The sequence below is a fragment of the Dipodomys merriami genome, unplaced genomic scaffold (assembly GCF_024711535.1).
Source record: "Dipodomys merriami isolate MVZ:Mamm:240054 unplaced genomic scaffold, mDipMer1.0.p SCAF_120, whole genome shotgun sequence".
NCBI lineage: Eukaryota > Metazoa > Chordata > Mammalia > Rodentia > Heteromyidae > Dipodomys > Dipodomys merriami.
In genome coordinates, this window is record NW_027202494.1 from 2,778,926 (window position 1) to 2,851,014 (window position 72,089).

Here is a 72,089-nt window from a genome sequence, read left to right on the forward strand (position 1 = left end):
ATATTGATGGGGTGTCATCCATCAAATCCAGCAGGCTTTTACGTGCTCTCATTTTTAACCAAGTCTTACCATGCATTACAATGGAATATTTAAAACCATGTACACATTTTATCAAGCCTTCATGACCACTAAATGCTCTCTGGTTTGCAGCTCCAAATATTATTCATTGCATCTAGAAAAATGGTGTGCAAGAGTAAAGAAACCACACAGGAACTGAGTGTGATTAAGGATAGGAAGGCAGAAAGACCAGCAAAATCGACTGCCTGATCCAGGCTTCAGACCAGACCACGTATGTCAAGTATAAGTTCACACCTTTGCTTTCCTGCTTCTCTCTCAGTCAGTGGTCTTGGAGGCAAGATGCCTGGCTCAAATCCCAGTGGTCATGTGAGCATATTCCACTACTCCCAGCCTCACTGTCCTTATCTGCAAAGGGGAGATCATGCTACCCACCTTGGGAGTTCCTGAGGACTTCAATCAAGTCTTGCAAATTTCTAGATTTTTGCTCAAGGATCCCCTCTGCAGTGAAGCCTTTTCAGCCATCTCATTGTAGGTTTTAGTTGCTACCACCCTATGCAAGGCCTACCCTTCTTGGAAAACACCACTTCCCACAGCATTTATCACTTACTCTACACTCTAGAGGACATGTTTGACAAAGGCAGAATGTGTCCATTTTGTTCACTGATTTATACCTAAGACCCAGGACAGTGCTTGGCACTGGTAACTACATTCAGTAACTGATTACAGAGTAAATGGATGATGTGTGTAACGGGCCCTTAGGAATGTTTTGTGTTGGCTGAGTAGAGACAGACAGCCTCATCAACAAACACAATAGAAATAGTGTGTATTTGACACTTACTCCCTAAGACACTCTACAGTGAGCTTGGTGTACCTTTTCCTCCACAGTCCTGAGAGGCAGCTGACCCCTGGGGTTCTTACACAGACAGTGTCTATCCATGAGCACATATCTGTATTAGCTGTACCTTCACTGGGGCCTGCTCAGAATCATGTGCGGAGTGATGTACATCCAAGCCTGTTTTCTCCTCTATACTCCTTTCTACCAATCCCCAGAAGACTAGGTTTGCCACAGGGACTGCACTCCATCATAAATTCTGTCTCCTGAACCACTTGATCTCCATGCAAGTAGAGACAGTGACTTGCACAGTCACATCTCTGTGACTCCATCACCTAGCAGTGGTCCCATGAATAAAGGTACAATCCTGAACTTAGACTAGAATCAGGGACAGCACATGGTGGCATGTATGTTGTCACGCCCCCTCCCTCAACTCAAGCACACAAAATGGATGAACTCTCATGCCCATTCTTTCCAAATATGGCCTCAGAATCCTTGTATACATTCCAGACAGTCATCCCTAGTCCACTAAAGTTAGCAGAGCAACCACATTATTCACTCTTGACTTGGAAAGAGTTGTTAGACCACCAAACCTATTTCCTCCCCTCTGTAGAGATATAGCATATATTTCCTGCCTTTCTTGTCCATTTCTATGCCCCTGTAACAGAGTTCCAGAAGATAGGGTGTGTGTGGGAGTGATGAGTGGTTGGTTCAGACTAGCATGTCCACCCTTCCCATGAGAGGGCTCCCATGGTCCTCTCTCCCTTCCACAAATGGATGCAGAGAAACACCTCAATCTTGGAAACCTCATGTTGAAAATACAGAATACAGAATCTCTCTATCACTGCTTACAGGGGAACTATTTGCCAGCCAGGAAGGCTTACTGACAAGGCAAGAACCAAATAGTAACTGTATTTTGGGCACATACACTTTAAGGTAGTGTGTCACAGAAGCCAGCTCTACTTTCACTAGTACACTTGAACTTTTTTTTAAATTTCATCAAAATTTCTCTTCTAGCTCCAGATTTCTACAGTTCATAACTTCCCACATGCTACATCCAGCAGGCACTTTCTAATAGCTTACTGAGGCACATGCACCTCTGGCTCAATTGATACCATGTGAGAGAGCATTGCACACTCAGCAAACACAACCTTTAGCTCTGAGAAACACTTACAGAGTTGCAAGGTATCAATTCTACCTTCAACCTACAGATCATCTTCTTGGGAAAAGAAGACAGATGCATGAGATGGGTTCCTATCTCAAAGCACTCAAAAGCAATAGAGGAACAATGACATGATCAATAAGAAGTAATACAACTACATCATTGCTCATGTGCCACAGGCAAGTAACTCACCACTTGCCTAACTACCAACACCCCAGAGTTCAGTTTCCTCATCCAACAACATATGTGCAACCTTGTTGGCCTTAGGGTGCATAAGTTAAAAACAGGTGATATGCATATAGCAGTGATACACAAAATAAATGTTCAGTGCATGTTAGCTACCAGTTATGACAGAAAGACAGGTGTTGGCGGCCACCAACTCACAGGTGCCTTTTGCTCTGCCAGGCCATCTAGGAAGGTCTATACTATGGTTTTTGTGGCCTAGAATAGCAAAAGAATGTGACTAAGGAAGGATCTGCTGGGGAGAAGTTGCAGAAGCAGTAAAACATGCATTGTGCCCACAGAAATGGTGAGAACCTTAGTCTAGACATATGACGAAGGACTCAAAGCAAAGGATAATTCTGCAGATCTCTAAATTCTAGAATGATAAATCAATACTTTAAACTCTTTTAGCAAGGCATGTGATAAAGGAGGGACAAATGAGTGGACTGTCAAATGGGGAGGAGCAAAGGAAAAGAAGACAAGAAGAAAAAAATGATTGGTCATTTGGGATTTGAAACTGTGAAATAAAGAAGTTGTACTTTCTAAAGAGAAGGCCCTGGATAGAAATTTCAACTCTACTTCTTAGTATTACAAGTTTGTATTCATGGTTTTCTCTCAGTAAGCTTCAGCTGGTGACTATCAAATAGAGGTCACAGTGTCCATATCACAAGACTGCTTATGGAGAACCGAATGAGCCTCTATGGAGCATGGCACACATCTGATGGTCGGGCAAGTCCAGTCAGTCATCTCTCCACTCAATATCCACAGGGCTCTCCTGAGGCCTTGGAGTTGGGAAGAAGTTGCCTTCATCAAATACGCTCCCTCCTCTCATGTTATTTAGTTAGTAAAAAGCCATGTTTGCCACTACAACATTTGAAGCTTGGTTCTCAGCCTGGGCATGGCTAGGACCCAAACTGGCAGTCAAAAAGTGAGCAAGAAGAAAAGCCCAGAAACTGCCACTGTATCAGAGTCCTGAGCAGTGTTTCAAACCTCGTGTCTCTATTAGGTTGACAGCCTGGATGGCAGACACACATGGCAAGAGTTTCCCTCTTGTTGCCCAACAGAAATGACTGGCCTCAGAAAGCTGTCCTCCAGACACATATCTATCCACGCCTTTCTACCTGTCATCTTCTGCCAAACAAGAGCAACTCACTCCTCATACTTTCTCAGTCATGTTGAAATTTCTGCCCTTTGTTCTCTGTATTTGTAGGGTTAGAGCCTGTCCAGCAGAGTGAGGAATGATAGCTACAGAAATATATCATCAAGAACTCTGGTAGGGCATTCATCAAACAATTGGCTTAGCTGGAAGAAGCAGTCCTCTTTTCAGAAAGCAAGATTGAGTTTGCCAGCCATGGGGCACCCACTGCTGCTCTACAAAGGAAGAGGTTCCGGAGAAAAGAGCTCTTCGGGCCACTTCCCCTCAAACATAGCAGAAAATGTTTCCTGCTGAGCCCTAGCAGCCCAGCCTCTGGTGCCACAGTGGTAACACTCACAGCAGGTGACCTGGAGCCAGTACTGGGACTTTCTTGATAGATTTGTTTGTATCCTTGAAATGCCAGAAGTGTTGGGGAAACAATGAGGGAGCAGAGAGGACAGGAGGAAGAGAGAGCAGAATGTTCTTTAATAGCTTCAGAAAAACAATAACCCGAGCAGGAAATAAAACACAAAGAAGTTCTGCTTGCCATAGAAGTGAGGCTGACAAGACAATTGTCCCAGCTGTATGGTAGGTATAAAGGCTTGGGAGGTGACAGACTGGGGAACTCACAGGGTTCTTTCCAATAGCCATCTTTGCAAGGACCCCCACATTATGTACAAGACTCAGTATACAAATGAAATAAAGGAGTCCAAATGAAGGAAAACATGCAGGTAAAGGTACTAAAATGTACAGCTTTGTCCTTCACAGTCTTCTTTCAATTTGTCTTGATGCTTTATACTTACTGTTTAACATCATTCTAAGAAAAATGAACATTTTTAAATACTAGGAGCATTTTACTAATCATGTTTACATTCTGTAATGTCAGATTTAAAGGCAAATATAGAAGCATAAATTAATACACAGGATCACAGAAATCATGCAATTCCTATTTTATAGCTGACATCAACAGGTATACTTTCATCCTACCTGAGTGGAGAAGACTGCACCAAGCTAACTTTAGGGCTCTGTCTCACTTCTTGCTGCACATCATTCTGCCACGTCTCTCTACCTTCACCTCACTGGTGGAGGAAAGGATTGAAAGAAAAAGAACTGGTGATTGTCTTGTCTTTCCCTTTCCTCCCATTTCCAGCATCACTGGCTGCCTAATTCAGTAAAACAATGTGGGTAAGAGAGGACCCGATAGTGCTCTTTGGTCACTCGTGTTGCTTAGAATGTTATCATCTTCCTTCTGTCCACAGAGCACATTCAGAATTGCAGCATGGATTGAAGACCTGTCTGCATCTTTGCTTACAGTTGTAGACTCATATACTTACTTTGTGTTTGTCTGGAGTCTTGCTAAATTCCCTGTCATGGGCCCACTGAATAAAGAGGGAGGACATTGAAAATAGGGTGGTAAGTATCAGTGGCACTCACATACTGTGCCTGTTCTCTGCTTGTACTCATGCTCTGCTGTCTCATCAGACTTTGCTTACAGAACACAGATTCGGAGACAAAATTATCAAGACTTTTGAGGCAGAGACAGCACAGCATTAACCCAATGTAGGTCCTGCACACAGTCTTGGAGCTGATTTCCTTAGGTTTATAAACTTCCTCAGGAAACTTCAGTCTACCCAGAAAAACCCACGGTCTTCCCAGATGACTGAACTCAGTATCCTATAGGATCAGGACAATCTCATGATATTCTTCCTCAACCTACTGTGGTGGATGGAATAATATTTCAAAAAAAATCACTTCCCGGAAATAACATTGAAAGGCACCTGTCCCTATTCAGGTAGTAGGAGGATCTGGAGGCCAGAAGTGAGGTAGGTGCATGTTCAACTGGGTCTGGGCAGAGAGAGGGAGTGGCCAGCTGCATGGTGGGAACTCTAGGTATGGGTGGAGCTGAGGACCAAAAGTGGACATAATGTTAACAACCATCACTATAGATTAGTTAAGAATTTCTAAGTAAGATCATCTTGGATGTAGAAAAAGCCCTGAATCTAGTGTCTACACAGGGAAAGATGAGACACACAGAGTAATGCTATGGGAAAGTGGCCATGTGAAGAACAAGATTGAAGTAACATACCTACAAACCAAGGAACATCAAGATCCACCAGAAGCAGGAATGGTTAAGGAAGACTTCTCCTGGGGAATCAGGAGGTATGGCTCTATTGACAGCTTGATTTCAGACTTCTGGCCTTCAGTACTGTGAGAGAATACATTTCTGTTAAGTCACTGTATTTGTGGTAGTTTATTATAGCAGCACTAGAAAATAATGCTCGTGGCTTTCCTTCTTTCTGCTCTACCTTCTCCACCTCACCCAACACAACCCCAACACATCTATCCTGCTATTATTCTTTAAAACCACTCAGCAGAGAGCATGGCACACAACTTTTATTCAATCAACAGTAGCTAAGCAAGCTTCCTTTTGTCTAGTGTGAAGAGGTAGCTCAATATATAGCTTTCATATAAGCAACTATAAGAGTGGCTCATGTTTCCCTAAAGATTCAACATAGGCTTGACTTTCATCCAACAAGTTCTCCCATCACTCTCTGAATAAATCTTTATATATCCCAATAGTTTTGTTGGAGTTTACTTACTTATCCCTGCTTAACAATCTAAAGGCTTCCATAACCATGGCCTTACTCAAGGTGGTACAGCTATAGTGGCAAATAAGACAAAAGAAGCCCCTGCTCTCAGGAAGCCCATGGTCCAGTGAGGAAACAGATGATACACAAGGAAACAAAAGGTAATGTAATAAGATTTCAGACAGTGATGACAACTATGGAGAATAAAAAGATTGACAAGGGGAACCATGGTAAGAATGCAAGATCTCTTTTAAATAGAATTGACAGGAAAGAGTCTCTAAAGAGATAACACTGTAGCTGAGACCTGAATACAGTCCGGGGACATACCATAAAGTCAGAGAGAAAGCACCTAAGACAGAATGTGAGTGCAAAAACAAGTTATAAGATGAATGAGAATGTCATGAGATTATAGTACAGGAGAAAAGGGGAATCTGAGAAAACGGAGTTAAAGCAAAGGTGGAACCCAGCTCATATAGAATCTCATAAGCAAGAAAAAAGGGTTATATTTTATTCTAAGGTAAGATGTTGCAGGGTTTGAGCAGACAGTGACTCTTATCAGGGAGGGCATGTCAATGGCTTAGAAGTTCCCTCACAGGACCTGGACAAGGACCAAATGCTTCTTTGGGCAAGTTCAATCCTTCATAGCACATAACTGTATTAGACTGTAAGTTCTGCTAGGGAGGGCTACAATATTCATCTTTACATCTACTTCATACAGGTAGGTACTCTGCAACCAATCCCTACTGTACATCAGCTGACAAATTCATGGGCTCATTTTAGGATCTCTGCCACTCAGTTTGAGAAAACTCTCCATCTCTAATCCATCATATCTAGAAAGTGTCCACCTTCCTAGCACTTAGCACTATCTCCAGGAAACCTTCCAGGTCCTCAGAGACATTCATACTAAGGGAGCAGAGTAAGACTTATTTGAATTTGAAAACCAGGACCATATGAAACAGGTGGTGATGACTGCAAAATGCTACCCCCACAGCTGTTGTCTCGCCATTTTCAGAAAATGGGCCAATAGGCTTCTCTTTTTATGAGATGGCATTTCTGCACCAACTGTTTTAACTTGTCCTCAGCCTGGAAATGAATTGGCAAAGGATGACAAAACCAGCCAGACTGTGGCCATTGGGAATATTCTGGTCGAAGGCTCAGGGGTACAGCAGGATACCCAGGCTCATCATGGGCCTGGAGTAGGAAGTGTGCCAGAAGGGAACATGCTTTTGCATATACTTCCTGGAGACTTACGATGTTCTTTAAGGCCAAAAATTTAAAGCTGTCCGTCATCATGATCAAGGGGCCTTGTACCCTGCTTCCAGTCCTGGCAGTATTCGGTGGAGTCAGAGGCCCATTTCCATTTCTATTTCTATCACTCTAGCTCTAGAGTGTAAGCTCCTTGACAGTTAGCCATCTTCTGTGTTCACATCCCCAGGGTCAAGCACTGGTCAGCACTCAACTATTGGTTGATTGTTAACTATACAATGCCAAATGAGTTGAATTGCTGCTAGATGTAAAACAAATCAGTAAAACAAATCAGCTACTCCAACCACTCCAAAACCTGGTATTTAAATCTGTATGCTTTATCATTGTTTACAAGGTTCTGGGGCATCTTGGTGGCTCTGATGCCTGAATCTGGCCTGATGGAACTTGGCATGTCCATGATAGTTACCCTCATTTGCCTGTGAGCAGGTAGAAGAGTAACCAGGTCTAGAATTGCCTCTGGACCATCCTAACTAGCTGTCACTGAGATTTCAGGTGGAGCAGGGTCACGTCTTTTATCATCCAGCTGACTACTCATAACCATGAAAAATCTCCAAGAATACAAGGCCTAACTCAGGAATAACACCTCATCATTTCCACCACATCAAAATGGCCAAAGCAAGTCACAGACCACCCCCAGATTTACCAGACATAGGAAATGAGATAGCATATCTTAATGGGAGAAATTGCCACATTATGTTATAAAGAATTGCAAAGTACATCATGGCAATTTGTGCAGACTACTATATATGTATAGATAGATAGGTAGGTAGGTAGATAGATAGATAGATAATTTTAATTTTATGGCTAAAAATACATGTAATATGGAAAATAGTCACTATTCCATTGCAAATACTTTAAGAAGCACTTCAAGAAGATGGGCTGTTAATTCTTAGAACTCATGCAAAATTTCATTTCTCATCATGTTGGCTCTTAGGCTCTAGAAGTATTGGAAGCAGAGATTCAGTTATTTGATTCCTCCTTGTGGTAGGGAAAGAGTAGAAATAATAAGAATCATGGTGTTTATTATTTTTAAATAACAGCAAATGGGGCAAGAGCAATACCCATCTCACAACTACCAACTACAGACCAAACGACTGCTACCTTAAGTATTCATTGTTTCCAATCCTTACAAATCTCAGAAGTCTTTTTCAAACATTCCCCCAATGTGGAAAGGAGCTCAGAAAAGGAACCTACATTGTCTGAGCAGTGATGGTGGAATACATGATCAGGTCTGCCTAGTTCTAAGTGAGAGCTTTGTCCATTATGCCAAGCTCATATCTAACCATTCCAGGAAGAGAATCCAAATTGGGGAAGTAATTCACTTTATATAGCTTGACCCTCGGATACTTTAGAACACTCAAGCTCCATGGTACCATCTTGCTTCTGCTAGAAAAAAATGTCTTCTGGTCAATACAAGGTCAAAGTTTTAGTAGCCATGAGGGCAGCTATGTTATTAAGGATTCTATTGTCTGGTTACTTAGGAAAAGAGTATAGCTTAATTTTATTAATTCATATTGATTTATCTAGCTTGGCTCTTCCCACAAAGGATTTGAGAAAACTTAAACAAAAACAATACAGCTGAAAATAGAATCCCGGAAATCAGACGCTGGTAGGATGTATTCCCAGAACTACTTTTTCCCTGATATCTTTTACTGTTCTATGTGGACAAAATGAGAAATCATCACCACTGTATCTCAGCTTTGGAAGAGGCACAGTGTGCCTCCAACCAGAGAACATAAAAACCACTAGGGAATATGTTTAGAATGCATATTACTTAGCCCTACTCCCAGGCCCTGATTCAGACCTTCTGTGTAGAACCTTAAAAGGTGTTTCAAATAAGTTTTTAATTCCCCCAGGCAATTATATTGCTAGGGACACATAGAAAAATCTGATAAAGAAGACCTGATAAAAATCCAGAGTACTTAACAATGAAGGAATTGTCTTAATAGCATTCACTGCAAATTTACATACTTCTTTAGAGTCTTCCATATACTGAGCCCAGTGCTTTGCATCAGAAGTTGAAAGATTAGCAGACAAAGATCCTTGCTCCTAAGACTTCAAGTCTAACTACAAAACAGTGAATTACATAACCAATGGTGGTTCATCCTTCTTAGTGCCACAACTTACAAGCATAAATCTTTTGAGGATAGCTCATGAGTTTCATCACAAGGAAGTGAGGATGGTAGATAGCCTGGACTCCACAGGTAAACCTCTGTTGAACTTCTGCTGTTGAAAGCATCTGGCTTGGAACTGGCTGATGGTATTGTCTAACAGAAAAGACTATTCTCCACTAGGAAGGAAAGAGGGCAGGGTCTGACAAAGCTGGGCACTGCATTGAATGTTAGGTTGAGAATTTTGGTTTTTATTTTCATATCAATGGGAATCCAGTGCTTTTTTTAGAGTTTTAGCTTAAGTTTCATTTATTTTACCAACAGCAGCATATCTAAAATATCACTCAGACTCACTGATGGAGATCAGATGGGAGGGATAAAGAGGGACTAGTTGGCCTATGTGTGTATAGAGAGAGAAGGTGACAGATAACCTGCAGGCTAAGAACTAGAGGAACAGTAATGGGAAGGGACTAGTGAGGTCTGTTAGTTGAATGGACTCTACCAGAGGACCCAGCCTTGCCAAGCAGGCAGGTGATTTTGGCAGCATCCGCTAGCACTAATCAACAAGTTTGGCTGGAACCTTTCTCCTCACAAGAACCCAGCATGATGGCTTCAACAGCTTGCCTTGGTATGGGACTGGCAAGTCCACTGCAACATAGGCAGCCTGCCGGAAGCCATGTGCCCTGCTTAATTCTTCCACAAACCTACTGCTTGCAGTTATGCAGACATATTCAACCTTTATATGGTTAAGGCTTCTTAAATTCCCAAGGAAAGGTGGCAGAGAGCTGTTCCCGCCCAAGCACAGTGATGGAGAGGAAAATTGTCAGAAGTGATTCTTGGCTGAGATTGGCAACATACTCTGTCACTGGAACCTATCAATAGACCAGGCTGATGATGTTTTTCACTTAACACCTAGCGACAGGGCTGTCAGAAACTGGCAGGAGATTCCTGCATGCCCTGCCAAGAAAGAGGAACATGAAAATCTGTCGAAATCCATGCTTGTTAATAAATATACCCCTGGAATTCTTTTTTAAGGAACTCAAGGCTTCAGATGTCTAGGCAGTATTTGCCAGGGATTCAGACAGTACAGCCGTGCCAAGAGGTTTCTCTCCAGCACCAGTGTCCACATGACTTTGATTACAGGAAGAAGGGGAAGTCAGAGGGATAGTGAAGGGCAGACCTAAAGATACTAATCTCTATAAAGTCAGTGCAGGGTGAAAAGCATATGACACAACCATCCAGACTCTTTTGACATACTGTAGGCCACTGGGGCCACTGAGGTAACTGGGCATGGGGAATTTGACACTAGAAGACTTCAGAATCTCCTGTGCTGGCAAAGGACTCTGGGAGGCCTGGGCCTGGTCCCTCCAGACATTGCCCTAAATGTCTTTTTGCTATGCAAATTTTGTTTTTCATTATAAGAAATCTTACCTTGGGTCTGAATTATAAACTAAATATTGTGAGACATCTGCATGCATCACCAAACCTGGGGGTGGTCTTCTGGACTTAGGAATATGGTTAACTCAAAGCCAAGCCAATAGTCATAAATGTATGTTAATAATTAGCATAAGAATGATTTGTTACCAAAAATAAAACTAAGGGAGATACACAGGATAAAGTGAAAATATCTAAACCAGAGGTAACCACCAAATAAAACCACAACCAGACTGACCTATACCCCCTGAAGTTATTTATTCAACTACTAGCTACTCCAAATGGTAACTTTTCCAATCTAAGAGTCTGTAAAGTATCCTCTTTATGGGGTCAAGATAGCCAAAAATAGATGAATTTGCCTCTGATTAAAATTGTAGATAAGTTACCATTCCTAAGGCCATATGGCAGAAACAGCAACCCTAGGAGCATTATCTTGTTAATCCTTAATCTACCTCTCTGGAAGAGGCACAGTACTCTAAGCAGGTAAGTAAACAAGTACTGTTAATACTGTATTAGTGTCCTGTGCCTGCCACAACAAACTGCCACAAACTAGGAAGCTTAAAACATATAACCCTTTAAGATTTCAATAAAGTAGCAGGATACAAAAACAACATATAAAAAGTGCTGTCTTGTCTATAAATAATAAACTCACTGAAAAAGAAGTCAGGAAAGCAATTTCACTCACAATAACCTTTAAAAAATAACAAAATAGCCAGGCGCTGGTGGCTCATACCTATAATCCTAGCTACTCAGGAAGCTGAGATCTGAGGATCACAGTTCAAAGCCAGCACAGGCAGAAAAGTCTGTGAGACTCATATCTCCAATAAACCACTAGAAAACCAGAAGTGGCACTATGGCTCAAGAGGCAGAGCGCTCGCCTTGAGCTGAAGAGTATAGGGACAGCACCCAGGCCCAGGATTCAAGCCTCATGACCAACAAAAACAAAAAGAAAAAGAAAAAAATACCTAGGCATAAATTTAACCAAAGAGGTCTAAAAATCTTTGCAATGAAACATAAAGCCCTGAAGAAACAAACTGAAGATAATTCAAGAAGATGGAAATACTTGGCCTGGATCAGCATAATTAATAAAACACCATATTATCAGAAGAGATCCACAAATTCAATACAATATCCATCAAAATCCCAATGTTATATTAATAGGAATAGAAAAGTCAATTCAAAAATTCATGTGGAAACACAAAAGACCCTAAATACCCAAAGTAAACATGCATACAACTACAATGCCAAAAGTATCACAATATCTGATTTCAAACTATACTACAGAGCCATGGTAATAAAAGTAGCATGGTACTGGCACAGAAGAGACACAGCTTAATAGAATAGGAAAAAAAATAAATTCATGAAGCTAATCTATCTGACTCTTGGCCAACTTAGTGAGGGGAATATATATCCACAAAAGCATGTATGTACTTAGAAACCAAGCTGTAGAGATTAAGGAGTGTTGATCTCTCAAGATTGTTAAATTGTCAAGATCTATATGGCATTGTGATAGAACTAGTTAACTAGCTTTTGATATATAATAACTATTTTCTACGGACTGATTAAATGTTTCAGAGGATTGTGTTCTTTGAATATGTACACATGCCCACATTAGAGGAAAGATAACCTCTTAAAACAAATGGTGCTAATCAAAAAAAAAAAAAAAAGAACCTCGGGGAAGGTAGGGAGGGAGGGGATGGTAGGGGGAAAACAATGGAGGGGGTAACAATGTTCAAGAGGAAGTGTACTCATTACCTCACTCATGTAACTGTAACCCTCTGTATAGTATCTTTACAATAAAAAAAAAAAACAAGTGGTGCTGAGAAAAGTAGACATTCACATCCAGAAGATTAAAACTAGATGCCTTTCTCTCATCCTGTTTAAAAATCAATTCAGAATATATCAGACCTTAATATAAGACCTGTGACTTTGAAGCCACTAGGGGAAACACATCTGTAAAATCTCTTGTTCCAAACAAGGTCACATTCACAGGTTCTGCTAATGAAGCCATAGACACAGCTTTTGAGAGTCACCATCCAGCCCACAACATACACCAAAGCTTAGTTCCCTGCTATCTCAGACTAGCAACCTAATCTTTCAGTATGTCACAGGATTACTCTGATAAGATCATACATGAAAAACAATTTACAAGTGGTCTGACCCATCCTCAGAGTCCAGTAAATATTAGCTATTATCAGTGTTTATCACCATACAATTGTTCATAAGAAGAACTAGGATGTGAACTGGCATGTGTAACTACTATTTACTCATACCTGAATTAGAGAAATCTTTATAGACTCAGGGATCACGCTCCCATCAACCTTGTAATTCCTCATTGGCCCACAGCCTGCAAAGGGGCAGAGTTCCCCCAGGACTTCCTCCTGAAGCCCTCAAAGAATAATTCTGGAGCATCTTGGCTTTTCTGTTTCACCATCTCAAAAACCCGACAGTAATTACAGCTGCCACTCTAGAGTGCTTTGAGGGTTATTGAGTTAATGACTATAAAGTCTGTGGAACTCTTCAGAAGAAAAAAGCCATAAAACCCAGATAAATAAACCAATCAGCACGTGTTTACTATGTCCACAGGGTGTACAGTCCTGTGCTTGAAAATAAAGAATAAAGGAGAAAAAAGCAAAAGAAAAGAAGAAAGAATGTTAGTTCAACCAAAATCTTTCCAGGCCAGAGTACAAAGGACAGCCATAAACTAAAGAATTATCACCCTCCAAGGCTACAAAATGAAGGAGGTACCTATAAACCCATAAGAAAAAGATATAGATTGAAAAAGAAAAAACAAAAAACAAAAACAAAAACCAGGTCAGAGGATTTGGGGGTAGGCAGCTTATAAGAAAACATAGCTAGCCTATATGAAATGAAGAGAAACATGACTATCCTCACAATTAATAAAAACAAAAATAAAATATCATTATCAGTTCTGATGCAGGAATTTTTAACTTTTAGTTTTCTGACAAACAGTATATAAACTGTGTATGTAAGGGAATTAGCTCCCTCAATCCACTTAGGAGGAAAATATAAATTGGAGTAACTTCTGGGAAAGTAATTAAGTGCAAGAGTAATTAATATGTATATATATATATATATTAATATATATCCCATCTCCTGAAACCCATTATAATCATCCTGTTAATATGGTCCCAATACCTAAGGAGAGAAGAAGAAAGGAAAGGAAAGAAAAGGAAAGGAAAAGAAAGGTGGCTTTTACTGATTCAATGGGCCACTCTACAGGATGAAGTCATCTTGAAAAGGATAATTAGACCTCCAATTGGTTTTTATTTTATTTTATTTTCTTGCCTGCAGTTGGCAAGCAGGGAGATTGTGTTACCTCCATAGCCGCCAACAGCAAAGCACGGTTCCCCCTATTTCCATAGCAAACCCGTGAAAGAGAGAAGCCTGCTGGTGCAAACTGCTTTGATGGGAGGAAGCATCTAAAATGCATTTTAATTTCAATTTGTGTGAATCTTTTGTATCAAATTACAGATCTGGGGCAGGATGCAGCTCAGTGAAGAATCCATTTTCCATCACTTTGGATGTATTCGTTGTGCTATCAAGGGGTGAAATAATTATGGCTGAAATCCTATCTGTGTTGTGACTGCTTCTGTCCCATTTACCATGTTGATCAGGTCAGGCAGCAGACAAAGGGTTGGTATTCACACTACTGCTTCCCATACCCCACACCGAGGCACAAGAATGACCAATAATCCCCAGGCAAGTTGACAAGTCTAAGGGGCTTCTCACTCAAAAGCAACCATGCCCATGTCTGATGCTAACTACATGATCACCAGTCAACTAGGACCAGCCAAGGTGGCTTGAACAAACTAAAATAGAAGCTGGAACAATTCATTAAGCAGTGGAATTGTACAAAACCACTAAGTAACTGATTATCAGTTGCTGATTTACCTAGTTGCTTTATGCATGTGAGAATGAACCTTCATTTAGAGGCCTAAATATAAAGGGCTAGCAAAGCCACTAATGCTTAAATATTTCTTCTTTCTCTGGTCTGACACATCAGGATGGTCACTTTAGGGGTGCACAAATTCTTATTCAAGGTAAATGAGGTTACTGGATTAGATCTCCTAGATCTCCTTGACTGGACTGTCTCATCCAGCTACTGTGTGTGTTGGCTGCTACCAGCTCACAGATGCCTATGATCTCTGCAAGGTCATCTAGGAATGACTCTTTACACCAGAAGTTACAGGGGAAGCCAGTCTTAAAACTGGTGTAAAAGGCCATCCCCCTGGCCTTTGATATCTGTAACATGACATATCCAGGACACCACTCTCCATGGATCAGGTTAAGGTTGATAACCTTATCTTTAAGAGGAACACACTATCCTCTCCTCTTCACACTCTCACATTATTTTCCTGAGAGCAGACCTTCCAGAAGTCCTGTGTGCCCAAACTGCTATCACAGGCTGTACTTCTAGAGAACCCAACTGCACTGGAGTTGCCTATCACTGCTAGAGTAAATTACTAAATAATGTAAATGGATTATCTTACAATTCTGAAGGCTGCATTTGTCAGGGCTGCATTCATTCCATAAGCTCCAGGGAACAATCCATCCCTTGCTTTTCACAATGCTAGAAGCTGCCTGCATTCCTTGCCTCATAGCCCCACATCACTCTGACCTGTGTTCAGTTCTGGCCCTGGGACTCTTATCCTGTCATCCATAAATATCTGCCATCTGACAGGAGGTATTGGGTAGCTGTGCCAGTCATGGTTATGGCAGGAAACAGATGGTATGCCAAAGGATTAGGTAAGATAAGGAGAACCAAAAAGAGATGAGACAACCCAGAAATTGCAAAAAGGGGAAGCTGCTACCACCCTCAAAGTTGAAGGGGATACATTAAGTGAGGGTAAGCAGACTTCAGTAAGATCTCCAAGCACTGAGAAAGGGTCACCTTACAGGAGATACACAGAAAAACACAACCACTAAAACTCATGCCCCATCAGAAAGTGAGCCAGGAATTCAAACGTGCTCAACTCCATTTCTTCCTTCCCTCCAGTTTCCTGCCTAGTGCCTCCTGTTGGCCAAACCCAATGAGAAGTCAAAGGGCAGGAGAACTAACAGATGAGTCCACAGAGGTACACATAGAAGATGTCAGCTTAATGGCTAAGTATAAATCAAGCCACACAAACAGAAATAAAAATCAACTTACCTCTCAGAAGCTTTTATTTCTATGAAATAGACAACAGATACCAGAGAAACTTAAAAAAACTTATTTGGAAATCTAATTTTGCACTTCAATAACACATACCTTGGTAGACAGCCAGATAACAACTCAGGTGTCTGGAGCACCCCTTCCCCTAGCAGCCTGATAAAAGATGCTTCTTCAGAACAGGATGGGAGCATTCGAGGATAGTGCTTGGCTCTTTACTATCCTCTGTGGCAGCAGATATTGCTAAGATTATGATGCCTGTCTCCACCCACAGTGATTTTGGCACTTTCTAGTAATCATGTCTCAGAGAATCAATGTCACTTTTCTTCAGTTACCAGGTCTCAATTGTGATGAGCCAGCAGATACTTTACTCACTACCCTGCTCCTCAGTCACCTCAGGAACTTGTTTCAAAAAGGGATATCTGTGATCAATTTCCAGTGAGAAACATATAAAAATTTCTACTCAACTTTGCAGGTTTTAAGTAGGATTGTTCTCAAAAATCTATCGCCTGAATCTCCATCTCTATGCTGCCGCTAGCTCTCCTGCACTCAGGACATCCTCACTCAGCAAAGCTGCCAGCAGTAAGACTCAGCCCATTGTGACTACCTCAGCCTCTCATGCCATTTCCTTCCTCAGAATTCTTCTGCAGTTGATGACATCAACCACTTGTTTTACCGTCTCACATTGCTTTGCTTTGGAGGCCATATTTTCTTTCTTTAAATACATTTACTTTTATCTCCAACTATATTATCAACCAGAGGATACAAACACAAACTCAAGTGTCTGTAGGAACCAAGTAATTAGAGGTTATGATCGCTGGATCAGAACACCATTAATCAGGACTGGAAAGAACACTTGCCTCTCCTAAAATATATGTCCATATTGATTATGTCTATACATTAAGTCTACTATTTGTCAAGGAAGTCAGAAATCGGGACACGTATTTATTTGAAATCATTTGTCTCTCAAACGTTAGTAACTTCCTACCAAAAGAAGCTTGTGTTTTTAGGTCCCATGGTTTCCCTTATTTGCAATATCTAGTATAGGTATGAATCAAGCGGAAAAGGTCAGATAATGTGATGTTAGGAAAACGAACCCTTAAATATGTATTTTAATGTTTTCGTTTCTTTCATGCATGTGTTTCTAACGCATTTATAAGATTATTTCTTTGTTGCTTTGTATGTCCCTCCCCCACAGTGTAACCCCCGCTTTCACTATATTTGATGTCAGTATAACATGTGGAGGAGATGGGGACAAACAAGTTGTTTAAGGATTCAGGTGGACCTGTTGCAACAATAAGTACAAAATGTCATGTCAAAACCAGCTTTACCATGTCGGTGTGGGGGGAGGGAGGGGGGTATGATTGGGTGGGGGGGAAGGGGGAGGCTGGGAAGGGAGGTGAAGGGTAAACAAAGGAGGAGGCTGCAATGCTTGGTAAGAAATGTATGCATTATCCTGCCCATGTAATTGTAACCCCTCTGTACAGTATGTTCTCAAATAAAATAAAATTAAATTAAATTAAAAAAAAAGAAGCCTGTGTTTTGCTGAATAATATCTGTTTTACATCAGACAAAAGGCAGGGTCAAAATAGTCCTCCTTCAGGACCAACTGAACCCAACATGACAGCTTGGGAGAATGCTAAGGCCCCAGCAGGTCTTGAAATTCACATTTTGTTAGCAGAATTGACTGGGGTCTGATTTTTCTAGAAACAGCCTGAAAGTTTGCATCAAAACTCAATCTCAGGAAGGAGATTTTAGGCTGTCTTGATTAAAGATTAAAGCCAGAGCAATGTTATGCTGAGGTGAGAGGTGATAATGACTTGGTTTTTCACAAACATTTGTGCAATATTTGACATCTAGAATGCTGGACACAAGAGACACTTCCCAGGAACAAGATAACCTCCCTCTTCTCAGAAGTCTAAATGTGAAATACATGGGGAAGCTGACAAGGGAGGATAGGAATAAGGCATACAAAAAAGAGGAATGCAGATGGCCAACTAAAGCACACAAAAAAGGACTTCATCATCACCAGTGTTCAAAGACATTTAAAGGAAAAGCACTTCACCTAGGCAAAAATTAAGATGCAATAATACTGACATAGGGAAATGGTTATTCTCAAAACTGCAGGTGGGAATATAATTTGGTAAAGGTACTTCTGAGGCAATGAACCACTACCATTCGCATGTAGATGGGCATCTCCTGTGCCAGCAATTCCACTTCTTTGCAGCTACCCGGAGAAACACTCTCAGTACACAGACATATTCAAGATGCTCAGAGAAACATCCAGATGTGTGTCAGTAGAAAGACTGTCAGAGCAAGCTGTCATCTGTGGTCATACAACAAAGCACTGTACAGTACACGATAGTAAGATAGATCGATATGTCCCAACATGGAAAGTTTCTGCGATTCAGTGCTTATTTAAATAACACTAATGTTAAATAATACCACACATTTTCTATGATATATACCCATAGTAAAAAAAATAGATTTTTCAGTTTAAAGAACTTACACCAAACTCATAACAGTAACAGTTTCTTATATGAACTTAGAGACTGCTGGTGAGGGTCAAGATAACTTGAGACTTATTAGTTAATCTTTGAAAAATCATTTGTCCACATTACCTGTGTGGTTGAAAAAGTGTAAAGTAGATATATGATTGCTTTGTGGATCTATTATCTTTAAGACATCCTGTTCCCCTTTCTTAAAAGCCCCAGACTCATATTTCTTACAAAAACATTACAGAGCCATTTTTGGTTGATTATTATGGTGACAGTCCTATCAGTTCGCTACATGATTATCTTCACCTTTCCCCAAGTTTGAGACCTATTTTTTCTTTAAAAATGTATTTTCCTCCCTGCCCCTGCCCCCTTTCTCCTCCCCAAAAACAAGAAGCTATTCAGACTCACGTTTTGAGGCAACCTTGATACACTCAATCAGCAGGAACCTCGAAATTCCTGCGATAAATGTTCTGTTGGCTGCTAGGATCTTCTGGGAACCTGCAGCAAGGATAAGTTAGAGGTTTTATGGCTAAAGGGGACAGGCAACAAAGCCTGACTCCACGTGCCCAGTGTGTGATACCCCAGACATCTGTCACTCATCTTGAGGGCCCAGTGTTGAGGGTCTCATGGCACACGAACAGGTAGAAGGCTTTTCCAGCCTACCTTGTGGTGAAGACGCTTGCCCATGACCAAGACCCCTCCTACCACGTCCTGTCCACATTTGGAAGTGGTAGAATCATGATAGCCCACGTGGTAAAGCCAAGCCTCTGCTTCCCCTAGCAATTTTCTAGGCTCTGCAGTCTGGTTGATTGTGAGCAATCAACATGATGACATGTCTCAGGCTGTGGACCAGGGGTGGAGCAGTGAGGTCTTTGATGCTGGGCAGCACCTAGATCTGTATCCAGCCCTCCCCAAATCCTCTAACCGCTCAACACCACTTTGATAAATTGATTTTCTGCCTAATCAGGGTTGCTTTCTATTATTTGCATTTGAGAACTCTGACTGGCCTGGTGAGCTTATGAAAATTATTTAATGTCCTCTGTTTCTGCATGCATAAAAAAAGAAATAAAATATATTCTATATATTAAAATATATTGCATTAATGAATGTGTACAAATAGCAATATATCCACTGACTATATTTGTACATTTATATAAATTTATGAATATTATATATCCTATATAAAATCAATACAAAGGTAAAGCAGATTAAAAACTGCCCCTATACCTTTCTTCGAAGCTTTGGGGCAGTGGGGCTTGATGAGTTCTCAGGATTTATAGTAGACTGCAGTCGATTTCCACTCCTAGCATTTCATAGATAAATGGAAAGGCAAATGATACACGGCTTTTCAAGGAGGCAGGAAAATAAATTTGAAGATGGCGTTTGTGGACCTAAGCTTGAGTATAAATACACACTCCAAGCCTCCAGTGACTCATTACTTTGTGTCTAATCTGTGGTGACCTTTCATTAAAGGCCAATTTTCTGATACCAAATAACTCGCAACCATAAGCCAGCTGGCTTGGTGGCATTCACAGAACTCACCCATCCTAATATCAGTCACAGGAAACATCATTAGGATTGAAAATTTCTGGAAGAAAAAAAAAAACAACTCTCAGCCCTAGAGTGAAGTCTATGGCCAAACAGGTGACACAAGATTAATGACTTAGTTGGGCGCCCAAGCCAGCGTTCCCTCGTCAGCACAAGTAATCAAGAGGTGAGGATGTGATGGTTTGGATGGACCGCTGGGATCTAGGTGTGTAAATTAGTCTGAGTATGAGATTCTCTAGAGCCTGGAATTCAGCCTCCCCCTCTGCTCACAGGGAGAGTATAAACCCTAGGACAGAAGTGAGGCTGGAAGTCTGTTTCACAGCTCTGAAGGAGCCTTCGAAATGATCAGCCTGGGCCAGCGGAGACAAAAACTGAGCCGACCTAAAAATAAGGATGTCTCTTCCCACTTCCCTCTGGCCCTTCTACGATGCAGATACAGAGCTACCTTGTACACCACAGGGCAAAGCATTGCATTTCTCATTAAGCTGTTAACCTGGGAACTCCCAGGTTCCCCTGGACCTTCCTTCTTCCACAATCTCCTTCCATGACAAACCCCAAACTCAAATAGAGAAAATAGAAGCAAATCTCAGCCAGGAACCAAAGTGACCCTCTGCTTTAGTTCTTAAAATTATAACTAACCAGAAGAAAACATAGCTGTCTTAACTCATGATCTATTTAGTGCAGTTGAAGAAAATAACAGACATCCTTCTTCTCTTTCTTTCCACCCATATTTAGTCATGTCTTCAGGAAAAGTATAGTTCATAAAATATCTATTACTTGTTTCTCCAGCATGCTGTGAAACTCCTGTTCTTTCCTATGGAAAATTCATTCCAGGTGGTTCACATGGGCTACCCTTCCTATTCAGACACCCTCCTCAAGCTCACAGACATATGAGATCCCCACACAGCAGTGGGCACCTCAACCAGTGACTGGGCCAAGAATGTCTATATGACATAAGCCAGGCCAATCAGGTTCCTCCAACAAAGAAGCACCAAGAGAAAGTCTTCGTCCAAGACTATGTGTCATAAGGACAAGATAATTTTGAGCTGCCTCTGGTCACTTTCTGTGGAAATATGGGAGTGTAAGGAGCATGACATAAACATCCAAAGAGGTGAAAAGATAAATATAAACAAACACAGAGCCTATCAAATAAGCTATTTAAAGAATGCTGGCTAAAAGAAGATCAAAACAAGTCCATTCACATGTACCTAGAGGTTCAGAATTAGAAAGCAAGAATTCAAGTCAGGTTGATTTCACAGGCTATAAGTTAAGAGTATGGATCATGCTGCGATCCTGGCATTTCACCTCTAAGCCAGAGCCTTTCTGATCCTTCAGCATAGCACCAGAAGGGAGAAATTCCTTGTAACTCACACCAATTTACCTAAGACTTTGATATAGAGAGATACTTAATAAATGTTTTATTGGATGGTTGTGGTCTGATAAATTCAGGAGACAGGGCAGGGACTATAATCTCCCTTGATCTTAACACTATGCTCTTATTAATTGAGCTTAGGCATGTAGCTTTTTATCCACCTTGTCACAGAACTGGCTCTAATTGACTGTGTGCTGGTCAGCTGGTGCTCTGCTAGCCATGCCTCTGCAAATGACTCTTCAATGTCCATTCTCAGCTGCAAATTATTCCTATTTAAATTCATCTTTTAGTTTTAGCCTATCGACTTGATCTGTCAACATGATGTGAAATCCTGACTCTAATATCCAACTAATAAGTTTCGTCCGTTCGGCTTTGAATCATTTGGACAGGCTTGCCTAATATAAGCCTAACCTAGCAATTGACAATACAAACAAGAGGAAAGAGAAAAGGCTCCTTGTAATATTCCAGTAAAGAAACTGCCCCTCTCCTACCCCAAAACTGACATTACTAGAAAATCTTTATAGATAGATAGATAATAACAATATATATTTATGTATATGGACATATATATTATATAAGTATACACATATATAATATAATGTATAGTATATATCATAATGTATATGTTATCTATTTCAATACATTACATATTACCTATATTATATATTTATAGCATATAATATAATTGTATGTATTTATAATGTGTATTATATATTATTAAATGCCCAGTTACAAATCAACCTTTAATCATCCAGCCCATGTTTCTGCCTGTTGACTATGCAAGTTGTATGAAATATCTTGTCAGACAGCCATTTGTGAGTCATGTACATCATGGCTCTAGGCTGTTACAAAAGTACAGTAGCCCAACAACAAAAAGAGTTAAGAGCCAGTTCAAATAACCAGTTCTTGGTGAACCCATTCTGGTTCCCAGAGATCCCCACTTGCTTTTCCACTGTCATTAGTCATCTGCCTGATCATTCTGTCTGGGATTGTAGTAGTTCCCTAGTGTTAAATGCATTGACTGGTAGCTTCTAAAACAACATTCTTCCTCTTTTGAAAAGTTCAAAGTATCGCTGTAGTGAGTCTTCAGTCATCTCTCTTTTTCCTATTCGGCAAATGTTTAAAGTATGCCTATAATATTGGTCAATGGGAAGAATTTGGCATATAGAGAGTAGTAAGCAGATGGGATTGTTATTCTTGTGCAGTTCAAATGAAGATTGCTGACAATTGTATTTCAATCAAGCAGACATAATATGGGAGAATCAGTGGTGTGATTCACCAGGTCTCTCTCAGGGAGAAATAGGAGTGCTAAGTCAGTGACTGGCTGCATCTTCCTGATAGACTTCCTGTCTCATCCCTCCCCATCCCTGTCCCCATCCCCATCCCCACCCCCACCCCCATACACATCAAGGAATGTTTCTCTCTTCTTACAGCTCTAAGAAAAACAATAAGCCACTGATCAGCAAATGCTGAGATATAATGTTTACTGGGAAAGATACCAGAGATTTTTTTTTTTTGCTTTTCACTTTAGAATACTGTTTGCTACAGTCACCCATAGAGATATAAATAGGCAGCATATGGTGAAAAGGACATGTCCAGTGTGGATCAGTAATACACTAGAAGGGGCTAGAGATAAAGCTCGTACCTAGCATGTGTAAGGCTCTGGGTTGAACCCTAGTGTATCAAAGTCTGGGGGTTGGGGGAAGGAACCAGAAATATACTCAATAATCAAAACTTCATATTCCAGCACAGCAAATAATGAACTAGAAATTTCTCAGATTCAGGGATATACCCTCATGCTCCCAAAGCAATGCTTGACCCATAGCAGGTATTGGTGGAAGATAACTACATCGGTGGCCTTTGTTTTACCATGTTTCTTTTCTGTTTCTCTTAACAAAGAAATAGAATGTATGTCCTGATGGATCTTGAGTCTGGAATGAATTTATGACTTGCTTTGTCCACCAGGATGTAGCAGAAATGCAGATTCTGAGCAGAAACTTGCAGTTCTGCCACTTCTGCTATGTTCCTGCACCTCTGTCATTGCCCTAAGAACATGCCTGGGCCAATGTTCTAGATGAGATGTATAAAGAACCATTGTCATCCTGGCTGTCCACTGCTTAAGCCAAACTATCCTACCCAATGCCTATGTGCCTTCCCCCACCCTCACCCCTACCCAGATGTGTGTGAGCCTACTCACAGTCCACACAGCCACCTGGCCTGCCCTATCACACTTGAGACATGTGAGCAGTACGCTTGTTACAGAGAATTATTTTTGATACCCACCACTCTTTTGGCAGTTATACTAGAATATAAGAAGGTCAAAGAGGAAAAAAGAAGGGCATTTCAATACCAAGCTTTTTTTTGTCTTTTCTTTTTTGGTACTGGGGATAGAACCCAGGACATTGCACTTGCTAGGCAAGCACTTTTCCACTGAGCTACATCCCAGCCCAATACCAAGCTTATTAAGAAATTTACCACATATGTGATACACACTTCATGCTTGACAGATGCTTCTTATGCCAAAGGCTGTTCATGCAATAGATATGGAAAAGAAAAAACTAATCTGCCTGTAAGATTGTCATTAATATCTTGAGAAGGGACTGAGGGGAGAGGTCAAAGTAATATCTCTGTCTGTCCCATGGAGCATCCAGCGTTAGACACAGGAGACTTGGAAGTTTCAACAGATTCATAAGATGAATTTCATCTAAGCCTTGAGGCCAGGTTTCATCTCTATGAAGCAGTACTGACTTTCTGACTTCACATCTGTGCTGGGCCTTGATTTCCTTCCCTTTTATTCTACTTTTTCCCATAGGAAGACCATTCTCCCTGCTAGACAAGTCAGAATTCAAACAGCTACTGAGTGGTTCTACATTCTCTCATCTGTTAAAATCTCCCCCAAGCAGTTCTTTCCTTGTTCATCCATTTTCCCACTACATGTAAATGAAGATCTCTTTTTAGATGTCTTCAGTATGCTTTACACATTGTTGGCTTTTTGGGAGTTATAGAATGAGAGAGTTAAGAGCACAGGCTCTGGAGCCAGGGTCACATGGGTTTGCATCATGGATCTGCTACTGGGAACTGCATGACCTTGGGCAAGTTTCCTAAACTCTCTTAACTTCAATTTCTCTTTCCAGAAATGGGAGGAGTCCATGTCCATGTCAGAGGGTTGATGTGCATATCAAATGAGAAAATTATAAGCTGACTGCTAAGCAGCTACTGACACATATCAGGTACCCAATGCCCAGCCACCAGCAGGATACTTTCAATTCAGGGCCATTCTTCTGAGTTGGGGGATAGGTGAGGTTTTTTTTTTCCAATCTTTCATCTTTTCTTTTTTACTTCTGATATATCCTTTTTCCATCTCTGCTTTTCAAAGAGCTCCATACATAAATATGAGGCCACCTGTCACCATGCTACCTTTTAATCTTTATTAGAATCAACTGCTTGTGTTCATAGACAATAAGGAAGCTACATAAACAATAGCCTAGCTTCAAAATTATGAATAACAAGAGAAGATTCTGAGATGCTATTGCTAATGCTTGCCTGCTTCCCAGCCTCTATTCTCTCCATCCTCTGGGCCCAGATTTCATCAGGGGCACCTCAAGACATGGTGCCAGGCCTGAGCTCCAGCCAGGATACACCACCTTCTCTAGGATGGGTCTCCTAGGAATTAGAACACACCAAATACCCACACCCTAGCCAGAGGATGGACTTCCACTTATCTGTGGTCTGTCCTATGGGCTGTCACCCTCCAACAAGAAGCTCTACATCTTTCAGAAACACCTGTATCTGCTCAGGCTGTTCCCCAGTCACCCTATTTATGCAGGTGCTTTCTTCATGCCTACTTCCTCTGAAAGTTGCAGCCTTACCTCAAGATAGATATGGACCCCCTACTGGGTCATCCCTTTTGATGGTTTTATGTGCTGATTTTGCCAGGATACAAGACCCAGTTATTTATTTAACTGTGGAGTTGTTTTGTACATGTGGCTAGTATCTGAAATCATCTGACTTCAATTAAAAGAAATGATTCTCTATAATGTGGGTAGACTTCATCTAATTGGTTAAAAAGCCTTAAGAGCAAAACTGAGGTTTCCCAGAAGAGGAAAAAATTTTCTGACTTTAGGCTCCAACGTGAGAACCCAGCCTGGTTGCCTTCCCTGATTATCGCAGTCTGGCCAGCCCAGTGCTATGCGTATCTCCATACCCTGCTCTCTATTATTGTGCTGACAGAAACAGCTCTCTTGTTCAGGCACCCTTGCCACCTCTGCTGACCCTCACTGACCATTGTAGCTAGCAGGCCAGGCCCAAAAGGACTAAAATCTCAAATTACTGCTCTCCAGTTCACACAAAACCCAGTCATGCTCTCCATTCACAAAAAAAAAAAAAAAAAAAAAAACACTAAATTTACCTCAGGAGAGAAATTTACCAAACTGACTGTCCCTGTTATTATTAATAACAATAAAACTGATGATATATTACTAAGACAAAACACTAGCCCAGGGATTATGCTTAGCATACTTTATGCATGACTTTGCTTAATCCTCGTGGCATCCTACGTGGTAGAAATTATTGTTATTCTCACTTCTCCAAAGAAGGAATCAAGAGTGAGCCCCTGGAGCCTGACTAGGGTCACCTGATGATTCAGAGGCTCACCTGCTCCCCCAACATCCTAGTCCCAGTTTCCATGCTTTCTTGCTTATTTTGTCTTGCCCCAGATCTATTTCTTTACACAGCAGCTACAATGGACTAAATGGTAGCCTCCAAACATGCATGTCCACCTCACACTTATGGGTGTGATCCTATTTGGAAACAATGTCTAAGGACCGTGAGATACTATCCTCAACTCAAATGAGGCCTAATCCAATAAGTACCTTACAAGAGAAAGGACAAGATATACAGAGAAGAGGCCATATGAAGACAGAGGTAGAGCTTAGTGACATGGCTATAAGCCAAAAACCACAAAGGATTTACAGCCACTGCCAGAAACTAGCAAAGAAGCATCAGTTTCTCCCTTGGAACCTCCAAAAAGATACTAACCTTGCTGACAATTTGGATTCTGGGACTCAAAAACTAAGAAAATAAATCCCTGTTGTTTTAAGCTACCTAGTCAATGCATAGGCTTGTTTTTGCTTATTGATTTTTTTATGTCAACCCTAGCTAAGACAGAGGCCAATGTAATGTTTTAAGCATATAAATAAGATTGTGTCATTTTCCTAAGGAAAATCCTCATATGTGCCATCATATTACATGTGAATGAAATTCAAGCTCCTTCCTCAGTCTTATCCAGGCTTCATACAATCATCTGTCCAGTGCACTCAGGGCATCTTTGCTGCCCAGGTTGGTTTACCCCAGCCATACCTGTACTCTTTTCTTGCCTGTGCTTACCTGAGGACCTTCTGGATGTGCTTCCCCAAAACTTTCCAGGACCAGCTTCTTCCCACCTTCAGGGCTCCGATTCCTCCATCTCAAAGAGACCTACCCTGATCACACAGCCTGCATAACCTGGCTCCAAGACAATCTTGCCCACTATCTTATTCTCTCCCATCATGGCCCCTGTTGTCTGATTAATTTACAAGCACAGGCTATTCCTCATGAGAGTAGATTCTTTTTGTTTTTTTTTTTGGGTCCGGTCGTGGGGCCTGAACTCTGGGCCTGGGCGCTGTCCTTCAGCTCTTCAGCTCAAGGCTAGCACTCCACCACTTGAGCCACAGCACCACTTCCGGCTTTTTTCTTTTTGTTTATGTGGTGCTGGGGAATCGAACCCAGGGCCTCAGGCATGCAAGGCAAGCGCTCTACCACTGAGCCACCTGCCCAGCGAGAGTAGATTCTTGTCTGCTTGATCATGGATGAATACCCCAAGAACAGTGCTAAGTACATAGTACGCAGTAATTTTTTTAATGACGAAAGATATTTGGTTGAACTAATCCAACCCCAGAGACTAAGAAAACCATCAAATCTAGAGGAAGAAAAAATTCAAGATTCCTGAATTTTTTTTTAATATTTTTTGGTCGGTCGTGGGGCTTGAATTCTGGGCCTGGTTGCTGTCCCTGTGCTCTTCAGCTCAAGGTGAGTGCTGACATCTTCAGGCTCCACTTCTTTTTTTTGGTCGGTTGTGGGGCTTGAACTCTGGGCTTGGGCACTGTCCCTGTGCTCTTCAGCTCAAGGCGAGCGTTCTTCCACTTGAGCCACAATGCCACTTCTGGTTTTCTAGTAGTTTATTGGAGATAAGATTCTCACAGATGTTCCTGCCCGGGCTAGCTTTGAACCGAGATCCTCAGATCTCAGCCTCCTGAGTAGCTAGGATTACAGGCGTGAGCCACTGGCACCCAGCGATTCCTGAATCTTCAACTTAGTTCTAAACCTGTTCAGATGACACGTAGGTCTGAACCCAAAACTCAACCCATCTCTGCAGTAAAGCAGACCAATGAACCACCTACCACTAACTACCCTCACTGCTGCAGCAAGCAAAAGTCAAAGATGAATTCACCTCTTACAACACCACAAATGCTGTTGACATGGGTTCCACATCCTCTGCTGCCTCCAACTCCCCCATTCCCTTCAAAGCCTTCTCTTCTGGCCCACACATTATTCCCAGATTTGTGCCCACAATTAAGCTCCAAAGACATTACTAGGACCAGCAGGTGTTTGCCACTTCACTTCCTGCTAGAGCCACTCCACAGCTCCCCACCTGCCTAGGGACAGTACCCTTGAACTGCTAACAATGCTCTGCCTACTGTGGAACAGCCAAAATTCCCACTGATACTGGCAGCTGCAACCTCTTAGCCCCAAGAATCCTGTGGATTCCATGCTCCCCATCAAGGACTGAGCCCAGTTTGCTTAATGGGTCCTGTTAAGCAGCCAAATCACAGGCTACGGGAACTTGATGAGAAGAGCTAAAGGCAAAGGCCTTCTCAACAAAGCCATTGGCACCCAAGGATCTTGCTGGACACTTGTGCCAATCCATGACCACAGTTCTCTTTTTCCAGGAAAAGGACTGCCAATGGCTCTGCAGCTGTGTTAGGATCACAGAAGATAAGCGTGACTAAACAATGCCAGTTCGGGCTTTAGACAAAAATCTTCCATTCCAAGCTCTGCCCTATTAAAGCTTTTTTCCCCATCCTGAGCCCAAATAGCACCTGCCCCAACTCCAGGTATCCAAGACAACCTCCATTCCTCCTGACCCCACAAGTCAGCTGAGAGTCAGGGTTCACAGTGGCTAGAGCATGCACAGGACACTCAACAGGGATATTTATACCAGCTCCCCGGCCCTCCACAGTGATTCTGGGCTGGTGAGTAAGCAAACATTGTTTTATATATTTTATGTTTTTGTTGTGTTTCTTTATATTTTAAAAACAGCCACAGCCTTAGAGCTTAATTCAAGCTTCATATAGAAACCAACTCATTTAAGCCAGGCCCTAGTATCTCATGCCTGTAATACTAGCTGCTCAGGAGGCTGAGATCTGAGGATTGCAGTTCGAAGTTAGCCCAAGCAAAAAATGCCATGAGACTCTTATCTCCAATAAACTACTCTGAAAAGGCCAGAAGTGGAGCTGTGGCTCAAGTGGTAGAGCACGCTAGCCTTGAGAGGAAAAAGCTCAAAGACAGTGCTCAGGCCCTGAATTCACGCCTTCAAGCCCCAGTACCAGCCACAAAAAAAGAAAAAGGAAGGAAGGAAGGAAGGAAGGAAGGAAGGAAGGAAGGAAGGGAGGGAGGGAGGGAGGGAGGGAGGGAGGGAGGGAGGGAGGGACTCACTTGAATGCTAGGAACTTCTTAGTCCCCTAGATTTTTCCTACACATGATCATGGAAGTTGTTTAAGGTTTGAATATGAAATGTTCCACACAGGATCATGTGTCCTTAGGTGGTAGTGCTATTTTAGAAGGCAATGGAAATTTTAGAAGGTGGGACCTAACTGGAGAACACAGGTCACTGGGAGCATGCCTTTGAAGACTATATTTTGCCCTTGCTCCTTCCTCCTGTCTCTCTCTGCTTCCCAGCTGGTATGTAGTGAGTAGCTCTGCTCAGTACCTTTCCATCATGAGGTTCTGTTTGACCACAAGCCCATATCAATGGCACAAGGCAATTCTAGACTAAAACTTTCCTCTTTTAATCTGTATCCTCTGAGATGTCACAGTGACAAAAGAGTAACATAAGATGAAACTGAGGTAAGCCAGGCCCAAAGAAACATAGGTCCCATGGTTTCCCTTATTTGCAATATCTAGTATATGTCTGAGTCAAGCAGAAAAGGTCAGATAAGGTGATGTTAGGGAAACAAACCCTAAGATATGTATTCAAATTTTTTTTCTTTCATGCGATTGTTTCTAACACATTTATAAGATTATTTCTTTGTTGTTTTGTATGTCCCTCCCCCACAGTATAACCCCTGCTTTCACTGTAAAAAAAAAAGATGAAACTGAGAAGCAGGGTGCAAATGTATACCCATCTCTACACCAGGTGCACCTTGCCCCTCTTCCCAGTCAATGGAAGAAGGTGTGGGGAAGCATACATGTAGTCCCAGCAACTCCAGAAGAGCAGGTAGGAGAATCAAGGTACAAGACCAACCCAAACAAGAGACTGCATTTAAAAAAAAAAAAAAAGGTGAGGATGTGGCTCACATAGAGCACCCTCCTACTAAGTGCAAGGCCTGAGTTGTAAGTACAAACTCAGTAACATCATTAAAGAAAAAAGAAGGATTTTCTACCTTATTCCTAGAAAGCCCATAGCAGAAGCTGCTCTTGATTTTGTTCTACCTTTCTGTGTTTACCAAGCTTTGAAATTCCTCGATTCTGAGGTTTGCTGAAGCTAGTGTTCTGATGGCCCATTCTCTTGGCCTAGCTGCAAAGGAAGCAGACACATCTGATGTCACTCCGAGTCGAGCAGGATTCTTAGCCCAAGGAACTTCAAACAGCAAAGCTGATTGCCAGCTGTGTGTGGGACTCTTCCCCAACACTATGCATCTGTGGAGATTCTGAGATCTGGAGCAAGGCCAGAGCTGCGCTTGAAGCCTCTAGGACAAACCTGAAGCAACACCATCAGGATCAGCATTAGGTGCTCATTTTCAACTTGCTGGTTCACCTTCTCACACTCCCTGTCTTCATTACTCTGCTCCACTAGCATTCTTCCAAAAGGGCTGGACTCTTTCTATTCTCCAGGCTTTGGCACATTCTGTCCCTTCCCTGAAATGTCCTTTCTCTGGATGATTCCAACCTGTCACTGAAGCTCAGCTTACCTATTACTTCCCTGACCAAATTCCCTCCCCCAAACTAGCTCAGGCTTCATTAGCCTCCCTCATTGGTCTCTTGGTAGCATTTATCAAATGTGTAGTGAACTCATTATCTGCATAATTATGTGTTCATCATCTGTCTCCACCAGCTGACTAGGAATAACACTAGGACAATGACCTGGTCCATCTTGCTGACATTGTGTCCCCACAGGATACCATGTGTCCTACGGCACATACATGTTCAGAAAGTATTGGTTGAGCAACAACAACGTTATCAATTAACTAATAAAAGTTGTAAGAAGAACTTCTACTCTGTTTTCTACCTCAAGTACTTTCAGGAAATTCTAGACATCTAACCTCTAGACCAACTGATCCAAGCAAACTTCTTGATCTATTTTTAAATAATTCACAAGTTCAAAAGGGCAACATTTGCCAAATATGTGAATTTTGCATGACAAAGGGATTCTTTACCACAAAAAAAAATCCCCTGAACGACATTTTTAAATAGTGTGTTCCCACTGGTGCCCATAAGCTGTATTAAGAGCTCATTAATTATCTGCCAGGGAGGCTAGAACTAAAAGGCAAGTCGTAAGGATGGTTGCCAGGGGAAGAAATGATGATAAATCAGCACTTAAGGAGAGTGTAAATGATGGGGAAGCAGGGTGTACAGAAGTGCGATGTGTACACAGCTTCTCAGGAACTTCATTATCACCAAGTGGGTTTGGTAGGGGGTGGAAACACCGTTGACTTGGAACCAGATTTCCACCTTTGAAAGAAACCCATTTTCTCTCCTTGGTCTCTGCACAGCTTTCAGAGGTGTCACTGAGCTATTTGGCTTGGAACCACAGCTTGCCCTGCCCTGTCTCTGAAGTCTCTCAAACCCTCAAACCCTGTGGACTGTCAGGGCTGCAAAGGCTCTTCCCTAGAATGAATATGACAGATTTTGTAAAAGTCAAGTCTACTTCTAGCCAGGAAAATAACTCGGAGCAGAGGAAGGCACTCCCCAGACATGTGGCCGGGACTTAGTAGGTGCTTCAGAATAGTTTTTATTGAGTGGGTATTAGGTGCCAGTATTTGTCTATAGGATTCAATATATCCTTTAGTACAAATAAAATAAAGGAAGAGCTCCTTATCGTTGAGGAGAGGCTATTCAGGCTTTTCAGGTAGAGCCCACTACAGCAAGGGGTTAGGCACCATCCCTTGCACTTGGCAGGGAGTCAAAGGCAAGAAAGGGAGAGGAAAAAGGGAAGACTTCAGGGTGCCTGGATCAGAGGTTTCTGGCATGAAGAAGCATGGGCAGTCGAACTAGAAGTGGGACATGTATGAAATTGGATAGAAGAACAAATAATGCTTTCTCTATTTAGTCCAAAGTTTAAAATGAGGGCAAATTTAGATCTGGATGACTTTGATCAAGTCCTGGGGTACTGGGGCCATTTGCTGTGGAGTTCTCTTTGGCATACAGACTGACCACTGCCATAGCCTGCTGGCCTATTCAGACGCCCACTAGAATGGCTCTACCTCTTTAATAAATTACCTCACTGGGGCTTTCTATAAGTGCATTGGATCTTTCATGGGCAATAGCCAGACCTGTATCTCCATACTTGGAACATTTCCAGATGCTGTTAATTACCTGGCCCTTTCTTTTCCTCTCAGTTGCTCCCCACTTCCCTGGGGTGGGATCTGCACCCACAAGACCTTCACTGTCATCAATTCTTCACCCCCTGTTCAGCATTCTCACAGCTCTGGACTCTTCCCTGGTGGGTAGGGCTTCCGCCTTGGGTGTGGACACATTCTCCTCCCCTCTCAATTCTGACTTCTCTAGAGCCTCAGAGGCAAGGTCATGTTTGTTTCTGTGACCACAGAGATCTGAACCGTACCTGGTCCACAGAAACCGTACCTGTTTATGTGATGCCACATAAACAACTGAATGAGTTGATTTTTACTGTCAGGACTCATGACAAGGAAAGCAAATAATAAAAACAACAAAAAGGAGGCAATTACAAAACCTCAAGAAATCTTAAAAGTAATCTGGAACAGTGCTCCTGGTCTTTAAAATAGAACACAAATGGGGCCAAGTTTAGGTCTTCCCTCTTCTTGTCAATTCCCCACCTTCTCTCATTGTACTTCTTTTCTGTCCTCCATAGTCCCCCTAGGGCTCTTATTTTTTCTTACATCTCCATACATGTCTATACATATATGCAATGTAATTGATGTGGCAGGATCCCCAAATTCACCATTTGTGTGATCTCAAAGGAAGTGCTACTGAAAGAAAGAAGGTATTTGAATAACCATGGCTAGAGTTAGTGCTAGGTTCAGTTCCAGGAGACCTCTTACCTTAACCACCCTTGTGCCAGTGTGCATTATTCTCTACGTTATGTAAAATGACAGCTAAAATGTCAATTCAAACACAGTTACTACCCTGATACAGGAGGCAGTGTGTGAGTGAGGATATGCCTACCCCAGGCTTTTGATAAGGACATTATGAGAAACTGCCAAGAAAACTGTATTTAACCATGTCACAAGGTCCATGTCTTTATAGTTGAGAAGACCTAATTAAGTCAGATAAGAGTCCCCATCTTTGTCTCAGCCAGATAATTAAAGGAAAAATCAAAGCTTTGAGCCCAAAAAATTGTCAACACTCCAATGTTTAGCCATTGTAAATACAGCAACAGCCAGCACCTCTCCCATAATAAAATGGAGAGGCAATGCTATTTTCCCAGCCTAACCTAGCCAGTTAACTGCAGTTCTGTGTGTCAGCTATGCAATGATAATCATGACCCCGAGGCCCTACAAGATTGGGAAAAGCCTTCTGAAGCATCAAACAGAGATTAAATTGTCTTGCCTATAGTTGCAGTGTTAATTTAAATTACAATTCTTTGAAAACTGGTATTGGATTACCAGTTCTCAAAGGATATGAAATTTTATCTCAGGATGACTCTTTAAGAACCAGAAAGTACTATTAGTGTGAACATTCTTTATAGGGGCCTTTCTAGATGCCCCATTTCTTAAATAATTTATTGAATATAAATACGGCCATTTACTTTGGAATAGAACATTACAATTTCCAAGTGTTTCTCATTTGGTAACCTATAACTCCTCAAATATGTAGATTAGGTAGAATGGCGTATATAATATCAGTGCCCTGCTAAATTCCTTTTCTCTCTCTCACATACACACTGAGGCATTTGGTGTGCTTCCATTCCCAAATTGCAGCTCTACTGCAGAGGAGTTCTCTTGGACAATTACAGGTTATTTTACCCAACTGGATGAAGAGCTGAAAGAATCCTGAAATTTACATGCCCTCAACCATCTCCATTCCTAACCAATGACAGACATGCTGTAATGTGATGGGCGGGGCCTCTTGCCTCAGATCAGAACAAATGAGGTACAACTCACCCTCCAGAGCTCCCAAGGCATCAGTCTAGAAGAAGTTGTGCCTGGGACCATGTTCTTGCTGTTTCTACCCCTTAATAAATCTCTCAGACCTGCAGCCACATATCAGAGGTTGCTCCTGCTCAGGGATAATCATCAACCTTTGACAGATGGAAAAACAGACTCAGAGATGTTAAGCAACTTGCGAAAGACTAGAACTTTGCATGTAGAAACTTCATCTTTCCATTATTAGTACCAAGCACTCTGAACAGAATGGGAAATAGAGAGATGAGCGTACTATAATCCCTAACTCCATTCAAAGTCAAAGATTACTCAGAAGAGCAATGAGACCCACCCCTGCATCTTAGCTGGCAATGCTTTCCCACTGAAAGGATCTTGAAATAGAGGGGTATTCACTATGTCTTTCCTGGTTGATTTTTTTGTCACACAATTTCATTTGAAGGCATTCAGAAAGAGTGACACAATACAACACTCAAAGTATCTCAAGCTGGACCAAATGACTTTCCTACCCATCAGAACCTCACATCCAGGCAAGGAAGAGAAAAGTACAAAGAAGGGTAAGGAAGGCTGGGAACTTAATGAAGGCCACCATGCAAAACCAGAGGGGAAAAAATGGCTGGAAGAATCTCATACAGGGAATGCACTGATAACACATCTCAGGCAAGCACCCTCAACCCCTGAGATTCCAGCTTTCTGGGGAAGGTCAGAGCCTGCCCTTGTGGCACTCACAACAAAGCCCCACAGTGATTATGGACATCATTAAAACCTGGGGTCCCAACATTCTGAGAGTCTACATTCCTGACTTTGGCTCACTCTGGTTGAGACTTACAGAAGTTGAAGTTACCCATCAAAGTCTATACCAGGAAGAAGCAATGCTGAGATTTAAACCACAAGTTCCCCCAACTCCAAAGTCTACACTTGACAAATGAGAACAATGAGGGGGGAAAAAGGAAGATCGTTTTCATGAACACTCGGTGTTTCTTAGCAGAATAAAACACACTGATAAGTCAAACTGAGAAAATGCCTAAACATAAAGGGAAATGAAATTCTCACTTAAGAACAAAAGAAAAAAAATTAAGGCTCATATCACAAAGAAATAGCCTGAAAGGAAGAGGAAAGACTAAACATGAAATGGAATATAAATGAACTAAAAGATATACCTGCTAGGGATGAAAAGCTAATGACTGAGTTGCTGGAAGTCATTAATGTGCACTTACCTTTAGTTTTGTGGCAGCTTCAATGCAACCACTCTGTATCAATTTCTGTAAGAAAAGAAAAGGTAGAGCCAGGCACTGGTGCTCAGGCCTGTATTCCTAGCTACTCAGGAGGCTGAGATCTGAGGATCACGGTTCAAAGCCATCCCAGGCAAGAAAGTCCGTGAGACTCTTATCGCCAATAAACCACTAGAAAACTGGAAGTGGTGCTGTGGCAGAGTGCTTCTCTGAGCTAAAGAGCACAGGGACAGCACCCAGGCCCAGAGTTCAAGCCCCACAACCGATCAAAAATTTAAAAATAGAAAGAAAGAAAGAAAAAGAAATGAAAAAAAAAGGTAGAAATTGAAAAGGCAAGAAGCCAGGCACTGGTGGCTCACGCCTGAAATCCTAGCTACTCAGGAAGCTGAATTTTGAGGATGACAGTTCAAACCTATCCTGGACAGAAAAGTCCATAAGACTTATCTCCAATTTCAGAAGTGAAGGTATGGCTCAAATGGTAGAGCAACAGCCTTTAGTAAAAAATGAAGGGAAAGCACCCTGCCAGGCTCTGGCTCCACTAAGGTACAGAAAAATAAAATGATTAAGTAGTATATATACCAAAGCATGATTTGAGCCAGGATTTTCCCACAAATTAAAGTAGCAACATGAGGTAAACAGGTATTTTTCCCCGATACACAAACAAGAAGAAAGAGGAAAATACTAGAAATTGAAAAAAAGCTAGTCTAACCTCATGTAAAAGAGACCATATTTGATTAGTCCAACTTGGGTTTAAACCCTTAAAAGAAAATACAGTGAAGAGGAGCAGAAAATCCTAAACATGCTTTAGAAATGACACCATGAAATGATAGTCAAAGCTAAGGAATATTTCTTTCCATGCAAGACTAGATTCATTATCTAATCACGTTTCAAATACTGAAGATGGGCTGTCCCTTGGGAGACAATGCAGGAGCTATAGAGATTCTGTTCTTCTACTGCTGTGTCCCTTAGAAGTCACCATCCTCAGAGTCAAGCAGAAGAACATGAAGTTCTTACTTGGTTTCCTCTTGGGGTTTGATGGTCCATTTAAAATGCAGAGAGGCTGAAGGAAGTGCAGCACCATTAACTTGATGCAGGGCCATTGAAATCTTCACAAGCACACAAGTCCTCTCTGGTGTGACCTTGGGTACTTTCTGGCCTGTAAAAAAAAAAAATGTAATAGTAGCCAAATTCTCTCCTTCGAGGTTTGTGGAGAGAACTTCTAGAATTTGTGGGAGCAAAGACTCACTCACTCAAAGTTCTTTCTCCTATAATGAAAAAGTGAGAGACAACAGGAAACAAGCTTAAGGGAGATAAGAAAGTAGAGGAGACAAAAGCAGGGACTGGACTAGGAGTGGGAGCTCAGAAAAATGAGGAGCATTTATAAACATCTTTCTGCCTCAACCCACCACAAACATGTCTAAAGGGTGATACACCCCTTCCCTTGGGGGAATGCATAGATGAAGCCAGGCTCTCAGGAGCAGCTGTGGGTTTACCATACCCTTCAGAGCCAAGAGTCTGGTGAGATGCTTCTACCAGCAGAAAGCAGGAATTAAAGCCCTCCTATGGCTGGTATCAGTAGATCTTTTACTTCTGTCAAATCAGAATCCTCTAGAGGGCTTGTTAAAACAGGTTGCTAAGCCCCAACCAGCTTTTCTATATAGTAGATATGGGGGTTGGCGCTAAGAATTTGCTTTTCTAACAAGTTCCCAGGTGATACTAATGCTGCAAGTCTGGGGACCACACTTTGAAAATGCTTGTCCTGTACCTTTATTTAATAAACCAATGAGAATCTAAGCCTAAAGCTAACTGCCATTCATTCTCCTCTTGGTTTTCCTATGCCTACATTTGAGTGTACATGTGTGCTCCATGACCCTATGAATCCTTCTTGCTCCTCTCCCTTGTTCTGCAACTTCCAAGTGTGTAAACTGTCTAGCTCTGGGGTGGGAAAACAGAGAGGCCAGGTAAGCAGGAGTGACAAGGAGATTGAGTGACAAGGAGAACCTCCAGAAGACAGAAAGAGCAAATGCTGCATTTTTTTTCCTACTGCTCTAATTTTCTCCCATTCTCTAAAGTACTCTCTTGACTTCAATTAAGCTTGCCCTGGGATCCTGATCTTGGCAGACAGTTAAAATAAAGAATGAGCTGTTTGGCCAGGTAAAGTTTTCCTAAATGTCCTCTGCAGGAAGGAAGCTCAGCCCCTTGGGCTGTGCTTCTATGACTCAATAGTGACACCTGGTGGCCATCATGTTGAGACCCAAGCCCCGATAGCACCCACAGGTGCTTCTGAAGACCATATGTACCAGGAGTGCCTACGTCCCCATATATAAGTCCATTTATCAAGCACCTACAGCATATCCATACCATCATGAGTAAATTAATCCTCTGACCCTATTTTCAAGTCGGTACCCATTGACCCATATGACAGGACATGATCCTCAGGAGGCCCAACCACCCCAGGGGCTGATGCATCTTAACTGCTATTCATATTTAAACTGTTTGGTTAAAAGAATACATCAAAGCACTTGGCAGGGGAAAAATACAGCCTAACTTCGCTTCCTATGATTTAATCTAAGTAAATAAATAAGTCATTTTCATTTCCAGTTTAACATAACAAGAATATTTTTACATGATAATTTGCTCTTAAAAATTCTAGCTGTGAAGTTTAATAACAGCACATGAAGCTGCCTGTCATTTCATATTTATGTTCCAATCCTAGTTTTGACAGTTCCCATGGGCTCTAGCCTGCTGGGCTAGAGATATTCTAGGCCAGGTTTGCTTAACAACAGGTAGAATATTCAGCCCCAGAACCAGAGAAGGACAAAGGACCTATAACAGGATTTAGGACTTGAAACTGGCTTACCTTTTCACCTTGCTACAAGGCAAGTTTACAGCTCAGAGAAATGGTTGACGAATCTTTCCCTTCCCTAAAACAGGGTCCTGGGAATCTTCAGAGCCACAGTGTCAGAAAAACCCTACTCTCGCCAAGACCAGCTAATGGCACAGCATCTGGTACTCACTGAGAACTTATAGTATTGCATGTCCATGGAAGAATCCCTGTGATTTCACCCAAAAAGCAGAACTGTATGTGTCCCATTTCACAGATGAGGAAAGTGAGGCCTGGCTGGTAATGCCTTTGCATAGGTCTCGTGGCTAGCATGCACCAGGGTCTAAACTCAGACATCTGACAGCAGCACATCTTGCTTAAGCCACCCTTCCTCTGGCTTTGGGAGGTTAACTGAACATAAGCATATTAAAGGCAAGACTCAGATTTCCTCTGTACCTGTACTAATACACTAGCTTGAACAGGACATTGTAAGCAGTCAGAGGCCAGGATATGTTCACAGAGTAAACAGATGGCTAAACAGACCTTGAGAAATGCACTTGTACTCTAAAGGAGACTCTCAGGAGCTGAAAGCAATGACCTGCCTGCAATCCCAGCTATGTGGCAAGTAGACAACTGTGGTTTGAGACCAGTCCAAACAACAACAAGAAAAGTTAGCAAGACCATATCTCAAAGAACAAGTATGTGTGCTTGTGTCCGGTGTGCTTGTATATGCTTCTAAGCCCAACTATGTGGAAGATATAGGTGGGAGGATTGTGGTCCAAGATTGGCCTAGGCAAAAATCACAAGAACCTATCTGACCAATAACCAAAGCAAAAAGGTCTGGGGTAGGAGTGTTCATGTGTTAGAATATCTACCTAGTAAACACAAGGTTTTGAACAGAACTCTAGTTCAAAATCCAATGCTGAGAGAAAAAGAGAGAATTTCAGAAAACAGACAATGAGAATGCTATTGACCAGAGGAAAGATAAAGGGATGGGGCTGAGCCAGGAAGGGCAACTAAGGAATCCATTTGGAAGGGACTCTTTCCCCAAAGATGATACTAAAATCCAGCACATTCCCACCACTGCACTAGACACCTTTGAGTCTACCGGCATTGTGGTGTGAAACAGAGAGGGCCCCCATAACTTGCCCTCTTTGGCCTTGTCATGGGACATTTAGGAGTATGGAGTACCTCACTCTCTCCTAGCACAGAGATGCCCACCATCCCCATCACTTATCCTTATCTCTTATCTGTTCCTTTCTATTCGGTGAGCTCTCTGTAGGCACAGGCTCTCTGGTTCTCTGCTAAACCCCCAGCACCCTTGATGCCTAAAGGGGGATCAATGAATGATTAAATTATGCCAGTATTAATTTCATCTGCAACTACAAAGCAGTGATACAGGAGAAATGTGTGCCAGACCTAGAGCAATAACCAGTCTTTCTCGGTCTTTTATTGAAAGGGTGATGTATGTATGTTCATATTTTGTAGATGCTAATTGTTGACAACATGATTCGGTGGCTCAACAAATTGGAACTGACACCATCAGCCTGCTTAGTGCATTCACAATCTTTCATCCTCAATGCAAGGGACTTTGTCAACTGAGCAGGCTGGCCCTTGCGAGGCCAGCATCTTGTTTCCTATTAGTGATGAGTGTTACAAGTAAATAGATTGGTTTGGCATGTTAAATTGCTTTCAACAGCCCAGCAAAAATTACAAACTAATGTAGGAAAATCAAATCTGTGAACTAAAAAGAGGACAGACTCAAGTCACTGCACAGTTTTGCTAAATAGTTTCTCTATCATCAGCTATGGCTGCATCCCACCCTCAACAGGCACCTAAAATGATCTTTGCAAAATGTCAATCAATCAGGTCAATGGCCTCTCTGATTCAAATTCTGTAGTAGATTTTCCTTTCTGTCATCCCAGATCATCTGGGATCTGGGTCTGGCCCCAAATTGTTCCCTTTTCCCCACACCACTACACAGTGCCACACTCATACTCACACATGCTGCATGGCAGGAGTCTCACTGTCCACCTGAAAAGCTATAGAGTCCCTTCTAATAGGACCTTTGTACATGCTGATTCCTCTTTCTGGAACAATTTCTCTACCTTTTTACTAGCTAACTCCTGCAGTTTTTAACTCAACTATTCATATTGCATTTAAGGAGACTTCCCTAAAGTGGTAAGTTAAATGATAAGGCCTCTCCCCACTCAAAAATATAGATACTAACCCCTTAGAGACTAAAATGTGACCTTATTTGGAAACAGAATTTAATTAAGTTAAAGAAATCAAGATGAAGCCGGGCACCGGTAGCTCACACCTGTAATCCTAGCTACTCAGGAGGCTGAGATCTGAGGATCACAGTTCAAAGCCAGCCCAGACAGGGAAGTCCATGAGACTCTTATCTCCAATAAATCACTAGAAAACCGAAGTGGTGCTGTGGCTCAAGTGGTAGAGCACTTGCCTTGAGCTGAAGAGCACAGGGACAGCACCCAAGCCCAGAGTTCAAGCCCCATGACCGACAAAAAAAAAAAAGATCTCAAGATGAGATCATCCTTGATTATCTGGATATAACCAAAAGTGCAGTAACAGGTAGAGTTGATCGCTTGTCATGGAAGAAATACCAGCTTCTCAGACATGGAAGATCTCAGTTACTGGAACAATATGGTAACTACTTGAAGGCCAGCCCGGGCAAAGAAAGTGAGACCTTGTCTCAAAAGAGGATGGGATACTGGGTTGTAACTCAAATAGTACAGCATTTTCCTAGCAATCTTTGGGCCCTGGGTTCAATGTCCAAAACCAAAGAGAAAATGGAGAAGAGAGAGTCTCTGAGACATGGGAAGAAGGAAGAAAGGGGACTTAAGATTGGAGTGAAAAAGCCATAAGCCAACCAGTGCTAAGAGCCACCACAAGCTGAAGAAGGAAAGGAACAATCTTTCCCTGCAGCCTGGGATGGAATGTGGCCCTGCAGACACCTTGATGTCAGATTCTGCACTCTTGAACTGAGGGGAATTCTTTTTTTTGGCGGGGGAGGGCGGTCGTGAGGCCTGAACTCTGGGCCTGGGCGCTATCCCTCAGCTCTTCAGCTCAAGGCTAATGCTCTACCACTTGAGCCACAGTGCCACTTCCGGCTTTTTTCTTTTTTGCTTATATGGTGCTGAGGAATCAAACCCAGGGCCTCTGGCATGCAACGCAAGTGCTCTACCACTGAGCTACCTTCCCAGCCCCCTAAGGGGAATTCTCTAATGTTCTAAGCCACTAGATTCATAGCCAATTATTATAGCCCTGCGAGACTCCTGCACTCGACCTTGCCTCAGGAGCTGAGCGGGAACTCCCTGCTCCATACTACCCAATCGCACTCACACTCCTACCTTTGCCTTTTTTGTGTGGTTTTGTCATTGCCATTGACTTTGTTACCTTCACTACTAAACCTGAGCCAGACCCTAGACCTCTCTGATTGGTACCTGTTAACAGATTAACAACAGACAAATTTGCTTTTTAAATTCTTCTAAGTCTCTCACAGTGTTTTCTGAGGTCAAGCCTATATAAATTTGTCTTCAATAAATTCCTCTATTCCTTTGCTGAGTGTCCTCAATAAATCCTCCATTCCTTTGCTGAGTGTACCATCACTGCCCACTTGTACAGATGGCTTACCTGAGACACATTATCTCCCTGCTTTGTCAAAGAGTGACAACCTCTTAAAAGTACTCATAAATAATCTCCATGGGTGTCAGGCCTACATTAACTTTTTTTGCCAGTCCTAGGGCTTAAACTCAGGGCCTGGGTCCTACCTCTTAGCTTTTTTGCTCAAGGTTAGTACTCTACTACTTTGAGCCACAGCTCTACTTCTAGTTTTCTGGTGGCTAATTAGGGATAGTCTCACTAACTTTCATAACTGGGCTGGCTTGAAACCATGATCCTCAGATCTCAGCTTCTTGAATAGCAAGGATTACAGCTGTGAGCCCTGACTTTAATTCACTGTCACAGGCTTGAGTATGTCTATTACCTGTGGGCCACTTTCACTGATGGGGACGATGAGCCTGTGTAGCATTTAAATTAGTTTTCTCTATTTTTTAAATCACTTTTCAGCCCTTTGGCTAAAATCAAGTGTGGATCATTCTTCTCTCTTCCTAATTGCATATCATGAAGTGGGCATACACCTATATTAAGTGATAAATGAGTACACGGGAGAATGAGACGTGAATATTCATCCCAAGCCTCTTGCTAAGTTCCATGGAAAAATCTACATAAGCCATGCTTAAACTCTTTGACTGCAAAGAGTAAGTCTTGTAAAAATAAGAATTTTCTAACATTTTCTGCCTTCTCATCAAATCCTTTTGGGATTTGTTTGTCTGTTGTTTGTTTGTTTAAGAAACCACAATTTTACCTGAATACATGCCCCCTTGATTTTTCAAAGGCATTCTTCCAAGGATTCTCTTGCCTTTGGTTTCTAAATAAATATATATCAATAATAGACCATAAGGTCAATTAATCTGTTTACAAGTAAGCAGGCTGGTAGAAGTAATGGAAAATAAAAAAGCAATAGGGCATTGCTGGTAGGAATGTAAAACAGTACATCCACTGTGGAAAACAGTCTGGCAGCTCCTCAAAATGGTAAACCTAGAGCAGCCATGTGACTCAGCACTTCTGCTCCTCAGAATAGAACCAAAGGGATTAGAAACAGGTGTTCCAACAAATTCTTGAACATTAATATTCATAGCAGTATTGTTCAAAATGGCCAAAAGTTCCATCAACAATACTCATGTCTATCAACAATGAAAAGAAAAACAAGGAAGTGGCACTGTGGCTCAAGTGGTAGAGTGCTAGTCTTGAGCTGAAGTGCTTAGGGACAGCGCCCAGGCCCCAAGTTCAAGCCCCACAACCAACAAAACAAACAAAACAAAAAGAAAAGAAAAGAAATACTCTTTGCTGGGTGCCAGTGGCTCACACCTACAATCTTAGCTACTCAGGAGGATGAGATCTGAGGATCAGGTTCAAAGACCACCCAGGCAGGAAAGTCTGTGAGACTCATCTCCAATTAACCACCAGAAAGCCGGAAGTAGTGCTGTGACTCAAGTGGTAGAGCACTCACCTTGAACTGAAGAGCTGAGGGACAGCACCCAGGCCCAGAGTTCAAGCCCCGCCACCACCAAAAACAAAAAAAAGATACATAAAACATCATATATCCATACAATAGAATATTATTCAGCCATAAAAAGAAATAGGTATTGACACATGCTAAAACAGGTATTATTACACTTGAAAAGATACTCAGTGAAATATTCCAGTCACACTACTGTATAATTCCATTTATATGAAATATCCAACATATGCAAGTTTATAGGCAAAAGCACAGTAGTGGTTGCCAGGGGCTGGGAGAAATGAAGGAAAAGGGGTTGAGAGAGGATGAACTTTCTCAGTCAGGTGGCTATAAAAAAAATCAGAGTGAATGGCATAAACCACATTTATTCCTCATAGTTCTGGAGGCTGAGGTCTAGGTTCAGAGTACCTAGTTGATTTCTTAATGAGGGCTCTCTTCGTAGTGCTCACACTTGATACAAATATGCACAGACATCAAGCTTTCTCTTCTTATAATGGCATTAATCTCATTATGGGGGCGCTATCCTTACAATATTATTGAAACCTAATTACATGCAAAGGCCCTGCTTTCTAGTATCAGCCCATTTGATACTAGAGTTCCAACATGTGAACTTCAGAATAACACCAGCATGTAGTCTGTCACATGGTGGAGTTATTGCAAATGGTACAGGGATTCTTTATCAGGTAACACAAATGTTCTAAAATTGATTGTGGTGGATATCTGGAAAGCCAACAAATAACACATCATTTAAATAGATGAATTATATGAAGTTATATGTCAATAAAAGCATTACTCAGGCTGGGTGTCAGTGGCTCACACCTGTAATCCTAGCTATTCAAGAGGGCCAATGGAGAGAGTGAGAGAGGATGAATCTGGTCAAAGTACTTCATACGTATGGAGGAAAATTGAATGATGAAACTTGTTGAAATTGTTTTATACAGAGAGAGGAAGGATAAAGGAGAAAGATGGAAGGGGTGAGTTTGATAAACATACTTTGTATGCATATACGAACTATAACAAGGAAACTTCCCCCCCATACAACTAGTAGATACAAGTACGTTGTTGTTGTTGTTGTTGTTGTTCTGGTCCTGGGACTTTAACTCAGGGCCTGGGTACTGCCCTGAGTTTTGTTTTTTGTTTTTTGTTTTTTTTTGCTCAAGGCTAGCTTCTGCCACTTGAGCCACAGCTCTTCCGGCTTTTTGGTAGTTAATTGGAGATAAGCATCTCACTGACTTTCCTGGCCTAAGCTGGCTTCAAATCATGATCCTCAGAACTCAGCCTCCTGAGTAGCTAGGATTACAGGTGTGAGCCACTGGTACCTGGCTCTAATAATTTTTTAATAAAATATTTGTATAATATTTCTGCTTTCAAGGGCCTTGAGCACTGGATCACAAGTTCTATGTTACAGATGAGAGAACTGAGGCTAAGAGAAGTGAAGTTCCTTGTCTACAATCATTACCTCATCAGCCGTAAAAGCTAAGTCTGACTCAAAAGTCCAATGTTCAGTTGGATAGACACGATGTACCCACAAGAAAATAGTACCTTAGAACCAAAACAATGGGCAGGACAGCCACTTACTCCACAGCTGGCTGGGGAGAATGCACTCCTGTAGAGAAGGTCTTCAAGGGCTTGGAGAAAAGGAAATTTCCAAACATCTGGACAACTGGGAAGAGAAACTAGACTCTTTTATCTCTACCACTGGGCAATTGACAGCAGAAAGTAATATCCATCCAGGCTGTGAAAGAACCGTCAGGGGGGACACTCCAAGCGGGAATCAAGGAGTTTTCTAATTGTAGGCTGATGCATCTGGTTCTAGGAATGCCAAGAAATGTTCAGGCAAGACGATTCACATTTATTTTCAGGCTCAAAACAAATATGATTAGGTAGCAAGACATGTCCCCGATATAATCTCTTCCTATCAGACACAACCAAATGTCCTGATTATGTTTTTTCAACATGTGCTCCATGTAATACTGATTCTGCCTGATGTTAAGAAGAGACTGGGTGGAGAGGGATAGGTTGTATGATCAAATACATTTTGCGAGTGCCTAATGAAATAGGATGGAGAATTCTTGACTGAGGACTCTACAGAGCCTCCACTAAGATATAATCCTTTCTAAGGGGATCTGTTCTCCCACAGTCTTGCTGGCTATAGCACTACATTTGTACTGAGGTGCTCTGTTCCTGGCCCTAGTTACAAATGCTCTGGAGACCCTGACCCAAAAGTGGCTTAGCCAGAAGGCGTGTAAAGATAAAGTGGACCAGTCAGATTCCCTCCCTCTGTCTCAGGAGTTGGAAACAAGACATTCAGAAGGAAGCTTCCAATCCATGGGTGGATAGAACACAAAGAGTTTTTGTTCAAATGTTCTTTGAAATCTAGTTCTACACTAATATCATTCCAATTTTAAAATTCAGTCATACTAGCCACATTTCAAGTGCTCAGTAGTTGCATGTGTGGCTTATCAGTACCATCTTGGACAGTGTAAGTAGAAATGTTTCCAACATCACAGAATTCCATCCAACAGCATTGCCCTAATTAGCTTGATTATAAGAGCAATATATAAGCCCAGTTCTTGTAGCCAACAGAATCCTACACAATCATCACATTTGTGTTGATGTACAAAGCATCTTTTGCATCTAAAGATGGATTTTGTGAATCCTACCACTGACGAAGCTAAACATGGAGCCCCTGGTCAGCCTTAAGTAGCCCACACAGGGACAGGCTGGGCATGCTGCCCTAGCTGATCAAGACTGCAGGGAATGCTCCAGGTCCTGCATTCTGCTCCAAGCCCCTCGTTTCCACCAAGCTCTCCTACCCCCATCCTGCCTCCAACCTGCCTTTACCACCAGCAGTTGCCCTGGCTCCTGCTCTGCTCTTTCCCAGCTCCTAGATCCGTCTCTCCAGTGACCTGGCCTTCTGGCAAAGACCTTGCCCCAGTCTTAACCCCTTCCCCCAACCTTCCCCTGCCTTTGGAGTTGTACTTGCTAATCAGAGATCGTCTCACGACATCCTTGATAGAGGCCTGAGAATTCCCCTTAGTGGTTTTTCCAGCTCCCTTCTATCTCCAGAGCACATTTCTTTAGCCTTTTAAGCAAAGACAAAGCAAGGTAATCATCAGCCCTAAATTAAAGGGAAACAAAATTATATTAAGCCGTGATTAGTTGCTTAATCTAATCCAGTCATCACAGCCCTCTTGTGTTAAAGGAGAGGAAACACAGCTAAGCTAGAAAGTAACTTGAGTTGGGGCCTTTTACTACAAGGCCAAAATTCTTTCTACTGAGCCTCAATGCTCTCTTAGGACTTTTGCACCTCAGAGCTACAGTGACCCCAAGTGGCAACAAGGATTCCCAATAGTTAAGGCATTAGCTTACTATGATGCCCTTTGGTTATCTGTGGGTTTGTTTGCATTATCTGCTCATATGTAACGTTTGTTTCAGGGGATTTCACGATATAGCACAGGCTGGCCTGAAACTACACATACTCCACCTATCTTCCAAGTGCTAGGATTACAGACGTACACCCCCACACTTGGCCTTACTCCTGCTTTCTATCAAAGCACAACAGCTATTTCTTTCACAAGGAGATTCCAATGGTATGTAATAAAGCCTGATTCTAGGTGGAGCCATGAGTGTTTCATCTGAATCAGAGTCAGGTGTAAGTAAACCATGGCTAGTCCACCATCTGTTTTTGTATGACCACAAGCTAACAATGATTTTTACATTTTTAATGGTTAGAAGAAAATAAAAGGAAAAATTGTATTTTATGACGTGTAAAAATCATATGAAATTCAAATTTCAGTGTCCGTAAATAAAACTGTAGCGGAACACACCAATGCCGATGCTATGGCTGCTTCTGTGCAACCAGACAGAGTAGAAGAATTGCAAAATAAATTGCATGGCTGACATGGCCTTACTATCTGGCTTCAATGAAAAATGTTTGTAGACCCTGAATTAAGCTAAAGGTACAGTGCTCTGGTAGTGAAAGCTCAGGCATTCATCATGCTGGGAGCAAAAGACAAAATTGAGATCACACAGGTGAACTAGAAGCTCACTTCAGTGATGGCATCTTTCTCCCACTCTTTGGGTTAGGTGTCCAGTGAGAAAGGCCCCAGGAATACTTCTATTAATATTTAGTGGGTGAAGATAAGGGGATATTCTGAGAGCTTCTGATTAATCTCATCTTTCCAGACATAAATTCAAACCTAAGCAAAACTTCATAGGAAAACACATTAGAAAGATGAATGCCTGGACTAAGTATTGGTATTAGCACCCAGACAATTAGGCAAGAAAACTTGCATTATCAGCTCTGGGCCTTACCTCAGACAGCATTATCTGCTCATATGTAAATCAGTCTTATCAGCCCCCTATCTGAGCAGTACTTTTGTCTTAATGTGCCATAATGACTGCAAAGCCCCTCAAAAATGGATTATTTCCTATTGTATCTTAACTCCTTTCCAACAAGAATCAAACAGAAAAACTTAAACTTTTTCCTCCTGCTCTCATTCTCTCATTAGCAAGCATCAAGAAAAGCTATGTACATATGACCATATAAGATGATGTTAAGCAAAATGAACCCCAAGATAGGGACACAAGAGGTTTTTTTCTTTGTCACTGTAGTTTTTTATGGACTATGTGATTTTTTTTCTTTTGTATGTTCTTCCCCCATGATACAATCCCTGTTGTATTTGACTTTGTGCCCTGCATCTTGTATATAAATTTTTATAATTTGGGGAGGGGAAGGGAAATAACAAAATGCTGAAACAAGAATACGTGTTGACCCATTGTAACAATGAGACATGCAAGACACTATGTTGAAAATGAACTTTACAACTTGGAGGGAGAGAGGAGTTAGGAAGGTAAGAACAGAAGAGATAGTAGGGGAAAAACAAAGGAGGAGGTAACAATGCTTGATAGGAAATGTACTCAGGGGCTGAGAAGGTGGCTCAGTGGTAGAGTGCTTGCCTTGCATGCATGAGGCCCTGGGTTAGTTCCTCAGCACCACATAAGCAGGAAATGTACTCATTCCTTTACTCATGTAACTATAACCCCTCTGTACAGTATCTTTACAATAAAAATTTTTTAAGTGGGAAAATGCTCTAACGAAGCATTCTTGCTAATGGCTGGTGCTCTTGCACTGGTACCGTGCCTCTAGTCCAGCTTTTTGCTAGCTAATTGGAGATGGAGTGGAATGGGTTTTTGTACTCAGGTTGGCTTTGAACAGTGACAGTTCATGTTAGAGACAAATCTGTCTTCCAGCTCTCAGGAGTTGCCTACATACTTGGGAGCTGATAATGGGGCTCATGGGATCCACACACTCAAGCACAGACATGTAAGCTCCATGGTGTCTCACTCGGTATTGGGACAGCCAGTCGCATGCTTTCACATCCCCGTTTGCAACACTATGAAATTGAGAAGGTGCTTTCTTCACATCAGTGCCCAGAGATTTGGTGAAGAGGAATAAAATAGTTCATGTACCTGGGGGAGGAAAAAGGCCGTAAATAATACAGAACTAGGCATGCTGCTCTCATCAGGGCAAATAGATGGGTTCACTGGTGCAGATATATAGCCTGGGGCTTCTATGTTGTGAGAACAGCATGGAGGCACAGAGTCTAGAGAGACAGGGGACATGAGGAGGCTGGAAAGGAAGCTGGAAAAGCCCTGGAGAGCCAAGCCCTCTTACTGTGAGCTCTTTCAAAAGGAAAAAGAGCATGTGCAAGGAGGCCACAGATTCGTGATTTTCTGTGAGAGATAGATGTGTAAACTCACACAAAACTACAGCAACACAAAATTAAACTAAGGATAAGATAGCATTACAAATTCAAATTAGTACAGATCAATGTGCAGTATTGGTAAGGGTATGCAGAAACACTCAATTAGTGCAAATATAAATTGTTGACATTTCTCCGGAGGACAATCTGGCAATTTCTACTAAAATACAAATGTTTGTATGCAGCCTTCCACTTGTAAGGCTTCATGATACAGATCTATTTTCACAAATACACAAATGTACAGGGCGGTCACTGAGGCTGAATTTAAAAGAGCCCATCCATCACTAGAAGTAAACTTGATGTTTACCATTAAAAGAAAGATTAAATAAATTATAGCTAAAGTGCAATAATAATATGCAATCAGGTACATTAATATGGAATAATCATGCTATAGTTAGAGATGCATAAGTGAGCTACCATTTAAAATAAATATATACATGTATATGTACATGCATTCATATGCATAAACCTATATATGCTTAAAATTATTTTTGAAGTAAACAAAACAAGGTATTGATAAAAGTTACTATTCCATCTATTCCCTTGCTGCAGACAAGCTCAACCTCCTTGACCAAACTATACTGTGGTCCTCAGGCTCTTTAGAGCCGCTTTTTGACTAAGCCTTACACTTTGTCTGCAGAGGTTGGTTCTAGCAAGATTCCTTTGAAGTCAGTTCAACAAGTATCCCTCACCCTTGATATTCTATAAATGTTCACCTCAAGCAGATACAGAGTCAAGTTCATCTTAATAGTTTCATATCCTTTTCCTCACCCTGCTTATTGCTACAAATCTTAGCTGTCCCTAACTTCTTACAAATCGAGTTCAATCTCCTCCCTCTATTGTGTTAGTTGACTCCTATTACAAGTCTTCAGTAAAGTCTTCCTTGAGATTTTCACAAGTGTTCAGCTCCGTGTCTCTTTAACACTCTTCAACCTGTTAGCTGGTTTCTAGCAGCATCTGAATCAGTTGGGATTTTCTAAAAAAACTCCGGATCTTAGACCCCCCACCTTAGACCAGCTGGAAGAAAATCTCTAACAAAATTCATAGGTAATTTGTTTCACATTAGAGTTTATAAATCACTGCTTTGCCAACATGTCTCTAGTTGTTAAGTACATTTGAGTCCATAATTTATAAAACCAACCACTCAGGACAATGACTCACAACCTGTCAATCTTTGCTATCCAGGAACAGAGATTTTACTGGGCAGGCTTCTCCCTTCTACCAATCACCAAATCTCTTAACTAGATGGGGATTCTGATGTAGAAAGAGAAGTCTAAACTTAGATATTACTGGGAAATATTCTAACAACAAAAAAATTGCGGGCTGGGAAGTTGGCTCAGTGGTAGAGCGCTTGCCTTGCATGCCTGAGGCCCTGGGTTCAATTCCTCAGCACCACATAAGCAAAAAGAAAAAACCCGGAAGTGGCGCTGTGGCTCAAGTGGTAGAGCGCTAGCCTTGAGCTGAAAAGCTGAGGGACAGTGCCCAGGCCCAGAGTTCAGACCCCCCCCCCGAAAAAAATGTGCTTTAATTTGTATATGGCTCTTTCAAAACACCCTAATTTAAACCAATCTTGAGATGTTTCATTGCTTGCCCAGGAAATATTATCAAATCACTAAAATACCCTAAGATTAGGCAAAAAGCCTCAAAGCCTCTTAAACTTCCCTGTGGACTCCCAAGGAGGTCATGGATAGATCCCAGGAACAATATTATGATCATTCCTCCTTCCATTCCCCACCCTAACTCTCATCTTTACCTGGACAAAAAAATGTCTCTTCCATACCAAGGCACTGGCTTCCACCACCCTCCATTCTTAGTGCCTATCACTCTTTTGTTGTGCTTGTGTGTGATTTATGGACTTCTGTGGTTTAGACTGTGAGCTCCCTGTAAGCAGGGGTCTGCAGCCTGCCATCCTTGCCCAGGCCTGCACATGGGAAGCCTTCAAAAATGACTTCTAAATAAGTTCTGTGGAGCTTCTCCTGAACCTACTAAAGAGCCCCAGCTGGACTCTAACTTGACTCTGCTAGGCTGTGATTAGAACTGGAAATGAAACAGCATCAGTTTGGTCCAGAATCCCTGCTAGGACCTGCAGCTACAAAAACCACTGACAACACTCATTATGGTAACTCAGAAAAGACTTTCTTTGGCCTCTGAATGTGTCGGTGCTTTTGAAATAGACACAAGCCCTTCCATACCTGCTGGGTTCCATTTTATAATCCATTGCAACCATTAACAAGAATAAAGGGGAAAAAAGACTCTCCTCTGCTTCCACTTCAGCCACTTGCTTATTCAGAACTAGGAATCGCCCCCTGAAAGTGGGACTTCCAATCTCTTGGGCATGAGAGAAATAAAAGCCTTTTTTATGCTTCCTTTCCAGACTTGTGGAGCCCAGAGTGGGCAGACTACCAACCATAACCAGCTCGAAATTCTAGCCAGTTCAGAATGAGAAGCCTATGAATGAGGCTTCAGTGGGTAAAAGCCCAATGCATTGACTACCACACTCACTCTTGATGAGGTCTCATGGCAGGCTAGGGCCTGATAGCCCAAACGCAGTGTCCAGTGGTCCTAGAAGGTATTCTCGCAGCCAGTTTATCCAGACCTCATGCTCCTAACATCATATAATCCACACTGCCTAGGTGGGTTGCCTTCTCTTTTGAAGAAGGGACCCAGACAAAGCAGGGAGAGAAGGGAAGAAGAGAAGAGGAGAGAAAATGCTGCTCTTTAGGAGAAAAGCCTTGGAAGTTTTACTTCCTCACTATTTATTCTCAACATCTTCCCAGGAATTTACTTACACCCATTATCCCATCATGAAAAAGCACCAGCATCCTTACAGAAATGGATATTTTTTACTTGTCTGCCTTATAAGCCATCTCTTGTCATTGTGAAGCTGTCAGAGCCCCCTAATCCACTCCTCCTTAGGGTCATAAACCGGGCAGTCATAATCCCCAGTAGCTGGTACAAAGAAAGAGTATGTGACTCAAGATGGGATCCCTAGAGCTCTTTCCTGGAACTTACATACAAACATTATGTAAAAGCAACTATTATCCTTCTCCTAGAGACACTAAGTAGGCAGATGGGAATCAGAGGCTTCAGAGACAGGCCTATGTACAGAAAGAAGCCAAACAAAGTGCGAGAGGTAGCAGAGGCATAGACAAGAAATGGGAAAACAGTATTTACCAAGGCTCTTAATCCTTTAGTTCTTCACTTGCCCTGGAGAGATGCTGTACTGTCCTCTCACTCTTCCACTGAAGTTAGTTCAGTTTTTATAGCTTGCAATAAAAGGAGTCCTGACTAACACACTCTCTGACTTTCCTTCCAAGTAGGATAAACATGTGAGGGAAAATTGGCCCCCTCTTAATCATAGCAGGATAAAAAAGGAGTCAGAATAGAAGAATGTACAAATTCATAGATTCTTATATAATCATATAAGTGTAACTATGGCTACTTTAGAGATGCTGTCTTAAATAATAAAGAAAATCACAGCTCCAACAACTAATGTTTTGGGGGCATTCCTAGTATCAGCCATAGCAAAGTTGACCCTATCCCATTCAAAACCTAATTGAAGTGGACAAAGCTTTGATCAAACTGCAGCAAATAACAAGGAAGAGCTCATCTGATGCATCAGGCAGAACTGAGGTACCAAGCTGACATTTTATAGTGTTGTGATGAACCAATTGAAAGCAGATAAGTTGTCCAAAAACTACTAGAAGAACACTTAAGTTCCTCCTTCTCTCTCCCTATTCTCTCTTCATCTTTAAGAAAAGGGAAGATAGAAAGTGACCCCCAGTGTCCTCTCCTCCCAGCCCACTTATAATCACTCTCCATTGTGTCCTGCAGTAGAGACAGACAACACACTACCGCTTAATTACTTAACTGTTTTTTGTTTTTTTTTGTCGGTCATGGGGCTTAAACTCTGGGCCTGAGCGCTGTCCCTCAGCAGTTCAGCTCAAGGCTAGCACTCTACGACTGGAGCCACAGCACCACTTCTGGCTTGTTCTGCTTATATGGTGTTGAAGAATCAACCCCAGCACCTCATGCATGCAAGGCAAGCACTGTACCACTAAGCCACCTTCCCAGCCCCAATTACTTTACTTTTCAAAGTTGAGATACTGCATTTTTGTTGTTGTTGTTGTTGTTGTTGTTGTTGTTGTTGTTGTCAGTCATGGGGCTTGAACTCAGGGCCTAGGTGCCATCCCTGAGCCTTTTTGTGCTCAACAACTTGAGCCGCAGCACCACTTCTGGGTTTTGAGTGGTTAATTTGAGGTAAGAGTCTCATGAAGACTTTTCTGCCTGGGCTGGCCTCAAACTGCAATCCTCAGATCTTAGCTTCCTGAGTAGCTAGGATTATAGGTATGAGCAACTGGCACCTGGCTTCAGATACTAGATTTTTTATCTGACCCCATATAGCAGAAATTGCTATTTTAACAGTTACTACCCGAGGGGCTTTTTATCAGTTTTTAAAAACAACTTATGTATGTTATGATCCATACTTTGCTAGACGTGAAGAATGTGAGGCCTCAAACCTGCCTCATAAGTAGAGCAAGAAGAGGTAAACTCTGCTGCAGAAGAAGTAAACTCTGCTGCAGAAGAAATAAACCAGAATATATTGGAGACAGGCAAAGGGAAGTGAGAGAGGGAAAAGGAACTATGGCAGAAAACAGGAGGCTGCATGTCAGGGAACCATGAGAATTTTTTTGTAGAGAACTGACCAAGAAAATTTTAACAACTAGATGTCAAATCTACCATTTTAAGTTTTTTTATGTTTATGGTATGCAAACACCTTCCATATCTTCTTTCTCTAATAAAGTGTGACAACACATATGTATGGGTAAAAAAGAAAAAAACAGGATTAGCACCATGTCTATACGGACACATACACAATCAAAGAGATCAGTGGGCAGGGCATACGATGTGTAAGAGCTTAAGAACAACAGAAACCCAGCCCTGGAAGTAGGAAGGAAATCACCTCTCAAGTCATTTACACAGAAATTAAAGAATACTGACTGTTTTACAAGATGTAAGATAGAAGTCTTCAATTTATCTAAAACCCTAGGTTTCCAAAGCCCTTTGCCCACAGTGGGCTTGAATACTCTTCATATGCCTTGTGGACTCACAAACTTCTGCTTTTTGAAGACAGGATCATGTTTACCCCACCTAGTACCTAACACAATGCCTTTTTGATCTGGCTATTTTTAAAGTAGAATCTTAGTGGCACTGTGGCTCAAAGCAGTAGAGCGCTTGCCTTGAGCTGAAGAACGCAAGGACAGTGCCCAAGCCCAGAGTTCAAGCCCCATGACCAACAAAAAAAAAAAGATAAAAAGAAATTAGAGGACACTAATGACCAAGATGGCGACGGGGCAGTAGGGAAACGCCACAGCTCTCTCCAACCAAAAAGAGAGTTCGAGTTCCAACGCTTAATCTCCCCAAGAGACCGACAACAACAAAAAGACGAACACTCAGAGAAAAACCAGAGGCAGAGAATAACAAAAAAAGAAAGAGAGGAAAAGAAGAATTTCAAAACAGAGAAAAGCGAAGACCCCTCCCCCAACCTTTACTGGCCGCGCGGCAGTGCGCCAAGCCGCCGGCCAGCCGGCCTGGCGGGGGCTGTGGGAGCCCCAGAAAAACAGCAGAGACACAGGGGGCTGCTTTCAGAACATCAGGTACTGGATTGCAGAACAGCAGATCGCCAGGAACAGAGAAACCTACCAGCCGGGAGTCTCCACGAGGATCCCACCCCCACCCCTCACTCTCCACCCGAGCAGAGAGGCTCCATCCCGCCAAAGCCGCTCGGCATCAGCAGAGTGACAAAAGGACCTGTCGGCAGACCACCCGGCCCGCCCGATCACGATCGCAACGACCCGGCGGGGTCACTTGGGCCCCAGAGGTACTGAGAAGAAGCTGCCTGAGCGTGGACACTCTTGACCCGACAGCTTCGACAGAGGCAGAGACAGAAAAGAATCACACAGAGCCACCACCGCCCAACCCAGCCCGGATTGCAACAACTGATGACCTACACCACACAGAAACAACCAGCTCCAGGGTGAGTACCCCACAGGGGAAGTGTATCCCTCAAGGGAGACCAGAGCTGGAGGGAATCCCCAGACCCTGACCTAGACTCCCTACCCCAGCACCCGGACCACAGGACCCACTAAAACTGGGAACTGTTTGAGAGCTCCACCAGCCCGTGGAGCACACTCAGCTGGCCAGGCTAGAGCAAGAGCACCCCTGGAAGGGAGCTTAAATGCCCAAGCCAGGAACAGCGCCCCTGGGTCAAGACTACCAACAGTAGAAGAAATTTGAACTGTGTCCCCCAGGCTGTATAACCTAGGTGGTATACACATCAGCACAGGCCTAACGAGTGTGCTCCAGGCTGCATAACCTAGGTGGTATACACATCAGCACAGGCCTAACAAGCGCGCTCCAGGCTGGGGCCGGAACCAGGCCCGGGGATCCGGCGCCTGAACAACACAACCAACTCCTCCCAATTGAAGTAAAAAGCTGAGCATACGCCTCAACAGAGGGGAGAAAACCAGGAAACAACACTCCCCCGGGAAGCACGCCTGTGACAACAAAAGACCTGGAGGCCCAGGACAAGAGAAGCCCAAACCCCACCAAAACTCCACCCATATACCCTAGACTGGGAATTGGGCAACACAGGCTGCCAGCACCTGATAGTAAGCAGGAGCTCAGACTGTTAAGGCGGCTCAGCAATAGAGTGATAGTCTTGGATGTATGAGGCCCTGGATCTGATTCCTCAGCATCACAAAAGCAAAAAGGGTCAGAAGTGGTGCTGTGGCTCAAACGGTAGGGTGCCAGCCTTGAGCTGAAAAGCTGAGGGACAGCACCCAAACCTAGAGTTCAAGCCCACAACCAGCCCAAAACAAATAAACAAAAACACATCAGGAGCCCATAGCAGACTCCAGCATTTGGGAGAGTGCATCCAGAGCATCTGTTCTTCACAAGAGCACCCGTAGGAGCAAACACAAGCAGTCTAGGCTGCTCAACCCTTCCAAAGGCGGGATCTGCCAGCAATCTACAGCAGAGAGCTGAGAATCCTAAGTAAGTCAGAATAGCAGCTGGAAATAGGCTCCCAACAGAACCCAGATCAGGCACAGACTCTCTCTACCAATACAGAATCAGCAACCAAGCAAAGACAGACACACCAAAACAAAATTGAAGAGCAGTCTCCTGAACCTCCATGCGAAAATCACAGAGAAAAATCACAAGGTTTACTACCACCCAGGACAGCAAGCTCACCTCAAAAGCCAGCAGCCACACAGGGGAGAGCCCCAGTGGGACCAAAGCAGGAATGGAAGACAAAGGCTACTTCCAAGGGTTGCTGGAGGCAATGACTCAAGAAATAAAGCGAGAAATTGATCAGAAATTGAAAGAGCACAAGGATGAACTATCCAAAGAGATACAGGGTATCAAACAAGAGATGCATGCAAAAATAGAAGCTGCACAAACCTCAGTAAGAAGTGAGATAAACGCCAAATTAGAGGTAATGCATACCTCATTGAGAGGTGAGATCAGTACTCTGAGAACCAACATTGAATCCATAAAGGGATCCATTTCCTCCATGCAAACCACAATAGAAGCCACTGTCAACAGAGTGAATGAAATGGAAGGTAGAGTGTCAGATACAGAAGACAGAATACACCAACTGGACCAAAAAGTGACAGATATGGAAAAATCACTCAAATTAAACCAAAGGGATATTCAAGAGCAAGCAGATAATGCTAAAAAATTTAACCTTCGCATAATTGGAGTGGACGAAGGTGAGGAATTCCAGAGCAAGGGAATGCAACACCTATTTAACAATATAATCAATGAAAATTTTCCCCACCTCAAAAACGACCATCTTAACTACATCACAAAAGCTTATCGAACACCCAACAAGCAAGACCCCAGGAGAAACACTTCTAGACACATTATAGTAAAAATGATAGATCTGAATAATAAGGAAACAATCCTGCATGCAGCAAAAATGAAGAAGGAGCTATACTACAATGGGAAAAAAATAAGAATTACTGCAGATCTCTCCACACAAACAATGAATGCAAGAAAAGCCTGGGAAAGCACCATACGAGCCCTGAGAGCCAATAACTGCCAACCCAGACTGAGAACTGAAAACTTTTAATAGCAAAGAAAAACTAAATGAATACATAAACATTAAGCCAGCATTACAAAGAATTCTAAGAGGGGGGACACAACCTGAAGAAAGCAGCCAGGAACTGGGGCCTGCCCCAAACAGGCGTTACTCAAAGTCTAACTGAGCAAGCACAGGAGGAAAGGAAAAAAGAAAAACTTAGGAAAACGGAATGGCAGGGACAACAATGCATCTCTCTATACTTTCTCTTAATATAAATGGGCTGAATTCACCAATTAAAAGAAAACGAACTGAGGACTGGATAAGAAAACAAGACCCATCCATCTGTTGCCTTCAAGAGACCCACCTCTCAGCCAAACATACAAACAAACTCAGAGTGAAGGGGTGGAAAAGGATCTACCAATCAAACGCCCCCAGTAAGAAAGCAGGTGTAGCTATCCTGATATCTGACAAAATAAACTTTTCATTAAAATCAGTACAGAAAGACAAGGACGGACACTACATATTAATAAAGGGAACAATCCAAGAGGAGGATATAACCATCATTAACTTATATGCCCCAAATATTGGTGCACCCAGATATGTCAAACAAATGCTCTCAAACTTACAGAATAAAATAGATCCCAATACGATAATACTAGGAGACTTTAACACACCACTCTCACCAAAGGACAGGTCTACCAACCAGAGGATTGGCAAAGAAGCTACCGAATTAAGAGAGGCCATACTTCAAGCGGAATTAACTGACATCTACCGAGTATTTCACCCTAAAACAACACAGTACACATTCTTCTCAGCAGCTCACGGAACTTTCTCCAAAATAGACCATATCATAGTTCATGCAAGGAACTTAAGCAAATACAAAGGGATCGACATAATCCCCTGTATCCTATCTGACCACAGTGGAATCAAGCTAGCTCTCAATAACAAAGCATACCGCAGAAATTTCTCCAATACATGGAAATTGAACAGCACACTCCTTAACAATGCCTGGATAACAGAAGAGATCAGAGAAGAAATAAAGCATTTCCTACAACTCAATGAAAATGAAAACACCTCACAAAGAAACTTGTGGGACACAGCAAAAGCAGTCCTGAGGGGCAAATTTATTGCCCTCAGTGCCCACATCAAGAGAATGGAGACAGACCAAGTAAATAATCTCATGTTGCAATTAAAACAGCTAGAAAAACAGGAAAAAATGGGACCTAAAGCTACTAGAAGAAGCCAGATAACCAAATTAAAAGCAGAGATTAACCAATTAGAAAATCAGAAAACCATAACCAAAATAAACCAAACAAAAAGCTGGTTCTTTGAAAAAATAAACAAAATTGATGGCCCATTGGCTAGATTAATTAAAAAAAGAAGAGAGGAAACCCATATTAATAGGATTAGGGATGCCACGGGAAATATCACCACACGTACCCAAGATATCCAAACAATTCTAACAGACTACTTTCAAAAGCTATACTCTCTAAAGGAAGAAAATCGGGCAGAAATGGATGCATTTTTAGAGAAATACAAGTTGCCCAAACTGAGCAAAGAAGAAGTTAACCAATTAAATAAGCCAATATCCTATAATGAGATACAGGAAGCTATCAAAAGTCTTCCAACAAAAAAAAGCCCAGGACCAGATGTATTCACAGCAGAATTCTATAAGACCTTTAAACAAGAACTAATACCCATACTCCTCAAGCTCTTCAGAGAAACAGAGAAGGAAGGAGCTATCCCAAACTCATTCTACGAAGCCAATATCACACTCATCCCCAAACCAGGCAAAGACCCAACCAAAAAGGAGAATTACAGGCCAATCTCCTTGATGAACACAGTGCAAAGATCCTTAACAAGATTCTAGCTAACAGAATCCAGAAACACATAAAAAAAATAATTCACTATGACCAGGTAGGCTTCATCCCAGAGACACAGGGATGGTTTAACATACGTAAGTCAATAAATGTAATCCAACATATCAACAGAGCCAAGGTCAAGAATCACATGATTATCGCTACAGATGCAGAAAAGGCCTTTGACAAAATTCAACATTCATTCATGCTAAAAGCTCTGGAGAAAATAGGAATAGAAGGAACATTTCTAAAAACAATAAAAGCCATTTATGACAGACCAATAGCCAATATTATACTTAATGGGGAAAAGCTACAACCAATTCTCCTAAAATCAGGAACAAGGCAAGGATGCCCACTGTCTCCACTCCTCTTCAATATAGTCCTAGAACCCTTAGCCAGGGCAATAAGGCAAGAAAAAGACATTAAAGGGATCCGCATAGGGAAAGAAGAAGTTAAACTATCCCTTTTTGCAGACGACATGATACTATACCTCCACGATCCCAAAAACTCCATCCCCAAACTCTTAGAAATCATAAATCACTTCGGCAAAATAGCAGGATACAAAATAAACCCACAAAAATCAGTTGCCTTCCTATACACTGATAATGTACAGGAAGAGAGGGAAATAAAGGGAGCAACCCCATTCACAATAACCTCCCGAAAAATAAAATATTTAGGAATTAACCTAACCTAAGATGTAAAAGAACTATTTAATGAGAACTATAAAAAGTTAAAGAAAGAAATTGCAGAAGACACTAGGAAATGGAAAGACCTCCCATGCTCCTGGATAGGCCGACTTAATATAGTAAAGATGGTAATACTTCCAAAACTAATATACAAATTCAACACAATCCCTATTAAAATCCCAATGACGTACATCACTGAAATACAGAAAACAGTCCAAAAATTCATATGGAACAACAAAAGACCTAGAATAGCCAAAACAATTCTAGGGGATAAAGACAATATGGGAGGGCTATCCATGCCGAACTTCAAACTCTACTACAGAGCTATAATAACAAAGACAGCATGGTACTGGCACAAAAACAGACCCAAAGACCAATGGAACAGAATAGAAGATCCAGAAATAAATCCACAGGCCTACAGCCAGCTGATATTCGACAAAGGAGCCAAAGACATACAATGGAAGAAACACAGTCTCTTCAACCGCTGGTGCTGGGAAAACTGGGCAGCCACATGCAGAAAACTAAAAGTGGACCCCAGCCTATCACCATGCACCAACATCAACTCAAAATGGATTAAAGACCTTAACATTAAACCTGAATCTCTGAAACTACTGCAGGACAGAGTAGGAGAGACACTTGAACTAATAGGCACAGGAAGGAACTTCCTGAACAGAGTCCCAGGGTCACAACAAATTGGAGAGAGACTCGACAAATGGGACTACCTTAAAATAAAAAGCTTCTGCACAGATAAAGCTATTGCAACCAAGCTAGAAAGACAACCAACTAATTGGGAAAAAATATTTACCAGCAATATATCAGACAAGGGGTTAACATCCTGTATATACAGGGAACTCAAGAAACTAATCCCTCCCAAACCCAACACACCAATTACTAAATGGGCAAGGGAACTAAAGAGGGACTTCTCAAATGAAGAAATAAAAATGGCAAAGAAACACATGAGGAAATGTTCATCATCCCTGGTGGTGAAGGAAATGCAAATAAAGACAACCCTGAGATACCACCTTACCCCAGTCAGAATGTCCCACATCCACAAATCAGCCAACGACAAATGCTGGAGGGGATGTGGAGAACGAGGAACGCTATTACACTGCTGGTGGGAATGTACACTCATACAACCACTTTGGAAAGCAGTCTGGAGGGTCCTTAGAAAGCTAAAGATTGACCTCCCTTACGACCCAGTCATACCACTTCTAGGCATCTACCCTGAACAACAGGAACCAATATACAAGGACACGTGCACCTCCATGTTTATTGCAGCACTGTTCGCAATAGCTAGGATATGGAAACAACCTAGATGCCCCACCACAGATGAATGGATCCAAAAATTGTGGTATCTATACACAATGGAATATTATGCAGCCATTAGAAATGACAAAATAATGGCATTTGCAGGGAAATGGATGGAGCTAGAAGGAATTATGTTGAGCGAGGTAAGCCAAGAACGAAGAGACAAACAGTACATGGTCTCCCTGATAAGTGGATGATGAATCCAAAATGTTAGGTGATATGACAAAACTAACAGGACTTAAGGAACAAAGAACTCCCACTCATCTGGTTGAACCACTACTAAATATCCCCATGCTGCTGATCACATATATGGTATATAACATATGAGCACCATTACATATTACAGACTGTGATAGACAATTTGCTCCAGGAAAGTTAGAATGAACTTGTGACTTTAAATGAGCATCATTATTCCACAATACTGTGAATTTCCGGAAATTAAGTAATCACTTAATCACGATCAAAAAAAAAAAAAAAAAAAAAAGAACCTTAGGGAAGGGAGGGAGGGAGGGGATGGTAGGGGGAAAACAATGGAGGGGGTAACAATGTTCAAGAGGAAGTGGAAGTGTACTCATTACCTCACTCATGTAACTGTAACCCTCTGTATAGTATCTTTACAATAAAAAAAATTTAAAATAAAAAAAAAAAGAAATTAGAGTCTTGCTTTTGTGGCAAGACAGGCCTATTTATACATGACAGACCTATTTACACTTCCTCCAGCTAGCTAGGATCACAGGTGCAAACTACTGTTCCTAGCTACTGGTAGAGATGAAAGGTCTCACAAACTTTTTTCCTAAGCAAATATGATCCTCCTGATCTCCACCTCCCAAGTAGTTAGGATTATAGGAGTGAGTCACTGGCACCCAGCCTGCATTTTTTAAATTGAAAATAAACTTTATTCTTTATAAAAGTACTAGATTTATGGAAAAATTGCCAAAATAGTATAAGAAGTTCCCATAAACCTTGTACCCAATTTCCCTTATATTAATACCTTCCATTAGCATAGAACATTTGTCACAATTAATGGACTAATATTCATGCATTATTATTAACAAAAGTCCATACTTTATCCAGATTACCTCAGTTTTTACCTAATTTCCTTTTACTTTTCCAGGATCCCATCCAGGACATCTTATTATATTTAGTCATGTCTCCTTGAGCACCTCTTGGCGACAACAGTTTCTTGAATATCCTTGTTTTTGATGACTTTGGCAGTTCTGAAGTACAGTACTGGTCGGGTATTTTGTAGACTGTCCCGTGTTTTTCTCATGAGTAGACCAGGGTTTTAAAGAGGAACATCCCTGAAGGGAAGTGTCATTCTTATCTTATCAAAGGGAAAGGCTGTTTGCCAGCTTTCTCACTGAGAAGGTACCCTCCTCTGCCAAGTTTCCATACTGAACTCTAAGAGAAGAAGAAATTGTGTTCTACTTCCTTGAGCCCAGTGTCCACATGAATTTGTATTTATCCTGCATAGAATATTTCCGTATTGTATCCTGTATGTATTCAATTGTTTACATCAATATAAATGCACAGGTATTGATTTTATACAAGGGTTATAATCCAATATTGCTTTATTTTATTGATCAAATTGTCCTACAGTGTGCCATTGAGAATGCTTTCAATTGGCTCCCAACCCTTTGATATAGTCCCATCACTGTGGAGGTGGGAAGGAATGTTTTGGTTTATGGGGGGTGGGGTATTATATTACTGTTGGTTTGGTGTTTTTTTCTTAGAATTTCCTTACAGGTTGGCACATAAGATGCTCCAGGTTTACCTAGTGTATTTCCTACCCCATGTGATCTAATTTCCCATATTGGAGAATTGCATTGAAATCATGATCTGGGTACCAAGCATGTCTATTATTTCTTCTTTTTTTTTTTTTTTTTTTTTTTTTTTTTTTTTTTTGGTCGGTCATGTGCCTTGACCTCTGGGCCTGAGCACTGTCCCTCAGCTTTTCAGCTCAAGGCTAGCGCTCTACCACTTGAGCCACTGCACCACTTCTGGTTTTCTGATGGTTTATTGAGATAAGAGTTTCACGGAGTTTCCTGCCCCGGCTAGCTTTGAACCATGATCCTCAGATCTCAGCTGCCTGAGTAGCTTGGATTACAGGCGTGAGCACTGGCACCCGGTGTCTATTATTTCTTAGGTGGTATTGCTACCAGATTCACACAACTGACCAAGCAAGGAAATATATACTTATACTAATATACACATTGGCACCAATACACATTTGTATCTATAAATATCAACATCTATGTCTGTTAATCAGATTCCCAGTACTATATCAAATACCTGACATAATCAAACTTATAAAGAGAAAAGAGTTATTTTGCTCAACATTTTAGAAGGTCCAGGCCATGTTTGGGCAAAGGAACACATTGTAGCAGGAGTGTGAGGCAAAGCAAAACTTCTGATCTCATGGCCAGGAGCAAGGGAAAGGAAGAGACTATGGTCCCATTATGCACTTCTCAGGCACACCCTCAATAACCTTGTTTTTGACACAGTCTAACCACTACCTCTACCCTAACTCTCCCCAAATTTGTGATCTCTTGCCTCTTCCTGAGCATCTGGGATTATGGGAATGCACCATTGCACTCTGCTTAAAGAAAGGTTTTATCAGCTGGGCACTGGTGGCTCACACCTGTAATCCTAGCTACTCAGGAGGCTGAGATCTGAGGATCACGGTTCAAAGCCAGCCCGGACAGGAAAGTTTATCTCCAATAAACCACCAGAAAACCGGAAGTGGCGCTGTAGCTCAAGTGGTAGAGTGCTGGCCTTGAATTGAAGAGCTGAGGGATAGTGCTCAGGCCCAGAGTTCAAGTCCCACGACCAACAAAAAAAAAAAAGAAAGAAAAGAAAAAAAGAAAAGAAAGAAAGGTTTTATCATTCTATAACTTTTTAAGCCCTTAGTATAACCCAGTTTTTTGGTAGGGATGCTTATCGGTTTTGTTGCTATTGTTTGTTTGCCACTCTAACAGACAGATGTGCCATAGCATCTTCTTGTTTTCATTTGAACTTGAGTAGAGCCAGTCTTCTGGCTTTTCTCTTCTTCAATCTTGTGTTGGCTATTCTGTATCTTTTGCTTTTTCCTATAAACTTCAGAAACAGTTTCTCAATAACTACAAAATAGCTTGCTGAGATTTTGATAGGATTTTGAAAAGGCACAGTCATTTCAATCCAATCAGGTCAACTTAAATGGACTCTATGTTGTTTTCCATACAGTCAGCCTAGGGTACAGGCTTTGCCAGGCCTACATCACAATTCACCTTCTCCTTCTACCTAACCCCCCAACCCTGTTCTTCTTCCTTCTCATTACCAGGTACTGATTTCTTTTTTTCTCTTTTCTTCATTTTGTTATGGAGTATAGTGCTGGGACTGAACTGAGAGCCTACCACTTACTAGGCAGGCAACTCTAGTACTTGAGTCATGACTCCAGCCCCTTGCTCCATTGGTTATTTTGGGGGGTGAAGGTCTCATTTTATGCCTGGGCCAGCCTAAGCTGCAATCCTCCTACCTGTGCTTCCCCATGCCATTCAGTATAACCTGTGCCCAGCCATTAGGTGAGATGGAATCTTACAAAGTTTTATGCCAGGACTGACCTCCAACCTCTATCCCTCAATATTCACCTCCTAACTAGGGTTACAAGCTTAAGTCACTGAAGCAAACCTCCCTCACTCTATTTTTGATGGTAGTAGGGTTTGAACTCAGATCTGGAGCTTGCTAGGCTGCATAATATCACAGAGCCATGCCCCCAGCCCAGTATTTAATAAATACCCTGCACATAAACTTTGTCTTAGTGCCTTCCTCAAAGGCACTAAGTCAGCCTGTGACTCTCCTTACAGAGCAATTGTTCATGTCACTTCCTTTTTTCTACCTATTCTGTGGCAGTACAGTGGGAATAATAGAAAAAAATCCTTCACCATAGGCTTTCCTTTAAGAGTGTTAAATTCTAATGCTTAGATACAATATCTATATGTATTAGTAAATAGACATTCTTGCAAGGCTCTTGTCCATACTTCAGGATAATGTAGGTATATTAAAAGACTCTGGGCTGGACTGGCTTCTTTTCTCAGACAAAAGAGGAACCCAAGTGGGCAGATATTAACACAAGAAAGTCTCTTCCAAATATAACCCCCCTATAGAAAGAACCAAACATGAAGACAAGGAGTTAATAGGAAAGTTATAAAGATGAAAATCATGTTGGGATCACACCTAGAGGTGTCACGAAAGGATGGAGCACAGGATCAGATGAAACTGGGCATTCAGATCCATAACAGTATCTAGTATACCAGTAAGTGTTCAATAAATATTTGAGGAGTGAATTAGAGTTGGGAGTTCTGTCTCTTGGTCCCAGTTTTATTTGACACACAGTTTGTGATTGAGGGTCAACTACGCAACTGCATGTGATATGGGCCATGTCATCTCCATGCATTCAACTTCCAAGCAGTCCACACACTGATACTGTATAAGCTGAATACTTGAGACTATAAAAGCTGCTTCACGTCTGTATATGGTTTTCTACTGCACATTTCTGGCATTTCTGCCTGCCAAATATTATTTCTGTTTTAGTAGCATCTCCATCTTTAAAGACAAAGTAATATTCATGTAAATATATGAATATTTCATTGCATTTTGTTCAAGTTGCACAAGTGAGTGGAGAAAAATAACAAATGTGCTGATACCCCTGATGAGAAGCATAGATCTCATTAATTCAATACAATTGAGACAAAGATAGAAATCACTAGGTCTATGAAAAGTGATACGTCATTAGCCTCAATTAGATGCTCATTGACTTCAAGCTGGCCAACCTTGTGCTCTGTTATTGAGGGGGAAAAAACAAAGTGAAAGAACATACATGCAATATATATATATCATGGAGGAGGATGCCTAAAATGCAAGGTGTAATTAGGAATGTTAGAATGTTTTTCATCTCTCTAGCAGCAGAATCCACATATAATTTTGTTAAAGTTTAGCGTTTGACTTTTGCACAAACTTTATGTGCAAACTCAAAAGAATGGTTCAACTAATGGATGACCTTCCACTTCTATAGAGTTGTGTAATCCTCACATCAAACAATAAAATCTATAATCACAAAACCTAATTAATCTGTCATAAAAAGATAAAACTTGTTTTCCTAAGAACAAATATAGTGGCAGTTTGTCTGTCTAGAACAAATAGATATCCATAGATAGAAAAGGATGTTAAGTGATGTTAGGAAAATGAACCCTTAAATATGTATTTTAATGTTTTCGTTTCTTTCATGCATGTGTTTCTAACGCATTTATAAGATTATTTCTTTGTTGCTTTGTATGTCCCTCCCCCACAGTGTAACCCCCGCTTTCACTATATTTGATGTCAGTATAACATGTGGAGGAGATGGGGACAAACAAGTCGTTCAAGGATTCAGGTGGACCTGTTGCAACAATGAGAAGTACAAAATGTCATGTCAAAACCAGCTTTACAATGTCGGTGTGGGGGGGGGGGAGGGGGGTATAATTGGGTGGGGGGAGGGAGGTAAAATTGGGTGGGGGGAGGGGGGAGGCGGGGAAGGGAAGTGAAGGGTAAACAAAGGAGGAGGCTGCAATGCTTGGTAAGAAATGTATGCATTATCCTGCCCATGTAATTGTAGCCCCTCTGTACAGTATGTTCTCAAATAAAATAAAATACAATTAAAAAAAAAAAAAGAAAAGGATGTTAAGTACAGATGTGGATATAGACATAGATATATGTGTTTAAGCACTTAGCATACTCCTTTTGTTAGAATGTGTGATGAAGTGTATTGTTTTTAAAAAGAAAACAAAGAAGTGGGAAAGACATTGCAGAAATAGTTGGATAGCAAAGAGAAAGAGGATAAAGGAGGGTCGTAGGCCAATTTTTACCCTTTCCTCTAAGGTTGAGCACCTCCCTTCCTCTAGATGCAGATTCTCTGCTTCTCTTTTATCTCTTATCTACTCTTCTATAAGAACCCAAGGGCCATTTATGTTAAATTGGACTTTGGTTGTATACATGGAAAGCAAAGAAAGCTCAGCCTTCAACCTGGTCATCTCTCAAGTGGGACAATATCTGAAGACAATGCTTGAAATGATACAACCACTTCAATACTTTATAAGAACTGTCATTGTGCTTCAATAGTTTGCCGGCAACAGGAAAGCACTTTAAATAATACATAGTAGGCATTTTTCCATTTCAAGTTTAACATTATGATTCTTATGGTTTATGAAAAGGCCTGAAGGACTATGACTAATAGGCATTTGTAATTTTACTAAGGCACCAATTTGAGTCCTTGTAAGCTAGTGTACAGTAAAAAACAAAGTCATTCTGGGGGGCAAATAATCCAGTACTTGCATCTTGATGCAAGTTAGCTGATCATTGGCTTCAGTGGTGCTGACGAATCAGAGAGGCTTTTTTTGGGGGGGGGGGGGTGTCCGGTTGTGGGGCCTGAACTCTTGGCCTGGGCGCTGTCCCTCAGCTCTTCAGCTCAAGGCTAGTGCTCTACCACTTGAGCCACAGCGCCACTTCCGGCTTTTTTCTTTTTGCTTATGTGGTGCTGAGGAATCGAACCCAGGGCCTCATACATGCAAGACAAGCGCTCTACCACTGAGCCACATTCCCAGCCCCTCAGAGAGGCTTTTAAAAGTCTCAAGATGAATACTAAGAATGTGCTGTATAGTTCAATATTATAATTATGAAATGTAAATAGATCATATTGACATAACAGCCAACTACCGTTGCCCAGAATAGTCAAAACTAGACAATCCACTTCTGTTTTATACTCTGCTAGGGTACTGGGCAGTGACTAACATAATATTCTAGTACTTTTTTATTTACATCATATGAACATTTAGATATTACCAAAAATATTTTATCCCCCAGGGTTGAATGCAGGTATGCTTTGCCATTTATAGTAGACGTGGCTCATTTCCCACCAATGTCTGTCCTCCTCCTTCCTTGCCAACAGCCTGATGAGGTTTCCATGGCAGCAATGGATCCCCCACATTCTGCACTCCTTTGTGTCTAGAGATGGTAATGAACCCAGGATTGGCTAAAGAGATGTAAAAGGGAATCATCTGGGAGAATGCCTAGAAAAACTCTGCTTTCCTAGAAGAGACAAGTACATCCTGAACCCCTGTGCCTACTCTCCTACCTTCAACATCTTCAACATGGCCATGTTCAAATGCTCTGGGAGCTTTCTTGCAACAATGAAACAATATGCAATTGAGAAAGGCCTGTTGTCAGCCTTAGCAGTAAGAAACAGGGAAAGACTGAAGGGACAGTAAATCTGCTTTCAAATAACCAGATTCCTTTAAACAAGAAAAGTAAGCCATTAGAAGCATGTGTCTGTTTCTTGTGGCTGAACATTTGTGCCATGCACAAAAGCACAAACTTTGAATACATCATTGCTATAACCTCTAATGTACCATATTCCATGATTGTAGAAATCTAAGATGCTCTCTGAGCAGAAACTGATCCCTCAGGCTACCTACTTGCTGTGCCAGTTGACACATAGCTTATATAGGAATCCTGTCTTGTCACCATGTTTACTACAATAGGATCTAGACCTCAAGAGAAGTCAACATTTAACTATGATATTCATGACATTTCTATCCAACTCATCTTTGATGTCACATCTCAGTTACCAATGAACTATTTCAGGAAGGAGATGAATGCTAAAGAAGGACTAACTGAATCATTCTGCAAAAACTGTCAAGAATCTGAGCAGCCTGATGTCTAGGAACAAAATAGAAGGGCTGAATGGAAAGAAGCAGAGCCTCTCTGACATTCTTGTGACAAATCTATGCATGTGCCACAGAATTCTTAGCTAAGCAAATTCATTCTTAGGAACTCCAGCAACTAGGAAGACATAAAGCTCATGCTTCCATCCAAAGGAAGATAAAACTCTACTCAACTACACTAACATTTTTGGATGCACCTATTACAGGCCAGATTGTATGAGAGGAACCAAAGACATTAACAGGGATAAAACAAGGGCTGTGACCACAAGGAGATCATGCTGTATGATGAGACATATGCTGCTTTGACAGATAAGCTGAGAATTCTCCATCTTAATCTTTTTGCCTAGGAATGTGATTTCATTCTCCTTATATTACTGAGCCAGATACTGTTTACTGTACCCCCATGCTGTGGGTTGGAGGAGGTAGAAGGGCTCGTTAACTTACCATTCATCCTCAGTTTGTGCCATGCTGCAGGCAGGATGCCCAGACTGGATGTCAACCTTTTTTTTTAACAAAATTGAAGCTGTCAGTTGACTTGATGAACATCATTCTGGTGGAAGAACAGCATAATTTGGAGGGGGGGTGTGAAGTGTGAGTGAGCTCATTTTTCCCCAGCAATTGGAACAAAACATCTTTCTGAAAATAATGTATTTATTGTTATTATTTGGTATGTAGCACATAAATTCCAAATAATACCAGAATGAAAATATAAAATTCCTCAGCTTTTCAGAGAAGTCTCTCAGACTTCAAAAAAAATTCAGAGATGCATATGAATCTTTCTTTGTGTTTCTTGGCCTGATTTTAAACAGAAAAATATCCATGTTTATTTTCTTGGGTATTTTATGCTTAAATACATGGTAGCCCAACTATTTGAAAAAAGACCCTAGTGGTTGAGTCCCAAGGCAAAGATGATATGAATTTAAATGTTCTACAACACTGCCTCTTTCACACTGGATGACTCATTAATAAGTCAACCAAAATGTAATTTCTGGTATCCTTGCCATCCTTCCTTGCATATAAACCTGACTCCAGCAATTTGATTTCTCTCTTTGGCTACCCTTTAAAATCTAGCTCAAATGCCAAAACTCCATTGAAGCCTTTGTTTTTCCCCTCACTTGCAATGGCAGCATTTGTTTTCTCCGACTGGCCATCTATCTTCTGCCTTCCTCTCAGCAGGCCATGGTGAAGCCCTGTCTTAATAGGTTTTTTTCCCTTTTTATGATTCCGTTAGACGATGACGTGGGGACTAAATTCACTCGCATTTGTACCCAGAGCACTGTACAGTTCTCCGAGCACATGCCCTGTTATCAACAGGTGTCTGGTGAAAGGAAAAAAAGAAAGAAGAACATGGGAAGAAGAGGGCATCTTGGTGAGTGGTTGCTAAAAAGACAAACAAACAAACAAAAAACTCTACCATAAAACGGGGCAAAGAGCTTAGGCTCCAGAAGCCCAGCTGGGGGCAGCAGAGAGTACAGGAGCAGAAACTTCAGCTGGATGACCAACTTCCAAGAAAGGGGTTTTCCTGAGCTTGTAGATGAGAAAGACCACATAGCAGGGTGGGAAAGACGAACTCAGTCACAAAAGTTAAGGCATATGGTTCTAAGATGACAGGAATGCACTGAACCTTACAGAAATGAAGACACTAAGAAACAAAAGTTCCAATTATTGTAGGGCCTTATCTAAAAGTTCAGTCCTGTCCCTACCATGGACTGTTCCTCAGCTCACCTCAAGGTCTTGCTACTACAGAGAAGATAATGGATGAAGAGTAAACCCAAACATACACAAACAGAGACAGGTGGTGTCTGGGTAATTAACAGGAAGCTTAGGACTTTGGACAGGCCTAACTATGAGATGTCACTAAGGCAGGAGTAAAACAGAAGAAAAATTCCTAACAAAAGACAGCAACAAGAGTAGGTTCTCTGGTCAGCTCAGGAGTCCTAAGAGCATAGAACCCAAGTGGAAGAAAATGGAAGAGCTATGTTTTGAGATAACCAAGTCTCTCCTTAGGCCCGCACAAGCCATGCTGGGCCAGATTTTGCCCCTTAGTACTTAATACTTGCTTCCTTTTCAAATCTCAACAATTGCAAATGACTTTGGACTATCCCAATGGCTACATAATTCAATCATTGGCCCCTCACTGAACAAGGTTATGATGAGATCAAATCTCAATAAATCAGGGCCAGGAACTGGAAACAAACTCAAACTACCCATAACACATCCACAATATTTGGTGTTGGATTGTATCCAATGATGGCTGAGCGCACTCTCATGGCTAAAATTGCAGCTCACAGACCTGGGACAGCATCATTACTGAGCAAGTGTTAAAAAAAAAAAAAGCCTACTCTCACCCCCTACACAGGACCAGCTGTATTCAAAACTGCATTTTAACAAAATGTCTAAGTGGTTCATGTCCTGTTTAAGTTGAGGAAGAACTGTCCTTGCCTATATCTCTGACCATCACTTCCAGCACCTTCCACCTGCCTTGGTGACTATGTTCCAGACCTCTTAGTTTCAGGTCCTCTGCTGTGCATGCTCAACCCAACTTAATCACAGCTATCCTCTCTGCTCCCCCTGTGGGGAACCACGGAAGGGTTTTCTTAATATTCACAACTGATTTAAAAGTTACCTCTTCATAGAAGCCTTCCATCCATACTCAATCCAAATGAAATTTTGGATCACTCTGAGTTAGATGTGGCAATTCATTGTATGATGGTTCTATCCTTGAACAGGCATAATAATCACCTGGAGAACTTACTAAACACAGATTCCAGGCTGGGCATGAAGGCTCATAACTTTAATCTCAACTACCCTCAAGGCAAAAATTAGGAGGATCAAGGTTCCAGGCCAGCCCCAACAAAAAGTTAACCAGATCCTCTCTCAACAAATAAACAGGATGTAGTGGTTCACATCAATAACCCTAGCTATGTGAGGAAGGAATAGGTAGAAGGATCACAGTCCAAGGACAGTCCAGGCAAAAATAGTGAGAACCTACCTGAAAAATAAACTAAAACAAAATAGGCTGGGGAGGCATGGCTCAAGTAAGAGAATACTTGCCTACCAAGCATAAGGCTCTGAATTAACCCCAGTACCACCAGAAGTAACCAGATTACTGTGCTCACCCTCAAGAGTTTCTGACCCAGTAGGCCTAGGGAAGATTCTCCAGCAAGTTCCCAGGTGATATCTATGCTGATCTTTTGTCTCCTGCCATCTTTCAGTGTCATCATACCACTAGAAGGTGTGTTTTCAAAGGGTTTGTTCACTCTATTCTCAGAGAGTGACCATGTAGAGGCTCTTTAATTTGTGTCAGCAAATAATTAATTAATTATAATCAGCTGTTTTCATTGTGCGTTTTATATCTTTTGGGGGGGCGGGGTCCGGTCATGGGGCCTGAAATCTGGGCCTGGGCACTGTCCCTCAGCTCTTCAGCTCAAGGCTAGCGCTCTGCCACTTGAGCCACAGCACCACTTCCGGCTTTTTTCATTTTGCTTATGTGGTGCTGAGGAATCGAACTCAGGG

At 41.7% G+C, this 72,089-nt stretch overlaps 1 long non-coding RNA gene across 1 annotated transcript; it reads right to left on the reverse strand.

The window, feature by feature from the left end:
• Positions 1-4,360: 4,360 nt before the first annotated feature.
• On the reverse strand, positions 4,361-20,027 carry LOC138823494 (uncharacterized). Its single transcript, XR_011370840.1, has 4 exons — positions 19,982-20,027; positions 18,848-18,937; positions 5,456-5,575; positions 4,361-4,448 (listed from the first exon to the last, which is right to left on the reverse strand). It is a non-coding gene; the product is annotated as an uncharacterized lncRNA (long non-coding RNA).
• Positions 20,028-72,089: the final 52,062 nt, after the last annotated feature.